Source organism: Anarhichas minor, unplaced genomic scaffold (genome assembly GCF_050575085.1).
Source record: "Anarhichas minor isolate MPS153535 unplaced genomic scaffold, ASM5057508v1 ptg000010l, whole genome shotgun sequence".
In the NCBI taxonomy this organism is placed as follows: domain Eukaryota; kingdom Metazoa; phylum Chordata; class Actinopteri; order Perciformes; family Anarhichadidae; genus Anarhichas; species Anarhichas minor.
In genome coordinates, this window is record NW_027466456.1 from 10,043,420 (window position 1) to 10,095,000 (window position 51,581).

Genomic DNA, 51,581 nt, shown 5'->3' on the forward strand with positions numbered 1-51,581 from the left:
GTGTATTCCATTTGATGATTGAATGTGTTTTGTTTTGTGCTTTACCCTTAGGGGTCACCTTAGTCATGGGCCATATGTATGAGGCATTTCCTGCTTCCTGGACATGACTGGATATGAACGATATGGCAATGTGCAAAACCAGTGTTTTCTATAATTGGTAGAGTATTACTTTGGCAAGTAAAATCCTGAGTTTACATGTGATCAACGCTTTTGTTGTTTCAGTCTTTTCAGACCATCTTTATATTGAAAGAGCGAGAGGTGTGCTGGTGTCTAACAATCAGTAGAAAATTGACTTTCACACAAGAGGAGTGATTTGAGACTGCTTTGCTATGGCTAATAAATGATTCATTTTCATGCCTTGACAAGTTTATACATCAGTTTCTTCCATCAGTGGCAACATGAGGTGATTTCCTCTATTTCACATGATTTGGTGCATAAGTTTAGTTTTAGTTTGGTTCAGTTTCATTCTCAGTTCAGTTTATTATAATTTATGTTTTTCATTTTAATTCTATCCTTCTTGAGTGTCTGTATGTTGTTTGATTTGTGTAACATATACACATGTGCACAGTGACCAACATTATAGCATTCACACTATTATTAATCTCAGTCACACACACACATGTAAAGAGTGCATTTATGGATGTCACCTTCGTTAAGCAAAATTATGCCTAGTAAGCATTAGGATTATGACTCAGTTGATTGAAAAAATTAGTCAGACTTTAATCCCGGGCAACATAGATCAGTTAAAAAAAGATGTTTCCAAAAACCGAAAAGTTGCTTCTGTCAGGCAACATCAGACGTTCTACGGTCCATTTAAATATAAATGGTTTCAGATTATGACTGGATGATAAGCAAAAGTAAATACAAATGCATACTTGTGAAACTGTATTTGTAATTAATTAGGTTATCTGAATGTATAATCTCCAAATTATAAACCCTACATCAGCCAATAACTAACATCTGCCGACTGCTGGCGAACTCTTTCCTGCTTCTACCGGGTGGGACGTTAACCGGAAGTGACGTCGGCGACAGCGATAGTTCAGAGACAATTTATTCACGTAATACTAACTAAGTTATTTTAAAATTAAATACAGCCGCAACAACGTCATGTGTGGACCATAAGACACACGTCTGTGGCGTTGTTGACTTGTATATATTTATTTTTTGAGATAACAGAAAACTAGTTTGACCTCAATACCCAGGATGCACTTCGCTCTTGCCATCTTGTCGAGTGGTTGGGTCCGGAGAGCGGCAGGCAGGAGTTAGCTCCGCGTTAGCTTTCTGCCCTGTGGTAAAGTGGTTATCTGTCAGCTAGCTGCTACGAGCAGCTGCCAAAAGTGAGCTGTCCACACGACGAGAAGCAAAACTTCACAGACTTTGAGAGGTTTTCTCCGTCTACCGCTGGATTATATACTCTTTTTTGGAAAGATAATGGATTTGTTTACATCATGATTTCTCACATGCTGGTACCGAGGTAGGGGGAACTAGCTAACATCAGCTAACTTAGCTAGTCGGTGATAAATACAGAGAGCTGAGTGAGAAGAGTGGGCTGAGACCGGGCCCGCCTCAGACTAAAGTACCGGTGGCAGCAGCTGAACAAGAACTTTGACAAGGGCCTGTTTGCAACTCCACAGTCGGGACACGGGGAAGGCCGACCGGGTGTCAGAGAGAGGCCGGAATAGGAGCACCAGTCACCAGCGTGCTGCGACCGCACACCGCGGACCGTTTCGGGAGTTTTTAGGGGTCTGGCTTCGGTTGTGACACTTTTCTCCGACAAGAGGGAGGAAGGGGTACGGAATGGAAATATCCTGTGACTGTACGTGTCTGTGTCACATCCGTCGACTGTGAGTTACTTTGGCAGGACATTAAGTCCAGCACTTTGTTTCATCTAGAAGAAGACAGACTTTACGCAGGTAGTCAACATGTCGAAAATGCCGGCGAAGAAGAAAAGTTGCTTCCAGATCACGAGCGTAACGCAGGCTCAGGTGGCGGCCAGCAGCATCACTGACGACACCGAAAGCCTCGACGATCCGGACGAGTCCCGGACAGAGGACGTGTCGTCGGAAATATTTGACGTCGGTCGGGCCGACCTAGGTGCATGTGAGCGGAGTTCTTCCGAGGAAACCTTAAACAACGTAGGGGAGCATCAGGAGGCTCAGCCGCCCACCACGGCCCCTGTAAACGGGGGACTCTCTTATAAAAGTACAGGCACTGGTCGTGCCACTCCACATCATTTAGGAGGGCCCGTGCCAGCTACAACTCAACCCTTTGTCCTGAGCTCAGCCACCCATCCGTCAGTCATCAATACAGTCCCCGCTGCCACTATTTCCACCAGTGTAACTCACACACCCGTGAACAGCAGCTGTATTTCCCGTTTCAGGGTCATTAAACTTGACCATGGCACTGGAGAACCCTTCAGACGGGGCAGGTGGACGTGCACTGAGTTCTACGATAGAGATTCTGATTCAAATGTTAATCGAACTGTGGATAGCATAAAGCCAACTGTGACCCTCGATCACAGTATAGACCGGGACAGTGGGCTCGGGCCCACCAGTAACTCTGTGGTCACTAGCAGTGCTTTTTCTGCACAGACTTTGGAGAACACCACGGACAGTGGCTACTCCACCGTGCACCACCCTGTCCACCCTCACCCTTCAGAGCTTCTGCAGCAAGGCTACAGCTGGGCTCCTCAGGTAGGGAGCGGAGCAAGTGCCTTCCAGTCCACGGGGTATACAACTACAGCATCGCAGCAACCACAACAGGCTCAGGTCAATATGCAGCCTGTTGCTCCCCAGAACTTCCTCTCGAACAGCCTCAATGGTGTGCACCCCGGTGCCGTGCATCAGAAGACTCCCGTTATGCCTCCTGCCATGCAGGCCCAGCAGTTTGCCTATTCTACTCATCCTACTGGCCTCTCAACTGGTCAGCCGGACTATAGTCAGCAGCACTTTGTCTCAAGCACTCAGAACCTTCCCATGTCTGCTCTCCCCGTGGGGCCTTCAACTAGCCAGGTACCATCGCCTCTAATCACCCCTGCTGGTCCGGGAGCCCAAGGGCTTGGTGGAGAGGCAGCCTCAGCCCAGGGTCTCCTGCTGCAAGTAGGGAATACATCAGCCATGGCACCCATCCTCCCAGGAAGTGGCCAACGGCAGCATGCGGGCCAGACTCAGCCTTCAGGAGGGTTAGGCGCAGCCCCTGCACCTTCCACCACCTCCCACAGCGGTGTCCAGAACGCACCTGCCACAGTGCCCAGTACCACCATCACCCCTCCAGGAGTGCAAAGTCAGACGCCGGGCACAGGAGGACTTGTCATGCCCTACGGCGCCCACGGAGGAGCAACAGGCCTTCCCTCCATCTTCAGTTACCAGACAGAAGATAATCGGTCCATTGTGGTGGCAGGGAAAGACGGTGTCATGCCTTTCATCGGCAGGGGCCTCAATCTGCCCAGTCCTGCTGTCAAGAGCCTGTTTGGCATCCATATTACAATGGATGTGGATGAGGACAGGTAAGAGGGTATAATACAAATATGTGAAATGATTCCGCTTTTTTTTTTTTTTTGTTCAGATGTGGGCGATCAAGCAGTATTATAGTATTTATCACTTTGCCTGAATCTATGAGCGACCATAACCTGGAGCAGCACTGATGCATTGTTGGAGGTAGTAAGTGTGTATCTGGAAGTTTCCCCTCATATTAAACATCCTCGTTGCATTCTTCTGCACTGTGGTCATACACCAAGCTGTGGAGAACGCCTCTCCCAGTGCCAAAATAAGGCACACTAACTATAAAATGATTGGTTGTATTTAAGGATCAATGAAACAAAGCGCTTCTTTTTTAATTCCGTGTCTAAGTGTGAAGTTGTACATTGAGAGGAAGGAGGTATTAGAGGTATAGTGAGCCAATATAAACGGGCAGAGACAGGATATTCTGTCTTTGTCAATGATAGGCAACCCACAAAACAATGCATAGTAACTTACCTCTTCACAAAACCCACATCCTCCTCCCTCAAGCCTCCATTCAACCATACAGACTGTTTGTGTTAAGGGGGCGTAACTCCCCAAATGTAGCCGTTTTTCTTCTCCTGTCTGTCTAGGAGAGACGGTTAGTCAACTTGCCCTGGGCAGCGATCCCAGCCTCCCTACTTTATACCTTGTAAATACCGACGGTACTTCACTATCCTACTGTACTCTTCTAATGTGAACACTGTAGCTATTTGAAGGGTCTGTCAGATGGCCGTCACACAGCTTTTGCTGAAGTGTTGCCCCTCTTTGGCATTACAAGGAAGCCGAGGAGAGACACACACGTGTGCATTGTCTATCCTGAATTTATTTGATTCATACCTCAGTGCTTATCCGTGTGTTCTGTTCTGTTCTTCAGTGGTCGTTGTGAAAGGTACAGCTAGAGGAGGTGTTTGTGTTTTTCTCTCTCATAGTCTAGTTATTCCTGAGGCAAATCATTGTTTACCAACAGACTTTATTCCAGCAGCATAACACATGGGTTGATTGTGTGCTGAGGGCAAAAACGTGTGTGTTGTCACTGATGATTTCATGAGAGGTGTGTGTGTGTGTGTGTGTGTGTGTGTGTGTGTGTGTGTGTGTGTGTGTGTGTGTGTGTGTGTGTGTGTGTGTGTGTGTGTGTGTGTGTGTGTGTGTGTGTGTGTGTGTGTGTGTGTGTGTGTGTGTGTGTGTGTGAGAGAGAGAGAAAAAAAAAAAAAAGAGGAGTGACATCAGTGGCTGTCTGTGTCTCTATAGTGATGCTGGCAGCAGGACAGGACTAACGGGGAGGTAGAGAGGACAGACAGACGGGCGCACAAACACACAACTGTTGCACTGATGGCAGGCTAACGTAAGCTATCTGTGTCCGTGGCAGCGATGACACGGCCCGACTGAATCAGCGGGACGATGTCTGCCCTCTGCCGTGGCTCTCAGACGAGTCCCTGTTAACGCATCAGTTCAACAAACTGTTGCTTTGTTGCTGACCTGTGATGGGTTTAAATCTTCTCTGCACATTTCCTCATTTTTTCCACGAGATTGTACATTTTAGATACTCGAAACTGCACACTTGTCATAAGTTTAAAAAAGAAAAAGCTGTGTGAAATAGGGTCCCACATAGGGCTGCTATAATTTAGGTTCCAGTTTTTTTTGTGTTGTCCGATTTGCAACAAAATTGCTACATAGCCAGTGGTGCTTCAGCCACACTTTGTAACAATGTTTCAGAAAGATAAGTTAAACCGCATGGCTGCAAACACCAAACAGGATATGGCAGTTGTAATTCAAATTCCTTGTCAACTCATAAATCTCTACGAGGACCAAAAAAAACATATTTCTTGGAAAACCAATCTAACGGGACACAGATTTACAAAGTCTTGTCCGAGGTGCCTTGTTCTGTGCACGAGCTGAGCCTCGTCGAGGAATCTCTTACAAATTTCATTGTGTGGTTCCGTTTTGAGTTAGAGTCCATCACAGAAGTGGAACAAAGCTTTGTGGGTGTGGAGGTGCGAGATTAGAATGATTTCCCCTCGGCGTGCGATGGTTAGCGTCTCTGGTCAGCGCGCTGCGTCTCTCTCAAGTAAAGAGATAAAGCTGCCTGCCCCTGGGACAGATAAATCCATCACACATTACATTCACCAAGCTGAAGAACAGCGGCGTTTTAATTGTAGCAGCGAAGACAAATGCAGTCTGAAGTGATGTCGGAACGTCTTTCGCGGGTGATGAGAAGTTTTGCCTGTCGGCTTTTAAACATCACCCCGACCCATGTAGCCTACACATTCACACTTGAGAGACCTAGGTCAGCCACAGTCTGCTTTTTGGCTGTTGGAGAGTGTGAAATACAAGAGCCTGGTGGGAGGTCATTGTTCCTCGTCAGTGTCATCTCGTCACAAGAAATGTTTTCATAAACTTTATTTTGTTTCTGCCAGATTAAAAGACTGCCGCTCGTATCGGCAAACAAGCCGATGAACTCTGTCCCAACAAAAGGGAAGTAAACCAGCTGCCAAGTTTACAAATGTCAACAAGTCTTGATGGCGAACAAATGAAGTCATCACTCTGTTGTGGAAGATTGATTTCTCCTCGCAACACATCGAATGTCACATAAAGTAGTAATCTGAGTGGAAGCGTTCTGAAAGGTCGGCTGCAAAGTGTGTGTGTGTGTGTGTGTGTGTGTGAGTTCAACTTGGTGGAAAGTGTGAGTCGTCGCGGCACCAACTGGGGCTCCTGCAGTTTGGAAAACAATGGTTGGACTGCTGGAGAGTAATTATGTGAAAAGACACTTGCAGTGTGTCCTTTTGTTCAGTTGAACAAGCATTAGGGTTGAATGCTGGGGAGATGAACAGAGTTTTATCCTCATGACTTTAAAGTTTAAGCTCTTGTTTTTCAGTGCAGAGAGTTGAGTGACGGCAAATTGTCAAAAGTTTGGTTAGTCTGAATACACACGTGTTCGGTGCTTGTACTTGCCATCCTTCCATTTTTATCTCTTGGCAGTTAAACACAAAGGGGGAGGGAGTGAGGACATGGTGGGATGGAGAGTCAGTTTTGGGATGGGGCGTGTGTGTGTGTTGGGGGTTGTAGTTTGGTGCCTGGAAACAAGGGAGCAGCTTATTTTCCACAGATAGCTGACCTGCCTGAACTTCCAGGGGATACATTCCAGGAGCCCTGAATGGCTGTGATTGTGGGACGCCCCGGGCTGAGCAGACGGGTCTGCACCAGCTCTGTTTTTTGGGCTGGACCGCCGGCCCTGCCTCCTGTCTGTTCTGGCTCTTGTTTATTTTTGTCACTCCCTAACTGAGGCCTTAACACTCTCGCGCTCTGCTTCTAAACTGCTGCAATTTTTTGCTACCCCATTCACATGATTGTCTTTTCTAGTTTTAATCAACCCGGAGAGAAAGAAGATCAGTTCACACACAAAACTCTCTTCTCTCTGCTTTTACATTTGAGTGAAAGTTCACGGTACGGTGAAGTGTGTTTGAATTTGAAACATGTCGGGTTTGTTATATGTTTCTAAAGTTTCAAAGATCAGATGAAGAGGCAAAGTGGTTGAATAAGTTAGCACAGCAGGGCCTGCCCTGTTATCTCAGCAAGATGTGGTCAGGGGATCACTTCCAATTAGAGTGGACCTGCCAAAGCAAGTAAACAGCCACGCTGCTGGTGGCCCACCAGAACGAACTCACTTTGTCCTGGAAGCCGTTGAATCAGTCGCAGGCTATTCCAGGAACGAGGACGGTGTGCAAACTGTTGGTGTTTTTTTTTTTTTTTTTCCCAACATGGTCTCAGTACAGAACAGGTTAGACTCCTCTTTTGAGCGTTTGCAACATGTTAAGTAAGCACTAATTAATTTGTCCTTGTTACCCGGTCTGTACTTTGAACATGGAGTAGAGTGGGCTACGCTGAGCTGAGAGGTTGAGTAATGCTCCGCTGTATGTGTCGCAACTTTTGATGTTCACAAATGTTGGTGACATCTGTGTTTTCAGAAGCTTAATGACGAACTTTTCACACAGTTACAGGAGTATGGGAGATTTTTAGACTGGTCTGAAGTGTTAAACTAGTCTTAATGTTGCTCTTAGATCTGTTTAACGCAAATTAGACCTTTTCACACGTAAACGTCAAACATCCCGCAGTTCCAGCGTCTCAGATGTTAGCCGTTGCTGCTTTTCCTGCTCATATGTGATGGTAAACTCAATTCCATGGCGGGGTTTTGAACTTTTATCCACAAAAACCAGCAATCTGAAGACATCATCCTGTTGTTTGAGAAATTTGTGATGGGCAGTTTTTATTTTCTGACGCATTAAAGACAACACAGTAAACCATAATACAACAAATGTTTAGTTGCAGCCTTAATGATCACCATGAAAACCTTGTTGAAAGTTGAAGTTCATCCAAACGAAGCACCTGTAGCCGATAGCTCTCCCTCTGTGCTGTTTCTTGTGACTGCAGCATGGTGCACACCATGACCGTTGATGTGTCGATGGATCTGAATCAGTTTGAATCGTCTGGCAATAAGTGTGTTCAACACGACACCCTTCAGAGTTTCCTCAGAATTCATCTGATGTATTTCCGACGCTGGTGTCTCTAACCCTGTTGGTTTACAGTAAAGTCAGATATTCTCGTGCAAAATTGAGGAAGTGAAAGAGCGAGAACAACCACTGGGCAGAACTGCTCTCCTCTCAGAGTTTGTCTTATGCTAATGATGAGCAATAATACATCTGAAAGTACAGCGGGGAAACCTATGTTTCAGAGCAATAAAGACGGGGGAGAAGAAAGGAAATGCTAATAGTTTGGGGGGGTAAATTAAGTGATTTTTGTTGAGGAATGCTTTTTAAGGCTGACCCCAGATCAGAGCTTAGTTTGTAGGTATGGAGAAGAAGTTTGACTGTAAGTCTGTGGAGTATAAATGTCTTTAGCTCTAAATCGGCTAATGTGGAGATGTGTGTCTCAGCCATTCAGTCTCCTCGAGTGGGAAGCGAGGGGCTTAACAACAGGGTTTCAGAGCCCGCGGCCCCACGGAGCTCCGACATGACTGAATAGTGAGTAATGAGGATGTGTGGAAAGCATGGCAGGCAGCTGCATTTGAGTCATCCGTCCTCTCTCTGTGCTCCCCGCTCGCTTTCAATGGGTGTCGTCTACTGATCTGGCTCACTGGTGCTTGTGACTGTTCATCTGTTCTCTCTGTGTGTGTGTGTGTGTGTGTGTGTGTGTGTGTGTGTGTGTCGTGGTATGACAGTGTGGGATTGGCTGAGAGAGTTGAAGAGAGGCTCCAAGTTTTGAAGAAAGGCTGAATGAGAGGTTTCAGGGGGTGGCCATGTTTGGCGTCTTCTCGGCGTCTCCAGGGTCTGGGAGCTTTTTCTTCTTCATTGTCTTTTTCATTTGCCATTCACTGACTTGAGTGTTTTTTTTAATTTCTTTTCCCAGTCCGTCCCAAACTTCTTCCTAACTGACTGTCTCTGGGTATTAAAGTCCACACACAGAAGATGATCCTTTAATTCAGTTCTTACTGGATGCCGCATTTCTCCAATGAACATTTTACTCAACTGAGAAGTGAAGACGAACCGATTGTCTCTGAGGCTGAACATTTGAGAGTTTTGGTCTAAATACATTTTTAACATAAGAACACAGCATGAGCAATTATAAGGATCCCTTGGTTTTGATCCTTGAAGATATTCAATATATTGGTCTAAGATGAGGAAATGGGCAGTTGTAATAAGTTTATGGACAAGTTAAGTAATCTTGAGATTATTATTTTGATTATTTGTTTGTTCTATATAATTGTGAGAGAGTTCCATCACAACTTCTTACAGCCCACGGTGATGTTTACCGATTACTGAAGGCGAAAACTCATTTCTTTGTCTCGACACAATCACAAAATCTATCACAAAGAAAGCAGCAAATCACATTTCCTTGACAAATGACTTGAACAGTGAACTGATGCCACTTTTTGTTGTATCTATATTCTAATAGAATCATTAGAATATAGATAGTTAGTGAATCTCTATCAATCAGCAGCACAACCTGCTCTGAAGGCCAACTCGGGTCATGTCTGTTTGGTTTAATCTAACATCGACGCAGCCAATGGAAAACCTCGACGCTACTTTTAGTTTTTTCCGTCTTCGGCTGAGAAAGGCACAGTTTTTTTTTATAGTTTTTTTTGCAAGAGCCCACGTCTCCTTTGCTTTGATGTCTGCTTTCGTATTCTGTGAAACACTTCCTCCGTCGTCTCGAGCGTCTCCTCTCGTCAGCTGTGAACCACTCTCTCTGCCCCCCCCCACCACCTCCTTACAATGAGCAGATTTTTTTTTCATTTTTTACAAGAGAACGGGACGTGAGTCATTGTGGCTGGGTAGACTGATAACGGTTTATTTGCAGAACAGATTGTACTTCAGCTTATCACTGGATCGGGTTTGATTTGTCACGAGTGAATGAAGTCGTCTTCTTCGTCCAGACGATATCATTCATCTCCTGTGTTCCATCAAATAACTTCCTGTAATTATGTTTTGTGTTTCTTGTGTAACTGCTACCACTTTGGAGATGATGAGTCTTTTCATAACCCTTTTGTCGAACATAATAGTGTCATGAATCAGACTCCGGTCACTTAATTTCTTTAGCAAAACCGCTGACTCAAATAGTCATTTTGATAACCGGAGTCCTGTCATCCTTTTGAAGCTTTTCATTTGCTAATCTAATCGACTCTGTCGGCCTTTTCTTAGCCCTATAACGACCACGGGCAGGCATGTTGACCTGCTGGTTAGCACGACGGTGAGGTGTGATGACTGCTTCATTCTGAACTTTCACACGCTCGTGCCTCCCGTGTTCTTCATCTGAGTCAGCCTCTACATGCACTTAAAACCCCGTGGAGTCAACCTGACTTTAGAATTGATTTGTATGGTTTCTCACCATACATATTAATTTAATATTTACTCTATCAACCATGTTTTTGATTCCTACATTCTGCTCTGCCGCTTCGCTACCATCGCCTCCTCCTCGGTACAAGACTCCGCACCGAACAATGGAAAATATTCCCGTGCTGTCAATGAATGCGGCTCAGCAAACACAGGGAGGGAGCGTTGGCATTTTATCGTTGAAGTAGGATTACAACAAACATGTGTGACAGTGGGACAGTCCCTGGGATGTTCAACTCAAGGGATTAAGAGGTCACCAAAGACACTGAAACATAGGTCTCGTGGAAAATGTAATATTTGATAAGATGGCAAAAAAGCAAAAGATTTAACTATTCGTAAAACATTTATATACTGCACCTTTTAGAGAAGTGCAAAGTAGACGTTTCCAAGATGGGCTTTCCTCCCGATGTCACGGTTACAGACTCACTGAACCATATTTCCGTTTTCAGTCAAGCTTATAACTGAGCTAACAGTTAACGTTAACGCAGGTTGCATTGACTTGCATTAAAGATGTGTTCAAGCTCTATTTGGTAAATTATTACGCTGTCATGAGGTGTTCAAATGATATCTCACAACATTTAGTTTTTCGTGAGAAACTTGAATAAAGTTAATGATGGAGATATTTTCCCAGCAATATAAAACAGATGTTAAAGAGGGAATTATGACCGGTGCGGGGCTTTGGTCATAGTGTGCAGTCAATGTACTGTCAAAAGACACACCCAGTGTACGGTATGTTGTCTGAGGAATCTGCACAGAGACGTGAATGCACAGTCCAACCAGCAATACAGCTGGGAAGAACACCGGAGAGTGACGGGCCAGTGTTATCACACAGCAGCTGACGAGCCGAGACGGAAACAGACCCGAGGGCCAGTATGGCAAACGTCAGTTGGCGCGGGGTCACGCTCCAGGAACCAATACGACACTTTATTTAACCGGCGGAGTCGATGAACTTGAGCCCGGCCAAGTGAAACTGAGCAGATAGTGTGGCTTTGTAGCTCCAGGCCGACGAGGAAACCCAGAACCCTGAATTACACCGAGTCATCTGTGCTCAACGCTAACAATGATGTGTTACCGAGCAGAAATGAACACCCTCTGCTTTACGAGAATGCCCGTATCGGTGCGACATATTTTCACTCGTCTTACACCGACTTTACATTTTTTGCTAATCTTTGCTGAGGTGTTGGAGAACATCGCTAAAGCTTGACCTGTGATCTTATTTACTGAGGTGTTTTTGAAGTTGAGTCATAAATACCCAGACAAGCCTCTCTTCTCTCCCCCACAGGAGAGTGGGCAGGCTTGTGCTATCAGTGGTGGTTAGCTGCACAGCTGGGACTTTGCCTGATTGCAGTGTTTGGGCCCCATGCAGAGGGTCACATCGAGCCTCTTCCCCTCTCTCTCCGTCTCTCTCTCTCTCTCCCACGGCGTCTCCTAATCACTACATTATGAGAAGAACTCCTCCAACTGCTGGGTTCACATCCCGTCCCTCTGACAATTTTATTCTGCCTCCTCTCAGGAGCTTCAACCCCCCCCCCCCCCTCCCCCCCACCAAAAAAAGTGACAGGTTTGTATGCTTGACATTAGAATAAAGATATATATATAAACAACTGCAGGAAAACAACCCAGTGTGCGCAACATGTTTTTGTCTTTTGCGGCGTGCTGCAAGACATTATTGACTTGTTTTTAAGTTATTTTAAAGGGCGGGAATTTAATTTGTTCCATTGAAAGCAGAGGCTTTCCTCAAGTGACCCGAGGGAGCGCGTGTTTATGCAGCAGCTTAAGGATCGAGTGGGCTTTACAGGCAAAGTCCCGCTCGCGGTTCTAGTCTTCATCTCGTGTGATTGTTAACCTGTCGCAGCACAGGGATTTGTGGACATGCTAGTTTTTTTATAAGTTGCTGTTCTGCTGAAGCCGGAGCATCACGGTTATGTCGTTGTTACATAACATGTTAACAGAATAGGATTTGAACGACCATTTTTATGCTCGGGGAAACATTTGCTGCCACTAATCAAATGTATGTATCGTAAATCTTGAATACTAATGTTTGCCTTGACAGGCTCTTCATGTGTCATTAAGAGACATGACACAAATGAAGCTTCTCTATTGACAAGACGTCCTGGCTGCTAAATCCCTGGTGAAGCACACATCATGAGACCGGGGAACGGCCTCTTAGATCTGACAGCATAGTACGACTTTGCTTCAGGCAGCTCGCCCAACATGAGAGTGAGATCCAATCTTTTTGGCATCTATTTGCAGGATGGTTGCTCAACGTGTTAGCACTCACGCTCTTTAACTTGAACTGCAAAAGTTATGTTTAAGTGCAAAGACTTGTGTCCAGAACTCATAAAAGTGCACAGAACTAAGGAAATCCTGCCCACATTTAAAATCTAAATGTAGTCGTTTAAACAGATTCTCAGTCATTATATGACAAAGTTATTTAAATAGTTGCAGCTTTTAATAAGTAATGCAATAATAGCTGTCACAAGTTGATCATTTCTCATTTGAATAGAACCTGTGCATCTTTCAGTCGAAGATGCCACTCGATATCACTAATATATACATTTTACTAATAAGTTTTAATTGTTGTGGCCACATGTCCCGGCTTGATTGTGGCCGACATTGTACTGATCTTTATTTGTTCAGCTTCTTATCTTTTCACACACGGAGGAAGTGATTTGACTGTCGTCGCTTAAATATTTGCTTCCAGCAACAAAACAAGTTCCGACAGCGTGCGCTGTGTAAAGACGGCTTCTACCCGCGAAACCCCAAAATCCACCGGCGGGATCGGAAAAGAAAAGCATAAAAAGGCCTAAACTACTGTAACCGCCGTCAGTATCTGCAGATTTTCACCTTTCCGGCGGGTCATGTGCGACAAATGCAGAAAAAGCTGGTCTCGGCTGAGACCAACAGTCACGTGACAAAAAGTCAGTGAAACTTCCATTGTTCCCCATTTTTTGTAAAAGAAGTTATCAAAGAAATTCAACTTGCTTTTCTTTCTTTCTGTGTTCTACTGCACAAAAGACATTTTGAGTTCTCTCTGCGTCTAACCATGACTGTGCTGTTTCCTTTGAGGAGCAGGACTGATATGTTTCAGTCAAGATCAAGGCCACAGAGAGTTCAATGTGACGGGAGCAGAAAACACAAATATCGTGTGTTGTCCAAAAGTGTTTCAAAAGGATTCGGTTTACGATCGTGAACCACAAAGAAAAGCACCAAATCCTCACGGTTGAAAAGCTGGAACCAGCAAACGTTTGGCATATTTACTTGAGAAAAAAAAAACCCTAAACAATTAGTCACTTGTCATAATAGTTGCCGATTCCTCTTCTGTTGATGGACTAATCGACGAATTGTAACTTTTATTAGGTAAATGATTGTGTTGAGCTTTAGGCTCTGTCTAATGCATCTTAATGAACAGTTGTACTGTCACTCCAGGCACCTGTTGCATTAGAGACTCGTACAAGTAAACAAGCCAGGGGACAGTCACAGTGCTACATAAAGGACTGAGAAGCACACTTGAGGTGACATGCCACGCCTCCCTGTTTTCCCCAACTTTTCTAATTCTCCATTTCCATGATTTCGATTCGCTGCTTTTCTCTCAGCTTCTCCTTTAGATAACTCTGCTTGTCCCGATAAAACCAGGAATTCTTGCTCCTTCAGAGAGCCGAGCTCACAGTTGAAGAGTCTCGTTTGTGAGCTCTTTAAACCGCAGCTAAGATAAATCTGTTATGGGCTCAGATATGGAAATTTAGCTGTAAATCACTCTTGAAAGTCACCAATACAGTAGTGGATGGTTAACCCATGCTTTTTTTTGTTTTGTTTTTGAAAATTAATTCCCTAATCTTTTAAGTGTAAACTCTGAATGAAGTTGAAACAATGGTGTCAGCCAATGTGCAACCCTGATAGTCAGGCAAAACCCAAAGGAAAATACAATGTTATCAGTCTAATACCTAAAATACTGCTGTCTGTATTGTAGTCGAGCTTACTGGACTGTTTTTAAAGTCATCAGGGCTGAGATTATATCGTTTACATCCTGTGCTAGCAATTACCTGAATGCTGATGAATATTTGATGTGGTTCGTGATCGTATCGCCTCTCAGGAGAACTCCCTGTTTAGAGTTCACTTTCTCTTCTTCAAATCAGTCTGGCCAAGTAGTTTTAGAGTTTTAGTGAATTCATGAGCGTTAATAGATGACTTCCTGTCCAGATCCTCCCTGATCGGTGGTGACCTTTGACATTGTTTACTGTAAATTAACACTTTTGTCAAATTCTAAGTCTATTCAAGCATTTGGATTACTAGTTATTGAAAAAATTGCCACCAGACACCTGTCTGTTAGCAAAAATAAATGTTCTGGGTTTTACAGATGTATGTAGTACCAAACAAAACATGTTGCATCAACCAGATGTTGGTTTAGCACATTGAAGTGGCAATCCTTAAGGTTTCTGTCCTGGTTGATTTGGCAAAATCCTTTTTTACAGCAGCAGGAATGGCAGTAATCATTTCCTCTGACCTGACCTCTCAGCGTGGTTTGGGATCCTCCTCTCCTCTCCTTCAGTCTCTCTTCCCCCAGAGTACACGTTTCCTTTCCTTTACTCATGTTTCTCTTGTCTGTTTCCTCCCCTCCATTAAAATACCGGAACCCGTCCACTGCTTTCTACCAGGCTTTCCGGCCTAGCAGATTACGAGGGTCAAAGCCTGTCAACGATCGAAGCCTGTCGGTCGGTCGGTTGGACCGGCCGACTAAACCAGACCCTGAACCCCTTGAAGCCCCGTGCACCTTCCAAGAAAATGTCCATTTTGACAATTCGTTTAGCTGTTTATGGAGTCTTGAAGTGTCATTTTTCAGGAAAACGCGTCAACTGTCACCAATGTCCAGAGGAGTCTTATTTGTTTTGTATTTTAGTTTTAAACGAGTAACATTATCATTCTACTTGCACTGTTTGCAAGTTTAACTCTGATATCATTAAGTCTTAAGACCTACAATACCCATGTTATACACTCACTCCGTGTGTTTTATTTGATAAAGAATGTTTCAAAAAGTACAATTATAGTTTTCAACGTTAGGATTTCCCCTTGTGGTGGATAGGCTTGTGTTAAAGAACCACTACATTTACAATTTCTTTGCACAAGAAGTGGGGAGATTTAAAAAAGCAAGCAAATAAAAAGCCACATTTCACCGAGAAGTGATCACATGAAGATTGTAGAATTCACCAAAAACATTCTGCTATCAGCAGCTTCATTGTTGCGTTCGAAACCAAATTATCACGAACCGGCATTTTGAGACCCAACTACTGAATTAAATGACTTGTCAAGCTGGACATTTCAGCAGCTGCGAGTGTGCAATGCACGGTGAACTGAAGGAAGCGTCGTGGTGCATTTTGTGACACTTTTGAGCGTCTACATTCTGCCCGTCACCAGGGTCCGGTGCTCTGGTTTCTCTCCTATGACGTGCTGGGGGGGGGGTCTCAGCACTGCAAATAGCCCGTCACAATGAGATAACATGACGGGGGCCGTGTTGTATTACGTCATGATCTCTGAAGAGAAGCTGGTGGTTACTGACTCCGATTTATTAACTCATGGAAAACTATTAGTGGAGAAACCATTTGTCAATTAGTGACACTTGCAAACGAGCGATTTAAAGATGGCTTTAGGAAATGATGCAGGGTATTCTCATAGTTTGAATAGACTTATAGAGTATTTAAACCACATAGTTAGGTCTGAAGTGCGCTCTACCTTGCAAATAATGTTTAAGAAAGCCTTGTGAAATACATATCAACATGAGCAGGGTGTCTAGGATGCACTATTGTTGGCTCCTTTTCTGTAACTCGTGTAGCATTGTATTTGCAGCACAATCCTTTTCTGTGGACTTGAAATTAAGTCATCAGAACATTACGACATCCGGTGAATTAGTGTTTATGACTGATTATCTGGCGATAGCAGATATAGAGTTTATCCAGGCAGGGACGGACAGTCACTGCTGTGCAAAGGTAACAATACTGAGAACATGCTGCTGCAATCCCTTTATTACTTCTGGGTCTAAACAAAGTTTGAAATTGGCCAAAGAAAAGGGACAAAAATCATTTGTACGTGTAAGTTAATTGACCCGTCTGACACAAGTTCATGAGTCTATGGTCTTTGTGGACTTCACATCCTTTTGCTATCAAATAGAGTGCAGAAATATGATACAGAACATTCTGTGGAGTAAATGAAATCTGACAGTCATCGATGGATTGTTAATCAACTTAAAAACATGCGAGTACCTGTCAAGTAACACCAGTTGGTTTTGATTTGGGAGTAAATGTGTCCGTGGTGTACATTAGTCACGAGCACTACTTGTTCCCATGTGCTGTGGCTCACGGAGACTGTTTGAGATCTTGACTCTCTGCCACGGATCTTTAATTAGCTGCCAACAAACGGCGGCAAACAGACTTTGGAGTCAAAGTGGCTGCATGTTGATGGGGAACATTCTGTTGGGTTGTTAAGTCATGAAACTATATCGCACTGCCTGATCAAGTATCTCCAAGGCATATTGTTGAAGGGTTGAATCCCAGAACGCTGGGACTCTTGAGGACATTTGCAGGAAATTAGTCATTTTGATTTGAAATGTGTGCGTGACGTCTCTTCTAGCTAGAGGATTCAATCGGCTAGATTTATTTTAGTAATCCGTGGTCGTTCTTGGGACAAAACTGATCTCTCATCTGAATTAGTCATATGATTTTATTTTTGGCAATGCTTAAAATACGAAAACGCTGAGTGGACGGATGCTAATGTAGTTAAATTGTTAAATTTCTTACAGTGCCGTTAGTTTTTTTTTATTGAGACAAGCAGTACAGTTAAGTTTTTGTTTCCAATTGTTGTTTCCCAGTTGTGATCAAAGAAAGATTAGTGCCCCAAAATAGTTTGGGGGCATAAAGGAGCATTCTTGGAAATGATTGCTTTGTGAAAAATGTAAAGCCTCAGCTGGGCACTGCGTCCTCTCATCACTTGTACTTTCTTCACAATCACTTGTGTTGTGCAAGTTTCTACTACGTTGTCATCATCAAAACTTGCTTACCCGTTTATTTTTTTTACAGTTCTGCTGCCGCACTATGGGCTCAAATAAGGGTAAGAAACAGATTTGGAGCTTGCTAATAATGTTCAAAATGAATTTCAAAGACTGCATGAGAAGTCCATTTACAAAATCTGAGTTTCTCAGGTTTGTAAATGTGTGGAACGAATTAGTTGTAGTGTACAAAAGAAATGACGTAGAGAGTGAGGTCACATGAATACTGAGGAACAAAATGCTTTTGTCACATCTGTACTATTTTGATTAATTATCTCGATAAATCAAGTCTTTTTATTTAAAAAAGATGTCAAACATCTCCAGCTGCTAAAATGTGGTTATTTTCTGGTTTCCTGTCTTTGATGATGGAAAACTTGATATCTTTCACTACTTACTGCTATTTATTGAACAAACATTTAATCAGTTAATTAAAATCAACATGGCAACCTGATGTAATTGTGCACACAATGTATTTTATTGCAATTTCTTTCTTCCCATTCCCACTGTTTAACTTCCCATGCGATGTCCTCCCCCCCCCCCCCCCCCCCAGGATAAACAGCGATGGGTTGGTCGGTTCCCAAGCTCAACATACGATTGACCCTTATTTGATCGTATACAGCTCGACTGAAATCTCCTCTTATTAACAGCTCGACAAGCGACCAGATTCATTTATTTTAGCCTAACTGAATTACAAGTTACATTTGTAAACATTCCAGGAAAGCAATTTGTCGGTGTGCTGAATGGAAACATTGTGAGGCCGTGGTTGGTCCCAGCTAACGCAGCAGCGGCTCTTTTACTGCCCTCAGCCCCACAATGATCAACTTTATGATTATGGACAATAAAGAAAAGGCAGATTTATATTCCAACTGAGCACACTTGATTAGTGGCCCCACGCTCGGGCCCCGGAGAGTTATTTGATCCAGACCAGGTATGCTGCCACCGTTTATGACACGGAGACAAACATTGCATTATTGAGACGACGAGGAGGAGGAAAGCTGAAACGTGGGAAAGCTGCCGTTTCACTCATGATATGCCGAAAGGAAAGAACCGCTCAAGTGAATGTCTTTGGCGCTTTTTAAAGAAAATATCACTAGTTTATTCAACATCTGTTTATGGATTTTCAAACCAAATGGGCCTTTTTTTTTTCTTGGCACAGACTTGATTGTAGTCATCCTCCCTCGATGCAAATGAACAACAAACCCCAAAAACACACTTTGTAGTTGCCAACAGGCCGTGGGGCGTATCCTCAGATAACCTAGCCCAATTACATTTCAGGGTCTTTCTTAAAAGCACATACAACCGTAAGTACATCATTTTGAACGGATTACTGAGTCCCCGCCTCCAGCGAAATCCCTAACTTCAGAGCCTTGATGGACGTGACGAGACTTGACATAGTGCAGAGCACTGATCTCAAGCTTAAGGAGGCCTTTCTTTTTAGATGCAGGGAGGAATTGATTGATGGCAATCGTAACCGTCAAAGAATTTTCTCCCCTCGCGTAACAGAGCTCTCGTCTCAAAGACGACACTGTCTGAAGGTTTTCATCCTGTCAGCGTTATCTTTAGAAACGTTGCTGACGTTCTGAGCTTTATTTATACGAGACAGTTCTGCTGAGCACACACGCCTCTTTCTTAGCAATCGTCTTGCTTCACACTCGGTCTGTAAGAGGCATTCACGCCTGGGAGATACCTAATATAACCATAGGCGTCCACTGTTGGCCGTTAAACCCCTCCTCTGGACCACATATGGTCAAACGCAGACCTGATGAGCACCGAGAGAGTTTTGCATTTGACCTCCGACTCGAGTTTAATTTTTCCTTCTGGCCACACAACCCCGTTTCTAATCTTTAAGTTAACTTTCAAGCCGTATCTTCCCCGTGTCGTACGATTGAAGCTCAAGCTGTGTGAAAGCCAAACAGAAGCCAGAGTGAAATACAACAGCTGAGGCATCCATCAGGCCCGGTGTTTTTGCCTAATGACATCAGTGTGACCCAAACCCTGCACTTCAGAGAGGAAGACCAAATGAGGCTAAGTCCTTGATCCCGTGATAAATGCTCTGCTGAATACAAAGGCTCGTTAACGCTGAGGTGCCAGGATTTTCCCATTAAAGCCTCCGGAGCAACACTATTACTTTTAACACATTCCAGCGAGGTCCTAATCCACGTTGAGCCAAACAAGTGGCACAAGCCCAAATCACTCGGGGAGGCGAACGGAAGAAGTCGTAAAACATGATATGGAGGCACATGGTGCGGCCTGAAGATCTGGTTTGAGGCAGTGACCCGTTACACTGTGGCTCGTTATCATCTCGTCAGCTGTAAAAGATGTAGAACGATGGTCAGCTGTCTCATTAATACAGATCTCATTTGTATTGGGTCCCCGAGGGCCTCAATTCGTTCTCATGCTCCCTGGCGTCCGGTTCATCCACCAAGTGGGCTGCTAGCGGTGTCCGTGTCTTAAGGGAAGACGGGCCGTTGGGTTCTCGGTACGTCACGTCGGGACACATGCAGAGTTGAGATGTTTTTGCCCAAGTCTGGGGATTATGTAACAGGCACGGGTCCGCATGGGACAGTTCCTGCGGCGTGTTTACAAGGAAGCTCGTTGGCAGCGGACACACCTACTCATGACTCTTTGAGTTAATGCTGGACAAATAAACCAGACAAGAAACTCTCCAGACAAGGGCTCTGTGTAGGTCTGTCTTATTTAGTTTAGTCTCCATTGTGTCAGTCTGGACCACCCTTCATGTAGACGACACATCCCAACAATCCAGCATCTGAAACATGTTCAGAGGCACATACTAACTTACTGTGAACATCCTGCAATTGTCACCATTGTTTGAAGCATTCCAGTGCAACAAGGACAGAAGTGGTTAGACTCAGGATTCTTTGGTTTGTGACTATTTCAGTGCAATGTACAAGTTTCCGTCTTCATGGAGAATTTCCAGCACTTAAAGTGTCGCGTTTGGTGTAACTTGTTTCTTGCTTGTTGTACTCGGGGGTCGTTCATTTGCGTCCTGACAAGCACGTTGGCTTTCAGGTTTAACGATAGCGTTACTCACCACTACTGTACACGTGAAAGATACAATCTCAGACATTTTACACTGCAAACAATGTACGATGTGTGATCTTGTGTCTAGTTTTAAAGATTTAAAAAAATATATTCATGGTATGATGAAATAATACTATTAACAGTGTGAAAAATTGACAAAGCAGTCTCATTCACAAGGTTTATTTTAGAGCCGTTTGGGGCTTTTGATTGTGTCACATGATCTTCATGAAAATGTACTGTAGCACTTAGACTCCTGTGTTATCTAAAACATGTCTTCTTTTCAATCTGAAGCTTAAAAAATGTTGAGTTGACTCATTGATTAGTCTGTATTAGTCAGTCTACAGTTGACGCTGTTTGAATCTACAGTATGAACTCACCGTTCAAGACGACAAGTCCCAACAATGCGCCATCCGAGAAAATGTGCACAGGCGCATATTTACATACTTTCCAGAACCTCCAATCGTCACTGTTGCTTCAAGGTCTTTTGTGACTATTTCAGTGCAATATGCAAATTTCAGACGTCACGGGGCATTTCAAGTGTGCTTCACCCAATACCAAGTATCCCTCCTGTATTGCTTTCTTGTCGTACTCGGGTTTCAGGTCATTAAATTGGATCATGACAGGCATGTTGATGTCCTTTTAGGATGTCCTTTTCTAGTTTCTCACATTTCGCAATGCAAATTTGAATTTTACTCACACCCACTGCACAAGAGAAAGATTGATCTCGTCCACTTGATCTGTCTTTTTTTTCTCTGAGCACTTGAAGGACTTCTTAGACTTTTTAGAAACGTGTTGAGATGAGATGAACTTGATGTGTGTGCTGCTGTGATCTAATTTGTCTGATAGGTGAACGCGATGGTCTCTCACCTGAAGAGAAAACCCTCCTGCAAAACATCCTGATCCCTTTGTCATCAGAGAGGGTGATCAGTATTTGAGAGGGTTCAGGATCCGACAGTTGTTGTGACCTTTTCAGTAAGAGGAGCCACTTTCAGTTCTCTGAACCATGTTCATTTATAGCATTCGTCCGACACTGCTGAGTGAGATTACCGAAAGTTACTACTCGTGCACAAGGGTCAGGGCGACGACGAGTTTGTCTCATTACAGAAATAACGAGAGCAGCTTCTAGTTGGTTTATGCCACAACAATGAATCCGTTGTGATCATTTAGGAAAGTCATGACTAAACCGCTCTTGTCTGAAGCCGCTCTGTTCGTTTTCACTGAAGTTTTGTGTCGCAACTAACTGGAGCCTCTGCCGACCTCGTCTGGCGAAGCAGCTGAACTGCATCTTCCCCCCCAAAAAAAGAAAGCATCGGAAAGAGAACGTCAGTGAGGGGACCCCTCTGTTGTTACAGCCCTCACCCTCCAGCTATTGTTTTGAAATACACTTACCAAGGGGGGGGGGGGGGGGTTTATCACATTAGGCTGAGGTCTAATTTGTTCAGCTGCCGCCCCATAGAGAGTGTTGGTATGCTTTGTGACAGCGACGTGTGCCGCTGCATCTGTGCTTTAATGGAGAACACATTAGATTTGATAGATGGATGACATAAAGTAATATTTACATTGAAGGGATAAAGTTCACACCTTCCTGCTGCTTCCGGTGTGTGAGCAGGTACGGGAGATAAGCCGGTGATGGGAAAAAAAAGCTCACTTTAGTCCACATCGATCCAGAAACTGGACCGTTTGGATAACTGCTCCTCAGTGAAGAGCTTGACTGTGTGTTGTAACAGCGTAATGGTGGCTCTGACACAGATGGCCTCGAGGCCGGAGGTGTCCAAAGTTGGAATGTGCTGCCTTGTGGTCCTGGAAACTTTGTTTGAGGGGGGGGACTGCTCCGCTGCAGTCTGCGAGGAAGGCCCATGTTGAGGTGAACACGGCAAGCGGTCCTTATATAAAGCACCACATGTCTTCCTTGAATAAAATGTCCATTCTGCTTTGTTTTCCTTGGACCCTGAATGGCAACAAATTAGTTTATTTTTTTGTCTCTTTAACATTTCTTGTTGCTCCTTTTATGCCAGATCTTCCATTCACTCGACAAGCTAGATTCAACGAGGATTTAAATGAGTGGACATTTGGAAGTCTGATTTGCCTTGCTGCTCTGCATTACAAATTCAACTACAATGCAAAGCTCGCGAATCCAGTGGATCCGGCATGATCAACTGTGGTGTTTAGTTTAATGTCAATGTGGCCTATAGAAACTTGCATTAGTCAAATTTGAATTTGAGCTTCTATCATATACAGCTTATGAAAACATGAACCATCTTAATCGACTTTTCTTAATACAAAAAAAAAAAAGATTTATGTTGAATAAGGTGTCCTCAGCCTCAGGGGTCGAAGTGAATAATGTCATCTGTCAAAGAATCCAGAAGTGAGTCAGTGGAGAGAGAGAGAGACAGAGAGAGAGAGAGAGAGAGAGAGCGCGTGTATGGACAGGCTGAACTACGCCCCCTTTTAGTTTTCGCACCATGTGACCGAGCCGTGGATTTAACATACACTCTGCTCCCGTGCAACACTAGCGTCTTGACACTCGGTGAAGTAAAAAAAAAAAAAAGAAAGGAGCTTACGGAAGAAACTTTTAAGGAGAATCAGAAAAAAATGCGCTGCAAAATGAACTACAGTCTGCCCTGCTCACCGGTAACGTCACCACCGGGACGTCTGATGTCTTACCGAGCACGTTGGGCCAGGTAATGCACTTTATATACAGTCTCTGCCATGTGTGCTTTACTATCTGATTAGTTGACTTTCATATGTGCTTGGTGCAATATGTGGGTGTATGCTCTGCACATTATTGTTGCTCGCGTGTCCTGTTGGATCCACATGTTTTCGGTCGTGTGCATTGTGGTACCTCTTGAATCTGAAACCAGACTTAAACACACACACACACGCCTTTGGACTGAAGGCATTTAACTCGGCCATGTCCAGATACGTCTTTCGTGTCACAGTGGACGTGATTGAAATCCAATCCGCGTGTTTGCTCTCGCGCTGTGTCCTGCATACCTGACGTGTTTTTGTCTCTCAGCTGTCTGTAGCCTACTACGTGCTGACCCTCACGCGCTGGGGCTCCCTCGTCATGTTGGTCACCATGTAGTGAATCTCAACGCTCATCTTTTTTATATTGTAATATTTTAAATGCATATGTCCTCAGGGAGGTTGGTTCATACTATTGAAGACGTTCCCTGTATTCTCCATCAAATTTACGCACACGGGATATTTGTTTCCATGTTTCGAAAGACTCAAAACGTGTATTGAGTCTTTCGAAACATGGAAAAAAATATGAATTATTTAATATAAAAAGCAGAGTTGATATTTAGCGTACCTTGTTTTAACCCTCCATTACTCCAACGTGTGTGGATTTAGGATGGCTCGCTCCAGGAAACATGTTTTCTCCACATTAGATTAGTGTAACCCGGGTTAAGTGTTTCCGCGGTAAACTTCTTCCAAACATCCTAATGTGTACATGAAGCTCCCTCACATCCCGGACTCGTGGCCAGAGCTCCGTCTAGCGGCTCGAGGACGCTTCGGTCCTTTTTGTTTTGTTTTTGCATCCACATCCGAGCAGGGCGGCGATTGTGCAAGAAAACGTTAACGGATAAAGATCCGTACAGAGGAGGAGCACTCTTTAACCGTGGGCATCTTTAATGTGCGTGGGTCTTTGGCTTGGTTCAGTAAGTTCGTGTTTCATGTGTGAAGCGGGAGAGGTGTTTTCTGTCCTTTCTTTCCTTTAGAGGAGGGGGGAGGGGCAGAAACCCAAATGTTGCGCTGCTTCTGAAGGGATTTGGAAACGTGTTTACAACGCGGGACGCACACTGACGCGGCGTGGAGGCTTCACGCGTCTCCAGCACACGGACAACATGTTTTTATTTTAACAGGGAGTGGAGAACAATGAGGTTTACAATGACAAATGAAAACTGATCGCTGATGGCGACATCAGCCGCACCCGGAACGTAACTCGTGCAGGAGACCGATCTGTTTTCACCGTGGTGGAGTCGTGCGTAGATGCAAGCTGATATCACCGCGGCGAAGTATTTTTATTATCAGGGTTCCTGCTGCTGTTTCTGCACGGACGGGTTTGAGTGGAAATGTGTTGGTGAAGCAGCGCTTCTTTTTGTGCATTTTACTTCCTTTTTTAAATGTTTAAAGATCCCGTTGGAGAACTGCTGTGCCACTTATTTCATTCTGTGTCCACGTGTGTTTGATCAGAATGTGAGTCACACCCAACGCAGGCGTCATGGTATTTGGTGAACACCTGGTTTTACTGGTGAAAGACGTCATGTCACATCTGCTTGTCTTAATGGAGATTTACAGCTGGTTGAATTTCGTCACAAGTGTCTCCAAGTCAAGAGCACTAAAATAATGATGGAGTTTTTGAATTTCTGACCGTTAATCTACTAATCAGAATGTGTTTTGTTTACTTCTTGTGCACCAGTGAAATCCTCTGAGGTCATCTTTGTCATGGAACATGGATATCAATCTGAAGTGTGTGGTAGGTGTGAGATTGGCATGTTGTGGTAACTCTTTATTCTTCTTTTGTCTCCACAGTGCATCCGGTGCCAGCGTCGTCGCTATCGATAACAAGATCGAGCAAGCAATGGTGAGTTACAAGAAAATGCGATCAGGTGACTCCGTTTCTGTTCAGTTCATGAAAGCTGCTGAACATCTTTAAATAGATACAAACGGTGTAGCCTACACAGTTTGATTGACAGGTGACCTCTTGAAAATGCAGTTCCAACCCCCCCACGGCAATGAGGCGTCAGCGCTAAAGATGTTGCTTAAAAAAAGAGCCCACTTTAAATTCAGAGATGTCATGTGTTCCTTTTTGTTTGAGGATGGAATCTGCTGTAATTTGTCTTCTAATTTTAGTTTCCCCTTTTCTTCTGTTTCAGGACTTGGTGAAGAGCCACCTGATGTATGCTGTTCGCGAGGAGGTGGAGGTGTTGAAGGAGCAGATCAAGGAGCTGTACGAGAGGAACTCTATGTTGGAGCGCGAGAACGCCGTGCTGAAGTCGCTGGCCAACACGGATCAGCTGGGCCAGGTGTCCAGTCAGCTCAACCAGGGCAGCAGCACGCCTCCACAACAACACGTCGCAAACGACAACAACAACGGCCCCATGGCTCACCACGAGGGGAGTCAGAGCGTCCCCCATCAGCCCAACATCACCTCGGCGTGATCCTCGTTTCCCCTCCTCTCCCGAAATACACAAGCTCAAACACACACCTCCCATGGACAGGAGTGGAAGATCCCGTCAGTAAAGACAACTGCTACCGTCCCCTTAGCTTCATAAAGCAAAAAGGCTCGACTCTGCGTTCAATATGCTCCATTTGAGGAAATCCACAGCATCTTCGTTTGCTACCAAGAGCCATGCTTTCGATGCGCGCTCGTCGCCGGGCTTCACATAATTAAGACATTTACCACCCCTCGAAAAGTCTTATTCTGTCCCAGCGGTCGGCAGGGGAGCCGGTGCACACCGAGAAAAACTGCATGTTGTTCTTGTGCAGGAGGACGAGGTCGACGGGCTCGGTGGAGCTCGATTTGTTGGGGCAACAAGTGGTGGAAGAGGGGTGGTGCAACCCTGACATCCGACAGGGTCCCTCCTCCCAGTATCCCCGACCCCCACATCGCTCCAGGGCTGGAAGAGGCTAGGGAGCCCCCCCCCCCCCCCCCGAGAGAGGAGCAGGAAGCCGGCGGGTGCCTCGGCTTTGTTATATGCTGCAACAAAAAGCTTGTGTTGTTTTCTCAGAGCCACCGTACTTTGACATGAATCATAATACTTTTTTTTCTTTAGTTCAGTTTTAGTATTTGCATTTATTTATTTCAGGGCTGCTATTTTCATAATGTAAATGAACAATGTCATGGATATACTTATTAACAAAAAAAAGATAAAAAAAACCTTTTCTCTTTGGTCTTTTTGGTATTTTAGAAACTGTCAGGTATTACGTTTGGTTGTCTCATCGCAGCAACTAGATCTCAATAAAGTAGGCAATAAGTTCCATAACCGAAAATGTTCTCCTCATGAAATAGTGCTAACACTAAAGCCGAGCTTACATTAGGTGAAATCCAGGTTGAATGTATATTTTGTAAAGTATCGAGAGAAAGGAGGGTTTGTACAGGAGGAGCACCTGTTGTTAAGATGTGATGGGATGTTTCCATAAAGAAATCTATTAATTTACTTTTTTCTTTTTCTAGACTTTCTTAGTCAAAACAAAATACAGAAATGAATTAAGGGGTTTAGTCTGGGTGATGAAAAGCTGTGAAAATGGTTCGACCTACTTTATAACCAAAGACGCAAAGCTGTGTAAGTCTCTTTTTTTTTTTTTTTTTTTCTTCATTTCAAGGCACACAACTATTTTTTTTTCCTACTTTCTTCTTCCCTATTTTTTTTTTTTTGTTTTGTTGCTGTTTTGCATGTTCTGCATGATCTATAATCAAACCACTTTCTTACCTCATATTTTTATCCAGCACTCTTATTTTGTGTCGAGTTGTCCGTCTGTGAATGATTGTGAAAGAACGGGAACAACGGGCAGAGAGGGGGGGTAGTCGAGGGTGAGAATACAAAATCAGAATGGCGAGGTGTTTGTGTCGTGCACAAAATATAAGTCGGAGAAGGAGCAGTTTTTTTTTTTTTGTTTTCGAGTCAATGCTGTCGACTTTCATATGCAGAGAAAAAGGTTTTGCTCCGTTGCAGATTTTAATGTATTTACTGAATGCAGCATTTAGATTTCGATTGTAGTGTACCAACACTTTGCTTACAAAAAAATAATATACGCCGAAAAACAAGACAATGGAAACTATTAAACATTTCACACTTTAAAAAGCTGGAACCCAGTCAATTGTCTGTGTCTGTGTGTGTGTGTGTGAGCATATTATGGGATGTCCTGTACGTGTCGCGTCTTTTGTGCCTCCTGTGCCGTCGCCTGCTGTCGTCGGGTCGATTCGGTTTCTTTCTCTGTGGCTTGGAACCAAACCAAAATGCTTGGTAACTGTACAATCAGTCATCTTTGACTCTTTGATTTTCTTTTTCTTTTTGCAAACAGGCTTCTTTCTTATTTCTTTAGAGTATTCTTTTCTGTTCTTTCATTTGAAGGAGATGCAGTGTACATGCCAAGTGTACTGTATGAAAGTGATCACTGAGCCTTGGAGAAAATATCTTAACAATGCCCTTGTAATGTGCTGTTCAGACAATTTTAGTTTTCAGTCAAAAATAAATTACTGTTTTATTAAGAGAATGTCTTCAAGCTTTTTATTTATTTATTCCCCGACCAGGAAAACCACTCACTTTTAATAATAATCTATTGGTAATTACTTTTATATTGGTAATTGCTCCATCCTCTCATTCCCTCAGAAGTCCACTAAGTCCTTGTCTTGGATTCTGCACTGCTTCGTCTCATGTAGAGGAAGAAAAGTGTCCCTGATTTCGTAGGAGTGAAATGAAGCCAGATTTGAACAGATTTGGCCCATTGTGATAAAATGATATCCATTGTAAAAGAGACCATTGTCTATCGGAGAATCGGAGAATGTTAGTAGTATATAGGTACAACCAATGCGCGTACACGTGTACTGAACACTTTTCGCGCGTGCTCGTGGGAGAATTTGCATAATGCGCGTGCGGTTTTTAAAGATGGTCAGTTTTCAAACGAATACGCAAATTTGAAAAATAAAACAAAAACGCATGCGCATTATGGAAATTTTGGCACGAGCACGCGCAAAATTGTTCAGTACACGTGCACGCGCATTGGTAGTACTAATGTTAAGCAACCGGACCTCTGAAGAATTGAGGATACAGGCAAGTTATTCCAAGTATTTTATTAATTTCCTCGCGAACATCTGGCCAAATTAAAGATATACAGTGACATCCAAACAAAGCAAAACTAAAGAAAAATAATTCATAAATAAAATGAATAATTATAATAAAAAAAACAAAAGAAGTTAAAATTCTATTAAAAATTGCAATTATAACATTTGTATTGTGTGCATACAACTACTCATTTTAGAGTTAATCAAATACGTAGAATGTTGAAGGAAAAAGTGTAAACATGGTATTCTTTTAGAGTATCTTCCTTTGTAAATTAATTTAATTCCCATTAAAATCACAAATTAATTTGGTGGTCTTTACATTTCTTACAAACTTTGCATGACATCTTTAGCAGAAAGCCATAAACTGTCCATAATGTTCAAAATGGCAACAAAAATCGGACCAAAAATACAACACGTCTATGATGAGAACATCTAGTTCTGTTTTTTATAATATATATTAATGACTTACTCAGTAATTATGTTTGCAGCCAACTCTGACCACATCGTTTCTCAGTCACAATCATGGAAACAGATCCAATGCTCTTTCCACCGTTCCTTGGAACAACAGGTTCTCTGTAATCTGATCAGTTTCTAGAGAACCAGGAACAAATCTTTGGAATCTGATCAGTTTCGGGGGAAGGTACTTTTTCCATGTGTGTTCGCTGGAAGGACCCGATAAAACCTTTCTGAAGGAAGAAGAAAAGCTGACACCTGGTAGAGACTAAATCCGGACATTGTTCATTAATTATCACCGACATTTCAGGCATAAATTATCACTTCATACTTGTTCAGAAAGGTGGTAATTGTCTAATCAACGCTGGCCTGTAACTTGATGTCTTCCGTCACCACAAAGCTGACAACCACTGACAGCTGATGTCAATTTCACTATGGAAAGATTTCAATTCAGAATATAGTTTGAATTCTCAGTGTCAACTTTATAAATCAAGCAAGGAATAATGAGTGATTCATCCCAAAGGTAGTCTTTGCTGACGGTCTTTTCTCTTTCTAGCTATTGACTCAGCGTTGTGTGTGGCAATGACTGACACGTTTGTCACGTCCTAAATCAAACTGTGAATGTCATACTTGCTTACGACCAAAGAGGAAATGTGTGCTCTCATAACTCCTCTACGTCTGCCAGGTGTTCAGCTTCACCTCGGATGTGCTGCATCCTTATAATCGTTCTAAATCTCTTTATCCAGCTCTGCAGAGGTGAAAATAAAGGTTCGTATAAAGTGGCTTCAGTTAATGATCATAAGGAATAAAATGTTGTAGCTTCAGATAAAAGCACCAGAATAAAATGCAACAATATGGATGACCTTATTCATTCCCACCTTTTGTTCCTTTGTATTAAGGTGGCCATTGTTTCAAAAGAATTTTCAGAGGAAGAAATATGAGCAATTTTCACAATCCTGTCACCTTCTTTCAAGCAAAGTCTTCTCTGTGTGTTTTCTACACCACTCTTCTTTCTCTGTGTTGGATATGCTACATAAGATATAACATTAACGAACAACAACCGGCACATTGTTGCAGACACAGACTGGTTCAACCTGGCTCTGTGTCATCGGGACAACTCTTACTCACCTACTTTCAGGTATGGGTGTTCATGCCACAGCCGGTTACAGCTCCGAGTCACAGCGGCTCACACAGAGTTGTGGTAAGAACAGGGAGTGTTTTCCACGTCACTGTGAGCAAATACAGTTCAGTAAATTCAGTGAACCTTGAATGAAGGGTTACATCTGAAATGTCCTCTCCCTGAGACCTGATTATCAACTTGCAGTGACATGTCCTGACTCCTGTATCAAATACGTTCACAGGAATATATTGTGTATATTATCCACAATTATTAAGTACAATTTTATAGTTTTGAGTACTTCAAGACTAGATACAGTTACTTGTTACCTTTCCATATTTGAAGTTAATTAGCTTTATATTGAAACGCATGTGCAAACATCCACCTGCCCAATACATGATAATACATCAATAACAAAAATGCAGTACATTATAAAAAAGAGCCATTCTGCATAATCAGTACTTTTTATTTCTTTACATCACTTTAGTAAAATTTTAAATGCAGGATTTTTTATTTGTAACAAGTATTTGTACATTGTGATATTACTGATTTTACTAAAGTAAATGATCTGAATACTTCTTACACAGGTATTATGAGATTTGAAGTAGTATCTAGATAAAGACATTAAAAACTTGCTAGGATTTTAGTATTGCGTTTTAAAAACTCATCACGTATATTCAGAGATTATGTTTGGTGATAACATCTTCTTGGCAACAAGTTCACTAGTGATAATTATCTTATCTCAGTATCACCAAAAGTATCTCAACTGTCAAATAATGTCACAGTGTGTGTGTGTGTGTGTGTGTGTGTTGCAAACGACAATTACTCACCATTCAGTCATCCGCCACCACACCCAGCTATGATTGGGGCTGAGATTTACTGTTTCACAGTGTAGCTCTCTTGACTCGCCACTGTCACCAAGTGATACAACATGGAATCAACAGAAAACTCAAGACTGTGGCGCCATCATGTGGGTATGATGATTATATTAAAAAACGGGGGATGATGTGCATGATGGCTCACTACCACTGCTGACTGGCGTCTGAATCGAACACAGCCATCATTAATGTAGTAACACCTGCACTTTACTTCACTTTTTGTAGGCTACTTTATATCAAGTGTATGTCCACAAAGTCAACCTAAAGTTGCATTGATTTAATTTGAAGTTTTGGTAAATGATAATCCCCTACTCTTTGCCTGACAGTATTTCTCCTAGTAGTGTTTAAGTTTGGAAAATGATTTTATTCTCTGTATGACGGTATAACATATATGCTGTGGATCGTCTTGTTCCAGCTCTTCACTGAAGTCACACAATGTTTGTGACAATGTTCTTTTTTAACATAGACAAACACTAAATATCATTACTTAATCATATCATTCTTGTATTTTAGGATAATGTTATACCCCTGTCTTCTAAATTATTAAAGACATATTTGGAAACTTTGGGATCTCTTCAAATGTTTTGCTGAACAACATGAGTTTGTAATGACAATGTTAAATATACAGCCTGTGAACAGAAGGGGACGAGAGAATGCATGTAATCAATTAACCATAATTATGTTATACCGTAGATACAAAGACGTGTGAGTTCAAACAGGGGGCAGCAGTCAGTTGCGTTAACGTACAGCAGGTGGCGGTGATGACAGGTTAACTCCGTTGAGCAGCCATGTGTTTCTCGAAAGCTCTTTTCTTCTACCAGCCACTTCAGAGGGTTTAATCCGTATGTTTGCATATTGAAAGTCCTGCAGACGCAGTGGTAACCCGTTGGCACACTGCCCAAAAACAACGGAGGAAAATGAACTTGTAGAGTAAAAGCATGATTATCGTTAAAAAGTGGGCAGAGCAGAGGACATCACCGCCCACTTGCTGATGATAGCGGGTCATGCGGCCTTCACTGTTTTGATTCACAGCTCGGACAGGCGGGGCAGAGATGGCGTAGGACGGGAGGTCCGTGTGATTACCTAAAGCCACCCTACTACTACTGCGGGGACATCTGTTGTACGAAGGAAGATATTGGGAGTAATCGGGAAAAGCTGGCGGCTTTTTACGGGACTCGATTCCTTCCGGATGACATGGAGATATCGGCGGAGGGAGAGGCGGAGGAGCGCCGGTGAGTGACAGCCTGGGCTGGGCTGGTTACTCGGCTGGCTGTGCTAACAGTGACCGTGGTTATATAAATGACAAAACTAGAAACTGTACCACTAACCACCAAGTTGCCAATTCACCAATGTCGGCCAGTCATGAACTAAACCACTGTTACCATGTTGGATAGCTAAGTAGCTAGCTAGCTAGCTAGTTCACTGGTGGATAGTTAAGTTACTGAAGCTGGAGTGCTAGCGGCTAAGCTAGGCTAACCTGACATGTCAGAGCTGGACAACTTGGAGCAAACAGCACGAGCTAACTGCGAGGCTTGTCAACATGCTTGATCAACTGATTGACTTACTACTGGAAGTTTGGTTGCATTTTGAGAAATTTGTTTGTTAGCTAACCGCTAATACCTTGTTGTTAACTGTGCTAAACGTTAGCTATCGCCAAGCTATAGGTCGTGGTTACAGCTAACGCTAGCTGTCAAATTAAGTTTGACAGAAGCTAACGATAGTCGCTTGTGGTATTGTGCAATATATGAACACACTGAAAATTAAAAAGCAATATTTTGTGTATGAAATGTTGGCAAATTTAGCTACATGCTTGTTTTTGACATGAATAATACATTCTCCGCATTCTGTGAACGCACGATTACTGGAAGAGTTTGTTTAACAGGAAAAGCTGCACAACTTCCCTCTTTTTCTGCCAAGTGCGCAAATGACGCAAACATGTATTTTTTTATTTATTTTTTATATAAACACAAGTTGACATAAACAACACATTATTCCCATTCCTTGACAGCACGCTTACTGGATTTCTTTCGAGTGTGCAATATACACTAAACTGACCTTTCAGTCTAAACAATGCACATTTATACTTTCAGTAGTAGAGACATTCCTGCCTTGTTAGGGCATTATAGGTACACGGATGATAAAGAGCAGGGCCGTGACAACTTCTAGATCACCTTTGTTTGTTTAAGAATTGAAGGTATAAACAAATATGTCTTGAGGGTTTTCAAGTAGAGCTTGAGTCATGAGTCCTTTGATGGCTGTATAGTGCAATGCGGGATGCTCGCTGTCTTCTATAGGCAGTGCAGGCAAGCATAGACACACGCACACACACACACACACACTCTTGTTGCATAAATACACAATGTTCTTCAGTATGTGGAGAATGTTCCATAACTATCAGCCTTCCTCTTTCTATGTTACATGATGTGATTTGATTAGTTAGCTCGGTAGCTGAACTCGTGATGCTGCTGCTGGTCAGCACTGCTGCTCTCGCTGTGTTCATAAATGTGCTATTCATAGGTTTTATAGCCTTTGACTTGTCAACAGCTTCTGCAAGCACCTCTCTGCCTGATGTTGATGGTAATGAGTTTTTTCTTTAAAGAAAGAAAATAAGATGATCCTCAATTGTGGGTTAGTCAGTGAGGCTGCATGACTGCGTACGCCTAAATCAATCTTGCACAAAATGCATTCAAGCATCCACCAGTAACTAAAGTATAGTGTAATATATAAGTAGAAGATTAAATGTTAAATTATCCTCTACTCAAAGAACGCCCTCAAGTGTTATTGTCTTCTGACAGCAGATGTATTTGTCCTGCAGCTGCAGTTATGTGACGAGTTAGACTGCTGACTGAAGGGGAAAAAAGAGGATGTCCTGGATATGAGCCAGTGTTTATGGCTCTTAGGGAATGTGACCTGATATGTTTTTAACTTAAGGCCTGGATTTTTGTAAACATTTTTTTTTATAGGGAGGGAGTGCATATTTACTGTTTGTTTATAATATGATTTTTGTCTCTGTTATCTGTCTATTTGGCTAGGATGTGGTGATATTGTTCTTACATTCATTCATGGTCAGCACCCTTAGTCACCAAGTTATCATAATTAAACTGCTGAAGACTCACATTTTAGTTTTGGGGAAAGTATTTTTGTTCATGTGAGTGATGATTTAGGCCACAGCACTGCTAACACCAGCACTTCTTTACCTCCTTCCTCATTCCTAAACTTCCTCCTTCACCCTGTCTCACTCCTTCCTGCTTGCCCCGTTTCTCTTCCAGGAAAGAGCACTGGAAGCTACTGTCCAGCCTGAAGACCACGGTGGAGGGTCTCGTGTCCACCAACAATCCCAACGTGTGGTCCCGTTATGGCGGCTTGCAGCGGCTTCACAAGGACATGAACAACATCCTGAGCCATGGGCTGAAGAATGAGCAGGTCAGATCTCCGGAGGTCTGACCGATGCCACTCTCCCGTTTTGTTTTTATTTGTTGTGAACAGATTAACGATCATTTCCAGCCAGCTCTGACAGATTAGCTCTGAAATTTAGCTTTGGCCTGAAAATCTGCAATAGAGGCTTGTGTTTGAACAAATGCCACTGACAACAGAGATAAGGAAGTAATTCAAACTTAAGTTGCACTACCACCAGTAAATGTAACTCTTCTGTTCATCAGAGAGTAAGTTTCTCACTCACCCACCGCTTGTCAGGAATGGATGTTGTAGGTTTTATCACATGCTTTACCAATGTAGAGGGTACTTTTTCGGCAAGTATTTACATCATTAGACAACTATTACCGGTCCTTATCGGTTCACTTCCTGGAACACAGGGGAGAACGGTTCACTATCACTCCCTCCATAATGGCGTCTTGTGCTTATCCAAGCTGTAACGCGGCCACGCTGGTTTTGTGTTGCAGGTGTACTACAAGCAGAGAGACTACTGGCCGTTTGTGTGGTGTGTTCGCTACATCAGCCCTCACCTCGCCTCGCACGTTGAACAGGTATGAATCCCGGCAGCAACATGTACGCTGGTATTTATATGGAGACTGTGAACTTACCTCGCAGTACAGTTTTCATTATGTTCCCAGAAAGATTTGGTTATAAGATAATGAGCTTTTCAAGTTCCACATTTTGCTGCAAGAAAGGGCTGGTATTCTCAGTTCTGTAATTGATATTCACACACAACAAATGATGTGCCTGTGCATTGTATTCACTGTTATGTTATTTTGTTTGTTTGCTCCACCTGCCACTGTAGCAGGAAACTGACCCTCATTCAGCTGGTACATTGTGTAGCTTTTGTACGGTGGCAATAGGTGGTGAATTTGAGAGCCCGCCTGCCTGCCAAGTTTTTAGTTTCATGGAAAGTAAATACCTGACAGTTCACACAGTCGGATGCCTTCAGCAGAGTCACTACATTTCCTGGATTGCATGTTCTTTATTGTTGTGGAGAACAGTCCCCTCTGTCAAGTGTGCAACAGTAAATAGACTGAGTATCATTCAAACTGGGCTGTAAACAAACAGCATTATGTTTGGTGTAAATAGTATGAGATCCCATGATACTGGTTGTTCTAAACAATTAAAAAAGCTTTTCTTATATTCAGTGAAATAGTGATTGTCATGTCACTCTACCTCCCCCCCCCCCCCCCCCCCCTCACAATATGCTCCTGTTTCACATTTCTCTCTCTCCTCTCCCTCTCTCTCTGTCTCTGTCCACAGTTCAGTCACCTGGAGCCGGTGCTGAGCAGCGGCATGCAGAGTGCTGGTGAGAGCTACAAGGCTGAGCGCTGGCTCCTTCACAGCTTACAGGTTCACTTGCTGTCGGCTCAGCTGCGACCTCTGCTCCGGCATCTGGGGCATACACGAAAGTACTTTAATGGTGAGTTGCAAGGGTCAAATAGATAGTCCAGTTTAATATAGACGACATTGGTGTGAAGTGTAAACTAAAATATCAAGCAGCTAAAATGAATTCTGTTAATTTCTGTTCCTGTTCTTCTGTGCGACTTCCTCTCTTTCACTTTTCTTTTTCTGTCTTCACTTCACTAATAAATGATCTCTGTCATTATCTTATCTCCTTACCTCTCTTTATTTCTCTCTCCGTCCCTCTGTCTCTACCTTTCAGATGATGCCTTTCTGCTGAGCGAGCCCCATGTGACCGCCATGTTCCAGTGTCTGGAAGCCGTGGAGCAGAATAACCCCAAACTGCTGGCCCAAGTCGACACTTTCGGGGTGGGTCTTGTGAAATCACTTCGATAAAAGTCCACTTTGCTGCATTTATCTCATCCATTTTCACTTTGTTGTTAATCTTTTGTCCATCATCTTTTTTTTTTTTTTTTTTTATAACATAAGAAAAAGTGATGGTGCTTCACACTCTCATTATCGGTCTTTGATGGGTGGTGTTATTTTACACTACCTGTTTTGGCTTCCTGTTTATTTTGTATCGCTTCCTTTTCACCCTCCAGCTGTCCCCTCTGAAGGGCCCACCATGTCTGGGCCTGTTGAAGAGCCAGAGCCTGTGTGTGTTGCCTGGGGCCGGTGGTGTTTGGATGAAGGCTGACTCGGCTCCCAGAGGAGAATCTCTGAATCGCAGACTCACCACCTCCAACTGCTCCCTCAGAGAAGCAGTCGCCACCAGCCACAACTCTGGGAACACTACGGGAGTCGGATCCCAAAACAGCAACAGCACAAGTGAGGAAAGAGTGACAAGTGGAGTTATTTTTTGGTAAAGGGGTTTGTGGATTTGTTCATGTTATGCTTTTAATAGACGGACTGACTTAGACACACAGAGGCCTGATTGTTTGTCAGTTATTCAAAAATGTGTTGGTAAAGCCTAAAAATCTCTGTCCTAAACTGGCTGTGCTCACTAAAATGTTTTTTCTAATTAGTGTTTTAATATAATGGTTACTTTTATTGGTTTTAATCAATCTGTAAGCCGGTGACACGGTGTCTGGCTCCGTCTCACATTATCTACCTGCTCTGTTGCAGACACTACCTCTCCAGCCAGCAGCCTGGGAGCTCCCTGGGTGTGCGTGTCCAGGCGGGGGCAGAGTGAGCGGGGTGTGACGCCCCCTCTTGGCCCCGCCTCGGCCCCTTGTATCTCGCTCACAGAGGCCCCCTCGTCCACCTCCCTCCAGCCTGAGGCCGGGGACTCTGGTGAGGGCGACTATGACGACGGTCCGGAGTACCTGGCTATTGGTAACCTGGGGCAGCGCAGCAGCTGCTGTGACTCCCGAAGCTCCACCCACAGCAGCGAGCAGGGCGTCACCCAGGGCCAGTCCTTGCAACGGAGTGCCCGAGCTCCGCCCCCACCCAGGCGCTCGTCGTTCTCAGAGGGCCAGAGGGGGCCGGGTCGGGAGCCCAGAGGACACACCCGCTCGTTTTCTGACACGGGGATCAATCAGAAACTCAGGAACGGTAAGAAAACGTAACGTGACAATAGCTGGGCTACCTTCCATCTATTAGTGTGTTAGTTATGTTGTATTGAATTAGAATCCCTCCATTTGTCCTGTAATACATTAATGGGAAAACAAGGCATCATCGATCCCCGAGATCTTCTTCTACCAGCACAACCCTAATATTATAAAGTGAGGTTTCAGTTTCCTGCAGGTGATGGAAACGCATCTGATTAACAATTCCTTTTTTTGCTCAATGTTTGCACAAAGCGTATGTGAGATTCAGATGTGGGTGTACCTGAATGCTCTATTTGCTGTATTCTTAGCTCTGTAAGATGTGGCGAGGCCGCATGTTTTCTCAGAATGTGCACGCTTCCTGTCTGAGGGTTCTAAACGTTTCCGAATTAACATCACTATTCTCGTTGCTCACCGTTTCCCCTTCTTGGCTTGAGGTAACTTTCTCTCCTTCTGCTCTATTTCTCTCTCTCTCTCTCTTTTACTGTTTGTGCGAAGGAGGGGGCCCCCGAAAAATCACCATAATAATAGAAGATCCGGTAGCAGGTTGGCAGTGCAGTTCCACTGTGCTCCATCACTATACCCCTCTTTCCTTTTACTCTGCATGCTGAGGAGCTCTTCCCATCCCGCTCATTTCAAGTCTTGCCTTCAGCTCCTAATACGTGCTTTTTGTCTTCGATGGTCAAATTGATGTGAAGAGGCCATGAATGACTCCTTTCACTGTTGTGTTTATGTCCATGCACACATTTGTCATAACCGATCAGTGTTGTGTTTAAAGTATCAGTTTTTTATATAAATATATATATATATATATATATATATATATATATATATATATATTTGTCATTTTGAATTTTCTTTTTTTCTTTTTCCTTGTATATGTAAATAATCATTTTTTGTGAATCTGTACATCCCATATTCAAGTCATTACACTGTCAAAGACCAGCAGTCATGTTTTTGTTTCTGCATGCAATAAAGTGAGCCATCTTCTCCATAGATTGTACTGATTGCTTGACAGAAAAACGACTTTTAATCTATGAATGTTGACGCATGTTCACATCAATCTCAAAGAATTCTTTGTTTTATTTTAGTGACTCTCGCATTCGGGTGAAAAAAAGTCACTTAACATGTTGTGTTTGTCTCTCAGAATCAGCAGAGGACGACTGCTGTGTAAAGAGCTACAGCCCGTTCTCACCTCAGTGCAAAGATGTCGGCTCGCCCGGTTCCCTCTACATGGAGTCTCGTGAGTCTTCTGCTTTTACAGTTCTGTTGCACTTAAAAATGAGCGCAATAGTAGAAAAGGGATTTGCTCTTATCCTGTGATTGGTAGAGATTTTTTTTGTTTGTTAAGGAAGATTTGAGCCAGAGAAAGTTAACAGCAAACTTAAATAGGGAAGGAAGTTGAAAAGGAAAGCTGACATGACATGTTTCCGAATGTAGCAAGTGAGTCATCTTTACCATAAATGTGACACTCTGGAAGGTCATAGAAAGGTGCGCGTGTGTGTTGTTGGGATTTTATGGTGTAGATAATAAGACAATAAAATACTCTGACTGTGACAGCATGCAGTTGGATTTTGGCAAGCTTAGAGCTTTTTTATTTTCTTTAGTTTCTACCAGGTGCTTTTGAGACATTTTGAAAGCTTTAGCAGATTACATTAAGAATCCAACAGAAACACGCACTCAAGTGCAGGAAACACAATGTGTCCTTTCTGTTTTGTGTATTGATGTATTTTCCGTGTACATGTTTCGGTCTCTTCAGACGGGACCCAGCACAACAGTGTTCCCGATGGGATGTTCAGGCAGCCGTCGGAGGGTCAGAGCCTCATCAGCTACCTGTCGGAGCAGGACTTTGGCAGCTGTGCTGATCTTGAGAAGGTTGGGGTCCATTTTAACACATGACGAACTCTGACTAGTGTTGGTGGTGATTGATCAGTTAGTCAATCACCAATCTGAACTTTGATTATATACACTTTTACAAATGCAGCAACTCGGTGCTAAAATGTTGCCAAATCTGTGATGCAGTGCAGTGTTGAACTTATTATGTTGCATGTCGGAAAAGTCTCGCCTCCTCTGATGGATTCATCATTTTCTCTTTGCTCTGTAGGAAAATGCTCATTTCAGCATTTCCGAGTCCCTTATTGCCGCCATCGAGCTGATGAAGTACAACCTGCGGTGTCAGGAGGAGGGCGAGGAGGAGGGAGACAGCGACTCTGAGATTCAGCAGCTCAAACAGAAGATCCGCCTGCGCAGGCAGCTGATCCGACGCAGCCGCGTGCCGCCCTGCGCAAACGCCCAGCACAGTAAGGCAACGCGAGGAGCAGTTTAATCACACAATGGACACACGGTCTTTTCTTCATAACTTTTTTCATTGACTTACAAATCCTCAGTTGATCATCTACCATTTCACGGTCTCTTAATGGCGAACGTGCTTTTAGTTACGAGACTTTAGTTGAAAATGCTGCGTTTGTTGCTTCTTTGTTACAAATACACTTTGTTCTTTAATAATCCTCAAGAGGAAGAAATCAATTTGAGGAAGTAGTTCTTCCTCAAGCGCTACTTCCTCAAATTGATTCGTCAAATGAATGTTTTGACTGTCTTAACATAAACAGAAATTACTACCACTTTGGAAACTAACTAGCTCCTAACTTGGACTTGATAGCGCCAGGCTTGCTTTGATTCCAGTTTGTCATACATGTGCTGACAGCTACACTGATAAAAAAAAATATCCTACATCATATTATTATGTAGATCAAGCAAAACAAAAGTTTTTTGAACACAATTCAAAAAGGGCCACAACAAAGATTTCAACCCTGACGCCAGGATCCCAGTGTCTGTTCAGGTCATTTTTTAACATTGGGACAATCACAGCTGCAATCCATCCCACTCGTACTGATTTAAGGTTTATCAGGCCACAGAAATGTTGCGCTCTAACCTAATGAAAGAGCCAGCTGGTCTATTCGTAATCATATTGGAAGTTAATTTAACAAAATCATTGTTGTGTGGGTGGACCTAACAAGATTGGCTGGAATTACGTAAATACATCTTGAACAAAATGTACAATTTATTGTGTTTGGAACAATGCAGTTTAACTTCAAACTGTATATTTTAATGTAAAGCTACAAACTTATGTTTTATTGTTATTATCACAGATTTCATAATGCGACGTTTACATCCGCTCAGGTTTATTTGTTTCAGTGAATACAATGAGATTTGTTTGATATTTCTCTTCGTCTGGCTCATCCTGGGCTCAGTGGTGTTCTCACTGCATGACGGTGTCGTTTGCTACAGATGTGATTTCTGTCCTTTTATTTCTGTATCCCTCTTGTTTAATCTCTTGTCTGCTTCCTCTCCTGCAGTTTTGCACTCCACTGACAGCGGGGGCTCCAGGAGGAGCTCTCAGGACTCCTACCAGGGCCTTTCTGACTCCGGCTCAGCTGAGGAGGTGGAGGAGTGCGAACTACGAGGTAGAGAGAGGGAACGGGGGAACACCAGGAAAGACTTAAGGGTCTTTGTTTTTGTTGTAATCAGTGTGAACAAACTCCTTCCATCCAGGCTTATGATTGTCCGTTCAGCATCTTTTTACGTATTACTTTTAAGCAATGTTAATGTTAATTTAAATGTGTTCTAAGACTCTGAATAATTCATCATTTGTCTGCTTGGATGACTTTCTGTTCTAGTCATAATTCATAACCTAATCACCACACTTGCTTCATGTTGCTAACTCAGCATGTCACACGGACCATAAACATGGAAGTCTGAGTGCAAAAGTCACAGAATGGTAGTCTGTAAAATGTTTTCTTAGTGTTACTATTTTTACGGTCATGTGAGTCATGATCATATGGTGCGTTTGGTCTGTAAAAGCTTCCGGCGTATTCCAGTCAGTGTTCACCACACCTCAACATCTTCCTCTCATTAAATTGATTAGATTTAAATTCCTGTTTTGTGTGACAAATAGTAACCGCAAGAAACTAATCGCTAACATTCAGGAAGACCAGAGCACGTATCGCTTCGATGCCGTTAACCCGGGTTGTGGGATTTCATACGTGCACGTACTTCATGTATTGTTTGACTGCATCTCTCAGCGCTGTGGTTTGAGCATACAAAGTGTGCTGTATGGTGGAGCTGTGTTACTGCATGACTTCCACATCTACTGTGGGGTGTTTTTAAAAGAAGTAAATGTTTGTGCTTGTGGTGACGGTCGTGCTGAGTGTTAGTTTCTGTCTCTCAGATGGCTGTGAGGGTCAGTCCCTGCTGGCGGTGTCTCAGAACGGCCTCTCCCTGTCACTCGCCTCCCTCTTCTCAGGTATCTGCAGGCTGGACGGTCGGGCGAGGCTCCACAGCTACAATACAGACCGTTTACTGTGGCGGGCGCTCCTCTGGGAGGAAGCTGATGGCTCCACTCCAAACTGACAATTCAATCCTTCCTGTTAAACTGGAGGGCACTTTAACCATTTACACTTTATAGCTCATCTTTTTGTCTTATTTTGACCATACTGATTGAGTCTGTTCAAATATCTCAATGAACACAACCTTCAGTAAGTTAAAGACACTTAAGGAATTAACCTAAAAATGACCCAAACTACTTTTTCTCAGCATACTGATAAGATGGATATACATCATTCTTTTTTTTTTTTAGTAAATCCATGAACGCACCGCTTTCAGGTTTGGTTCTGCACGACTGTATGTACTCTGGCTTAAGGTCCTGCAGTACAAATCCTAAAATGTACTAAACTGTTTTCACAAAGGCATTATGACTAAAGATAATGTCTGCCAACTTTACATTTCGTGTTGGCGATGAACAAAAGGAGTGTTGTTCAGTTGCTCTGTTCTTCTGATTTTGAAAGTTGGAAGTGAAACTGTCCTCATTTTGGAGTCGAGCCAGCTGCCTCCTCACCGCTGCTGAATAGTTTGCTTGGCTCTATGTGTTGGTGCTTGTTGTTCAGCGCTCCAGGGCTTTGGTAGACAAATGTGCCTGTACCTGTTAACGGTTAAGGGAGGCTCATGGGAGGAGACGAGGGAGTGAACAATTGGCATTCTGTGGCGTCTGTAACTACAGGGATTATTCACTCATTCACTCATTCATCCATCCATCCCATTATTCATGAGCTCCAATCTGACTCCGGTGAATATGAGGTGTGATCGTTTTCTGTCACATTCACATCCTTCCACCATGTTGTTCTTTTTTTTTTTTTTTAAAGTTTGAAGTCGGCCTGATATTAATTGGTTCACAATGTAATGTTTTCCTGGTCGGCATTAAGTGCTACTTCTGCTTGTATTAGATTGTTTCAATCCAAATAATCTCAATGATTTATACTTAACTGCATCCCGTAACCAAAATCATCTCACCCTGAGTACAACCAGAATCCTTAAACCTAATCAGGATCCATGTGTGTGATTGTATTTGAGTACTGATGAGATGAAAACACACTTTGATTAGTACTGTAACAGAAAATACGCCGTCATTGTATGTATCCTATGACACGTCTTAAAAGTGTAGTTAATAGAAAACCACACATCTCCATGAAAACAAGCTCTACCTGTTTGGTTTGTCAGAACCACATTATTCACCATTTCTCTTAAAAATGTTCTCGTGTGTGTGAACATCCTCTGGAATCACAATATTGACATGGAGAGCATTGGTCATAATTATCTTGATATTTGATTTAGTGAGCACTCTTCTGATAGAAATTAACCACACAAGAATCCATGCAGGCACCTTTTTGTTCTTCCAAAGCCGCTGTGCTTAATCTCGTTGCTTCCGCGTTGTTTGTGTGTGTATATATATATATAGCAACATGGCTTTGCTGCATGCTACCTGCTAAATTACCTTTTAAAACATGCTTGAATTTCATCAGAGATGTGATGTTTTTAAGGACTTTTTACTTTCCGCATCTTATTTTCGTGTGTCTAATCGCATCTCTCTTAAATTATTCATTTTCAAAACATTAAACACTACTCGGCAGTGGCAAATAGTGCCATGGTGAGAAATTAACAACTCCAGGCAAATTCAGCCATCATCTGACCGTTATTTCCAATTCTACAAATCCGTGTTAAACTGCTCCTAAGTGGTCAAATCTGTTTTATTTGACTGTTGTCTTATTGTCTTCCAGATGCAGACATTAAGCGCAGCGTAAGCTCCAGCGGCAGGTCTTTCCTCAGCTCAGAATCTATGTAAGTTACACACTTCCTATTTCCCTTCTTCCTCTTGATAATGCAGAATAATCATTTTTCACAATCCTATTAATTGAAAACTGTTGAAGCAAATTTAGTTACAAAATTACAAATTGGTGGCTTAGTTGGGGATCTTATGTCACGTCTGTGGAATAGCGACAAACTTGAAAACCGATGTATTACAACATACAAATATATTCTGTCCTTTTTTGTGTATTTTCAGCTCTCCGTCCTTCCTCCAGTCTAACTCGGCTGAGTCGGTAGCCATGGGTTTACTCAGGCAATTTGAGGGCATGCAGCTTCCTGCGGCCTCTGAGCTCGACTGGCTGGTCCCAGAACACGACGCTCCACAGAAGGTACAACACAATGCTTTTATATCTCCACACATGTCGCACAACACGCCAATAATGACTATAACTGAAAATACTTTGCTCTCTCTCTCTCTCTCCTAGCTGCTGCCCATCCCCGACTCTCTGCCGATCTCGCCCGATGATGGTGAACACGCAGACATCTACAAGCTGAGGATTCGGGTTCGAGGTAACCTGGAGTGGGCGCCGCCCCGACCGCAGATCATCTTCAACATTCACTCCGCCCCCAAGTGAGTCCTCGCCAGGTTTTACCTGTCTTTATCAATTTATTCTTTTTATTTTGTTGTTCATTCATTTCTGTTTCATTTGTTGTTGTCATGACACCTGCAGAATTCATATTACTTACACGTTTTCTTTCCGTGTCAGGAGGAAGATAGTTGTGGCTAAACAGAACTACCGCTGCGCTGGCTGTGGGACCCGTATCGACCCAGGTAAACACTTGTTGTCCTTGAAAATGTTGCAAAGCATGTAAGCTTTAACATGCATTTGGACATGTTTTTATTCAACAAACATATCATAACAATACATATATATATATTTACGGCTTCAGTTCTTGTTTTTGATTTTATTTCACAAGTGCAACTTTATCACTTGTTTTCCAATGTGACCAGCTGGCTTAAAATTTGATATTTCGCTGTGGTGGTTCCGTTTATATATAGAAATGCTATGCAGACACAGTATCATTCCATATTCTTACCTCTACCCACTTGTCTCTGCTGTCCGTCCACGCTTCAGATTACATCAAGCGACTGCGTTACTGTGAATACCTCGGCCGTTACTTCTGCCAGTGCTGCCATGAGAACGCCCAGGCGGTGGTTCCCGGGCGAGTGCTGAGGAAGTGGGACTTCAGCAAGTACTACGTCAGCAACTTTGCCCGGGACCTGCTGAGCAAGATCGCCGGAGACCCGCTATTCAACCCCAATGACATCAACAGTGGCCTGTACAAGAAGGTCAAAGCTCTGGAGGCAGTCAGGGTGAGCACAGAGCATGAATAGAGCCATTTATGTCCTCGACCTCAAACAGTAAGTCGGTGATACTGAAATCCTTATGTGCTTCATTCAGCAGGACTGGGCTAAAAGAGCAAGAATACACATTCAAACCTATTCATGAAGAGATAAAATAGCATAGAGTTGTTTATTAACGTGTCAATGCAGCTTATACCTACTGGGAAATAGAGAGGGAGGAGAAATGTGATGCTTCCTCACCTCAGGCAGCTGGCAGGGACACTGATGATTAAACACTTGGTCAACACAGATGCTGTTATTGTAAACTGAACCTGGCCTTCCCGCTCCTTCCACCATGTATTAAACGGTGTGTTTCTGTCCGTGCATGTTTAAGTAACAAGTTGTTTTTGTTTAGGTTTTGAGAGTGCAGCTGTTTCACATGAAAAATCTCTTCAAGACCTGTCGCTTTGCTAAAGAGTAAGTCGTCTGCCTGAACATGTTCTTTAGTTTCACAATCATTTCAAAACATATTTATTCTCCCTGCAAAGACGGACATCATCATCATCAGTGTGTGTGTGTGTGTGTGTGTGTGTGTGTGTGTGTCCCTCAGGGTGCTGGACCAGTTCGACAGCCTGCCAGGTCACCTGGCCGAGGACCTTCATCTCTTCTCCCTCAGTGACCTCGCCGCTGTGCGTACCGGGGACCTGGCTCCCCGAATGAAAGAGCTGCTTAAACTTGGTACCATGCACGTAGCTGGCTGTGTGGTAAGATCCCCATGTAACTCCTCCTCTAACGTGGACAGTTAATCCAGTTTATTTTTTACAACTGTTATAATGTCATCAAATAACAAAGAGATGCCCAGCTTAATCAAATGTCTGCTCTCTCTGTCACGGTTGCTCCGATCGACCCCCAGCTGTGTCAGGCAAAGGGCTTCGTGTGCGAGTTCTGCAGCAACGACAAAGACATCATCTTCCCCTTCCAGCTGAACAAGTGCCAGCGCTGCGAAGGTGAGCCCTCTCTGCTGGCGGCAGGCCTGGGCGGCTCAAGAGCCTCCCTCCCCCGGCCCCGCTCCGTTCCACTTACCTGGAGAGACTGGAAGATCTCCAAACCTCGTAGGCTGGCGAGGGCCCTCTCCAAAGACAGGAGGGAGGGGGAGGGAGGGGAGGGAGGCTTAGAGCAAGGTGTCGATCCAGGGGCGAAGAGTAGGGTGCAAGAGGAAAGGGGTGACGCAGCAGCAGCAGAGAGACAGGGAATGGGGGGAATATTTCGAGCTTTCGCTCCTGGAAGATTGGTGAAAGCTTTCTCCACGAGTAAAAGCAACGAGGAAGAGCAGGAGTCAGAGTCAGAGAGGGAGGAAGAGATGAAGGGTGATGGAGGAGGAGGAAATGGGGAGGAGTATAGCAAAGAGAGGGAAAAGAGTAAGGAAAGGGGAGATGGTCATGCAAACAGCAAAAAAGTAAACTTATTAAAGGTTCTTCCCACAGACGGAAGAGGCAGTTACAGCGAAACATGCAGCAGCATGGAGAGTCTAGATGAAGCAGGACAAGAGAGGAAAGCACTTTTATCAGGGTTAGCGAGTAAGGGTTTCTCCAAAAGACAGATGGAGGGGGAACGGAAAGAGGAGGAGTCTAAAAAACGATTTTGGGAGAAAGAAGCTGGATCGGAGGACAAAGTGAAAGGCAGCAGAGAGGACATTTCAGACAAAGGCCAAACGGACGCAGCTGAAGGAGAAATATCTGGTGCAGAAAACGTGGAGAAACTTACGCTAATGAAATTGTTAAATCCTCGTCAGCTGTTTGCTGTTTTCTCCAGAGGGAGGAGCAAAGGAGAGGAGGCTAGAAGTGGGGAGAGTAACGGAAAAAGCAAGATGGATTCTGAGGAGGAAGGCCGACAAGAGCCGGCCCACATAACGCAGACTACCTGGAGGGGGAGGAAAACACGCAAGGCTAGGAGAGAAGCCGGAGGCCGGAAGAGTAGGAAAGGGACCGAAAAAGAGAGCAAGAGTGCAAGTGGAGAAATGGAAGAGATAAGTGATGCAGATTGTTGTGTTGAGAGCAGTGGAGGACAAAAGTAAGAGCAACATTAAGCTAAGAGATGCAGTAATTCAATGCCTTCTCCTTGAATGAGCCAAGTTACAGTTCACTAAGCTGCTGACGGGTTATTATTTGATCTGCTGGATAAAACAGTGCATTGTGTTTGTCCAGATATTAATGACTGCTTGATAACAGTTAACCGAGGGCTTCAGGATTAGTTAACTCTTCCAATCATTTCAAGTAAACGTCTTGTTAGGTTTACAGAGTCTTTGTAGTCTGTAGATGTCAGATAACTAACATGTGATGTCTTTTTATTAGTTATTCTGCTTCTGCTTTCATTTTGCACCAAGTTCTTTGCACTACAGGGGTGTTGGTATTTCTCTGCTTTGGGTCTGATTTGGCAGCTATTTGGTGGCGGATGTCTTTGTCTTTGGTTGCAGAGATGTTTGTGTGAGACGCCTGACGGCTGATACCGAAGCTGTCGTCAGTCCCGGTTTAGTTTCCGGTCTTTGGCTCTGAGCGACAGGGACGGACGGCAAATGACACCAAAGCGGTGGATCACTCGCAAACGTTTGCGTTGGTCGTGAGATTCAGTTTGGTCTGTTACACATTGGAGCCGGTGGAGGAGTCGTGTTTTCATCCGAGCCGACCGGTACTTCAGCTGATTTCACTGATTCATTCGTCTTTTTTTTTTTTTTTATGTGCGACATCAGCAGATGCGGTATTTCATTTCAATGTAGGAAACACTGCCTGTTGTTGTGAAGCCATGTTATCATTTCGATTTTTGTTGAAGGAAGAATGTCTCTGAATTCATTTGTAATTTATTCTTTAAGTTGATATTATTTAAGCTTCATCTTCATGAAATAAACGCCACTTTTTAAGTTGAGTTGCCTGTCATTTTATTCACTTTCATTCCATTTCTTTTTGCAAATATAGAAACTAAAAACGGATGCCAGTTGAATCATTGCCAGTTAAGACATTGAAGAGTTTTAAAGCGCTCTGGTGGCCTCTCTTGGAATTATGGGATGTGTATGAACAGGTTGAGGGTGTGGCGTGAGTCCCCCCCCCCCCCCCAGGATGTCAGCAGGCTCACCTGCTTGTCTCGTCCTCCCTTCTGCCGCACAGCCTTTCACGTCTGCGTCTTTTATACTCCCTGCCTCCGACAAGTCCGATTGCGATTGGCTGTTGTGTCGACGCATCACAGCTCACTTTCAGCCAAACCGGTTCAACTGGTTCACGTCTGTGGGCACGGCAGCGTTGTTGTTTGGTCGGGAGCCTCTCTCTGTGAAACCTGTTCTCACCCGTTTGTGAAGATGGAACAAGTGTAACATCTCTGACTCCTGTGTTTTTACAGAGTGCCATGCGTGTTACCACAGCAGCTGCTTCCGGACGGGCAAAGACTGTCCTCGATGTCGGCGGCTGGCAGAGCGGAGAGAGAGGATGGCTCGCAAAAACATGGAGGAGCAAGAGGACGAGGGAGGCGGGCCCTAGTGCCGGTAACGGAAAGACACTCTGAGACTGAAGAAAAGCACAATGCGACCATGATTGTAGTGACTGACCACCTCTCTTTCTGTTCCAGTCCTCTCACACCTGGGGGACAATACTGCAAAGCAATGTTTTCATCTCAAGAGATGCAGGTTTTTACTACATCAGTGCATCAGTTGTGTGGTTACTGTTGATGTTCAGATACATTTAGTGTAAGCTGGTCTCCTTTCACACATGCACTTTACTCTGTGAGTAGTGGTAGTTTTGCCTGTCGGCGTAATTTAAGAATAGGAGTCGATTTTTTTCCATGAAAATGTTGTGACTTAAAGAGAAATTGCTCAGGCGTTGCAATTTATAACCGAGATTTCTTTAAAAATACTCTTAACATTTTTTCTTTAACTTGAGATTGGCTCATGCTTAATATTTCATTTAAAAAAAAAATTTGTATTTCGTTGCACATAAGAAGTAAAAGTATCGGGAAAAGACACGACCCTTCTGACCTACAGGAGTATTTTATGCTGGCCAGTTCCACCTACATGTGTGAAGAGGACCCGATATTCACTAAACGTTTTGGCACTTCTTTTCCATTGTGGTAAATCTACTATATTTGGGATTTAACTAGATCATAAAAACAAGTATTTGCTCTATTGTACCCAGGTTTGATATTCCTCCTTCCTTCAATTGCAGCTTTTGGCAACGGCTTCAGTTTTGGGTATTTTATTGGCTACTGGCTTAGCTGAAGTTTGTTTGTGTGACCTGAAATGGCAGGATCTATTATTTAAAAAAAAAAATCAAATAGCAAGTAAAAAGTTTAAATATCTTTTATGTTTTGACTGATTCTTTTCAGTGCAGATACTGTATTTGAGCAATCCTGCCCCTTTTTTATAGATTTTATTTGAAGATATTGAAGGTGTTAATCCTTTCTTTCCCCCGCTCCTACTGTCCCGTCTTAAGCTCTTTAGCCGCACTTATGTGCCTCTGGGACCAATGAACTAAGACTGGCAGAGCTAGTGGAGTTACATTGGAAAGCTGAGTTTATAGAAGGACTGGACTTCAGAGTTTCAGTCACTGTTGCAAATGTATGAAACTGTAAAAGGTGTGTGTGTGTGTGTGTGTGTGTGTGTGTGTGTGTGTGTGTGTGTGTGTGTGTGTGTGTGTGTGTGTGTGTGTGTGTGTGTGTGTGTGTGGTGTGTGTGTGGTGTGTGTGTGGTGTGTGTGTGTGTGTGTGTGTGTGTGTGTGTGTGTGTGTGTGTGTGTGCGTGCGTGTGTGTGTGCATATATGTCTACCTGCTGTATATGCAGTCATGCACTAAAGGTTTGCACCAGCCTAATCAGCACTTGTTTCTAACGTCGCAGATTTTGGAATAATAGAGTCGAGTTAATTGCACTGGTCCGTCTGTTGTTGTTGTTGTTGGGGAGGCAGGTTGGGACATCACTCTTTAGGTGATGTTCGTTTTAAGAACATGAACCTTGAATGCAGAACATTATGAAGGGGTTCAGGCCAAAATAACAGAGCCACAATTTAATAAACAAGTCGTACTCTTAACTTGCTGCAACATAATTATCTAAATGCATTAATCACCTCTTGGACTGAAATGCTTCATATTTAATTGGGTCTTTTGTCCAACAGATCTTAGTCTAGCACAGTGCTTCCCAACCTAATTGGCCCTTAAAAGAATATGTTTAAGTTTTGTAAACTGTCAGGCAAATGAGTAACTGGGGCCAGCAGCTGGTTAGCTTAGCGTAACTTAGTTTAAAGACTTGAAACGGGGGGAACCAGCTCAAGCCTTGTTTATATAAAAAACATGCCCGTCAGCACTTCTAAAGCTCACTAATTGAACCAAACCGCATGTTTTCTTTCTCAGATTGTTTTATTTGAGTGATATCTAGAGGCCCCAAAGGATACAAGTATTTCACAGGTACAAAGAAATTGTGGAAAAGTGTGAAAAAGAGTTTTACTAAACAAATGTTTTGATTTTTTTTTTTTGTTATTCCCTGCACTTTAAATCATCCGGTGACCCCTCAGACACATTCGGGACCCCAATTGTATGTGTACCAACCTCCTTAAAGGATTAGTCTCCAGAGTACATACCGTCCTTTGTGTGAACAATCCGTCACGAGGTCAACTCATGAGAACTTAAGGCAATATGTGTGATATTCATGTCCCTAAGCCCGCACAGCCGAGCATTGAAGAGATGAACTGCAGCCGTGTCTTCAGGCTGCTTTTCAGAGGAAACACTGAGCTCTTTAATGATGTGACCGCTCGACTCCACTGACGAGACTCCTTAACTCAGCAGACTGCCTTTAACGTGGCGAGGTTCAAAGTGCACTACAGATTAAAGTGTCAGTTATAAAGAATGTTAATTATTGTTAATATAATTATTTGTGTTGATTTGTCTTTGTTCTGTAATTGACAATAAAAGACTGGCCAGACTGTTGATGAGGGTTGTTGTTTTTCTGTGCTGATTAAAAAAAGTCGTCAAACTAATCCAAGTAGTGCTAAAATGAAGTAGTGCGGCTACTAATTATATACTAACTCTAATAATTATTTCTATTCAGAGCCTAATGTGACTTTCTCACATTTGAAAACCTGGAACCACAAGATATTTGGCATTTTTGTGCCCGTCGGTCCGATTAACTGATAAAAGATTGGTGTGACCTCACGTCCGTCCCATTCTGGTGAATGCAATAGGAACGCGTTGACCGAATTTCTTCAAATGAGTTGTGTTCACCTGCACTAACGGTTGAGCTAATTAGAATTTGGTGGTCAACGGTCACTGTGACCTCACAAAACACACGTTTTGGGCCATAACTCAAGAATTGATATGGTCATTGTGACACTTCCACAAAAAGGTCTAATGGGATCAAATGAAAAAGTGATGACACTTTGGACAGACGTGTATGTAAACGACAACATGACGTTGGACAAATACAGATGCGAGGTGGTAATTTAGCTCTCTCAAAAAAATGACTAAAATTATTATCAAAATAGTTGCAGATTAACTGACCAATCATTTTAGAGCTAAACTAAAGTTTGTTGAAAAAGACATTGACTTCCTTCGCTCTGACGGTTCACTTAATTATGATACGCTATTTGGGGCAATCTACTATACAGATAGAAACTGATCACGTTTTCACCAGTTTTCCCATGAAAAAACCCTGCAGTATTATTATTAATATAATCAATGATCTTTATTAAGCACAGTGATAAAGGAAGTACTCAGATATTTTACTGAAGTAGAAGTAGCGATAACACGGCGGATAAATACTGTTACAAGTCATGCAGAAGTATAAAATACAGAAGTATAAGCATCAAAATGTACTTAAAGTACTAATTATGGAGAATAGTCCATTTCTGAAAAGTGTATATTATATCATTGGATTATGATTATTGCTGCATTCATGCGCACTTCACTTTAATGTTGCAGAATGACAAAGATGACAAAGCTAAAGGTTTGCATGCTGACCTTAGCGTTTAGCTCAAAGCACCAATGT

General features: G+C 43.2%; 2 protein-coding genes across 3 annotated transcripts; both read left to right on the forward strand.

Moving 5' to 3' along the window:
- The first annotated feature begins 1,194 nt into the window (after positions 1-1,194).
- tsc22d2 (TSC22 domain family 2) lies at positions 1,195-27,683 on the forward strand. Its single transcript, XM_076088113.1, has 3 exons — positions 1,195-3,505; positions 24,999-25,050; positions 25,343-27,683. Exons 1-3 carry the CDS (start codon positions 1,923-1,925, stop codon positions 25,625-25,627), a joined length of 1,920 nt encoding a protein of 639 aa, XP_075944228.1. The 5' UTR covers positions 1,195-1,922; the 3' UTR covers positions 25,628-27,683.
- A 3,947-nt stretch (positions 27,684-31,630) lies between these two features.
- rubcn (rubicon autophagy regulator) lies at positions 31,631-50,524 on the forward strand. Of its 2 annotated transcripts, XM_076088114.1 has the most exons (21): positions 31,634-31,931; positions 33,969-34,122; positions 34,599-34,682; positions 35,398-35,557; positions 35,801-35,907; positions 36,141-36,366; positions 36,664-37,092; positions 38,233-38,328; positions 38,845-38,960; positions 39,190-39,385; positions 40,442-40,549; positions 41,314-41,388; positions 43,196-43,256; positions 43,480-43,612; positions 43,709-43,854; positions 43,991-44,055; positions 44,360-44,598; positions 44,984-45,045; positions 45,179-45,332; positions 45,482-45,575; positions 47,956-50,524. In XM_076088114.1, the coding sequence occupies exons 1-21, from the start codon at positions 31,894-31,896 to the stop codon at positions 48,090-48,092; spliced, it is 2,880 nt and encodes a 959-aa protein (XP_075944229.1). In that variant the 5' UTR covers positions 31,634-31,893; the 3' UTR covers positions 48,093-50,524. The 2 variants fall into 2 exon arrangements, with proteins under 2 accessions (XP_075944230.1, XP_075944229.1); XM_076088115.1 differs by lacking the exon at positions 41,314-41,388 and having other exon boundaries at positions 31,631-31,931.
- The last annotated feature ends 1,057 nt before the right edge of the window (positions 50,525-51,581 follow it).

What these genes read in the sequence shown, in the direction of transcription:
- tsc22d2 (XM_076088113.1), top strand. Translation starts at nt 1,923, where the DNA reads ATGTCGAAAATGCCGGCGAAGAAGAAAAGTTGCTTCCAGATCACGAGC. An exon ending in ATGGATGTGGATGAGGACAG is followed by an intron (nt 3,506 to 24,998) that starts GTAAGAGGGTAT and finishes TTGTCTCCACAG; the next exon opens with TGCATCCGGTGCCAGCGTCG. An exon ending in ACAAGATCGAGCAAGCAATG is followed by an intron (nt 25,051 to 25,342) that starts GTGAGTTACAAG and finishes CTTCTGTTTCAG; the next exon opens with GACTTGGTGAAGAGCCACCT.
- rubcn (XM_076088114.1), top strand. Translation starts at nt 31,894, where the DNA reads ATGGAGATATCGGCGGAGGGAGAGGCGGAGGAGCGCCG. An exon ending in GGAGAGGCGGAGGAGCGCCG is followed by an intron (nt 31,932 to 33,968) that starts GTGAGTGACAGC and finishes TTTCTCTTCCAG; the next exon opens with GAAAGAGCACTGGAAGCTAC. An exon ending in ACCTGTCGCTTTGCTAAAGA is followed by an intron (nt 45,046 to 45,178) that starts GTAAGTCGTCTG and finishes TGTGTCCCTCAG; the next exon opens with GGTGCTGGACCAGTTCGACA.